Source organism: Mus caroli, unplaced genomic scaffold (genome assembly GCF_978045245.1).
Source record: "Mus caroli unplaced genomic scaffold, Mus_caroli_1 scaffold_10, whole genome shotgun sequence".
Taxonomy (NCBI): domain Eukaryota; kingdom Metazoa; phylum Chordata; class Mammalia; order Rodentia; family Muridae; genus Mus; species Mus caroli.
In genome coordinates this window covers 59,856,524-59,925,648 of record NW_028227265.1, presented here as the reverse complement: position 1 = coordinate 59,925,648, position 69,125 = coordinate 59,856,524, and the positions used below count along the sequence as shown (strand labels likewise).

Below are 69,125 nucleotides of genomic sequence, written 5' to 3'. Positions count from 1 at the left end.
TTTTCAACTGTCAATATTCAACATAAAAAATAATTTTAAAGACATATTTTGTTGTTCTGTCTCCATTGTCATTTCTGATTTTATTAATTTGGATACTGTCTCTGTGCCTTCTTGTTAGTCTGCCTAAGGGTTTATCTATCTTGTTGATTTACTCAAAGAACCAGCTCCTGGTTTCGTTGATACTTTGTATAGCTCTTTTTCTTTCTATTTGGTTGATTTCAGCCCTGAGTTTGATTCATTCCTGCCATCATCTCTTCTTGGGTGTATTTTCTTGTTTTTGTTCTAGAGCTTTCAGTTGTACTGTCAAGCTGTAAGCTCTCTTCAGTTTCTACATGGAGGCACTTAGAGCTTTGAGTTTTCCTCTTACAACTGCATTCTGTGTCCAATAAGTTTTGGTGTGAAATGTCTTCATTTTCACTAACTTCTAAAGAGCCTTTAATTTCTTATTTCTTCCTTGACCAAGTTATCACTGAGTAGAGTGTTGTTCAGCTCCCATGTGTATGTGGGCTTTCTGTTCTTTGTTGTTGCTGTTGTTGTTGTTGTTATTTAAGACCAGCCTTTGTACATGGTGAACTGAGAGGGTGCATGAGATTATTTCAATCTTTTTGTGTCTGTTTAGGCCTGTTTTGTGATCATTTATATAGTCAGTTTTGGAGAAAGTGCCATGAGGTACTGAGAAGAAGGTATGTTCTTTTGCTTTAGGATGAAATGTTCTATACATATCTGTTAGAACCATTTCTACTCTTAGTATCACTGTGCTTCTGTTTACATTCTGTTTCCATCATCAGTCCATTGCTAAGAGTATCCCACTATTATTGTGTGGGGTGTGACGTGTGCTTTGAACTTTAGCAAAGTTTCTTTTATGAATGTGGGTGCTTTTGCGTCTTGGAGCATAGATGTTCATAATTGAGACTTCATCTTGGTGGATTTTTCCTTTGACCAGTATGAAGTTTCTTTCCTTGTCTTTTTTGATAACTTTTGGTTAAAAGTTGATTTTATTCAGTATTAGAATGACTACTCCAGCTTCTTTCTTGGGACCAATTGCTTGGAAAATGGTTTTCCAACATTTTACTCTGAGGTAGTGTCTCTCTTTGTCACTGAGGTGTGTTTCCTGTAGGAAGCAAAATGCTGGATCCTCTGTAGATATCTAGCCTGCTCACCTATGTCTTTTGGGGGGAACTGAGTCCATTTATGGTAAGAGTTATTGATTAAAAGTAATTGTTACTTCCTGCTACTTTTGTTCTTAGAGGTGGAATTATGTTTTTGTTGCTATCTTCTTTTGGGTTTGTTGAAAGATTGCTTTCTTGCTTTTTCTAAGGTGTAGTTTCCCTCCTAGTTTTGGAGTTTTCCATCTATTATTCTTTGTACAACTGGTTTTATGGAAAGGTATGGTGTAAATTTGGTTTGTCATGGAATATCTTGGTTTCTCCATCAATGGTAATTGAGAGTTCTGCTGGGTATAGTAGCCTAGGCTGGCATTTGTGTTCTTTTTGGGACTATATGATATCTGCCTAGGATATTTCTAGCTTTCAGTCTCTGGTGAGAACTCTGGTGTAATTCTGATAGGTCTGCCTTTACACGTTACTTGACCTTTTTCCCTTACTGCTTTTAATATTCTTTATATATTTAGTCCATTTGTTGTTCTGACCATTACGTGTCGGAAGTAATTTCTTTTCCGGTCCAATCTATTTGGAGTTCTGTCGGCTTCTTGTATGTTCATGGGCATCTCTTTCTTTAGGTTAGACAAGTTTTCTCCTATAATTTTGTTGAAGATATTTACTGGCCCTTTAAGTTGGGAATCTTCACATTCTTCTATACCTATTGTCCTTAAGTTTGGTCCTTTCATTGTGTCCTGGATGTCCTGGATGTTTTGGATTAGGAACTTTTTGCATTTTGTATTTTCTTTGACTGTTGTGTCAATGTTTCCTATGGTCTTTTCTGCACCTGAGATTCTCTTCTCTAGTTCTTCTATTTTGTTGGTGATGCTTGCATCTATAACTCCTAACCACTTTCCTAGGTGCTCTCTCTCCAAGGTTATCTCTCTTTGTGATTTCTTTATTGTTTCTCTTTCCATTTTTAGATCCTGGATGGTTTTGTTCAATTACTTCACCTGTTGGTTGTATTTTCCTGTAATTCTTTGAGGGACTTTTATGTTTCCTCTTTAAAGACTTCTGTTTACCTATGTTTTCCTGTATTTTTAAGGGAGTTATTTACATCCTTCTTAAAGTCCTCTATCATCCTCATGAGATGTTATTTCAAATCAGAGTCTTGCTTTTCTGGTGTGTTGGGATATCCAGGGCTCACTGTAGTGGGAGAACTGGGTTCTGATGATGCCAAGTAGGCTTGGTTTCTGTTGCTTATGCTTTTGCCCTTGCCTCTTGACATCTGGTTATCTCTGGCGCTCGTTGGTTTCGCTGTCTCTGACTGTGGCTTGTCCCTCCTGCAAGCCTGTGTGTCAGTACTCCTGGGAGAACAGGTCTCTCTTACAGGAATTTGGGTATGAAAAGCTGTAGCAAAGTGTCAGCTCAAGAATGTAGACAGAAACCAGAAGGACCTGTCCATGGCTGTTCCTCTGTTCCTGTGTCATGAGGGTTCTGGGCAGGTCCCTCCAGTCTTAGCTGTGCTCACAGGAATGTCTGCACTCCAGTGCTACCTGCACTATCCCTGCAGTGTTTGGCTATCAGCTATGCATTTCTTATGGATGATTCTCAAGCTGTGGGCAATTCCTATGGATGATTGATAGGATATAGGTTTTTCCTCCAGATGGTTGCCAGGTTGGGGCTATGCCATGTGCATAACTAACAGGCTGTAGCTATTTCCTGTGGATGATTGATAGGTTATCGGATTTTCCTATGAAGACTGACAGGTTGAATGTATTTGCTATGGATAATTGACAAGCTGTAATTGTTATGTATGCCTGACAGGCTGTGGGAATGTCCTAAGGATAATTGACACGATGTGGGTATATCCTATGAATGATTGAAAGTCTGTGGGCATTTCCGGTGAATGATTAACAAGCTGTGGGCATATATTGTGGGTGAATGAGAGGATTTGGGCATTTTCTATACATGACTGACAGGCTGTGGACATTTCCTATGGATGATTTGCAGGTAGCAGTCATTTACTATGGATGAGTGACAGGCTGTGGACATATCCTGTGGATGACTGAAAGGCTGTGCATATTTCCTATGTGTATTGAAAAGTTGTAGATGTGTACTATGTATGGTTGATAAGCTTTGGGTATTTCCTATGAATGATTGACTGGGTGTAGGCACTTCCTATGGAAGATTAACCGATTGTGGACTCGTCCTTTGGACGAGTGACAGGGTTGGTATGTGTTTACTGTGGATGATTGACAATCTGTGGCTAGGACATGTGGTTGATTGACAGGCTGTTGGCATTGCCTATGAATGATTGACAGGCTTTGAGATATCTTATGAAAGATTGACAGGTTGTGGGTGTTTCCATTGGATGACTGACAGGCTACAGGAGTTTCCAATGCACAATTGACAGGCTTTGAGCACTTTTTTTTTAATTACGTATTTTCCTCAATTACATTTCCAATGCTCTCCCAAAAGTCCCCCATACACTCCCCCCTACTTCCCTACCCACCCATTCCCATTTTTGGCCCTGGCGTTCCCCTGTACTGGGGCATATAAAGTTTGTGTGTCCAATGGGCCTCTCTTTCCAGTGATGGCCGACTAGGCCATCTTTTAATACATATGCAGCTAGAGTAAAGGGCTCCGGGGTACTGGTCAGTTCAGAATGTTGTTCCACCTATAGGGTCGCAGATCCCTTTAGCTCCTTGGATACTTTCTCTAGCTCCTCCATGGGGAGCCCTGTGATCCATCCAATAGCTGACGGTGAGCATCCACTTCTGTGTTTGCTAGGCCCTGGCATAGTCTCACAAGAGACAGCTATATCTGGGACCTTTCAGCAAAATCTTGCTAGTGTATGCAATGGTGTCAGTGTTTGGAAGCTGATTATGGGGTGGATCCCTGAATATGGCAGTCTCTAGATGGTCCATTCTTTCGTCACAGCTCAAAACTTTGTCTCTGTAACTCCTTCCATGGGTGTTTTGTTCCCAATTCTAAGAAGAGGCACAGTGTCCACACTTTGGTCTTCATTCTTCATGAGTTTCATGCATTTAACAAATTGTATCTTATATCTTGGGTATCCTAAGTTTTGGGCTACTATCCACTTATCAGTGAGTACATATTGTGTGAGTTCCTTTGTGATTGTGTTACCTCACTCATGATGATGCCCTCCAAGTCCATCCATTTGCCTAGGAATTTCATAAATTGATTCCCTTTAATAGCTGTGTAGTACTCCATTGTGTAAATGTACCACATTTGCTGTATCCATTCCTCTGTTGAGGGTCATCTGGGTTCGTTCCAGCTTCTGGCTATTATAAATAAGGCTGCGTTGAGCACTTTTACGTTAAATTGATAGGTTTTGGGCATGTCCTGTGGATGATTATGAGCCTATGGCCATTTTTTTGCATGATTGTCAGGCTGTAGGAATTTTCTATGGATGACTGACAGGCTGCCACACACTCTGGTGGAGTCAGCCTGACAGGCGAAAGCTTGAAAGTTATCTCATGAGGAAAAGAGTTTCACAGTAGCTCCCTCCTGGAGTCTGGTGAAAGCCACGCTCTCCAGTTGGGTCAGTTTGACAAGCAGAAGCTTGGAAGCTGCCCACGAGGAAAAGAGTTTCACAGAAACTCCCTCCTGGAGTCTAGCGTCCCCTCTATTCCATAAATTAATTTTCCATTCCCGCATTAGTCTAGTGTATGGATCCCTGTGCTCTCTATTTAGTATTACCCTATTACAAGTGCCTTTTAAGATTGAATTCTGACATAGCTAAAGCCTCCCCCAGTGTTCCAAGATCCCAGAAAACAGCAAGGAGTTTAACCTATTCAGTAACTAATTAAGCATTACAATAGACAGAGCCATTAACTCAACTGGTCGGCAGGAAGAGCCTGGGAATCTCACTGAGATAAAAATCTTTAGTACAGGCTATATTCCATGCCAAGAGCAAGTGGATTCTCCAGATAAGATAAGAATGAGCAAGACCTAGGAATTTAGGGGTCCGTGATACTACATTATTCTTGAGGCCTGCCAAGAGTAATTACCCCCTGATGCTTTTAACACTAAAGTGTGAAATTCTTGCCTGTCACTAGGCTGATCCTAGGCAGGGCTGATTATCTCTATTGCAAACATTTATCTAGTTCCTACAAATTCCTTTCACAGTCATTTTTTGTATCTGGTAAATTTCAGTGTACCTTGTCTTTTGTGATTTGTAGCTCCTGATAATTCTCTGTAATATAAAATAGTCTAATGCTCGACCCGACATTACATTCAGATTCTACACAACCTCTCCTGTGTGCATCTGTTTGTCAATTAATCCTACTCTTTGTCCACCTGCTCAAGAGACCCGTTCCACTCAGACACAGGGACCCAGAGGGTCTGCGTCAACAGGCTGTGATTATTTCTTCTGGTTGACTCTCAGGATTTGTGAGTTGCTTGTAAATAACTGACAGGCTAGGGACGTTTCCAGTGAATGGTTGACAGGACTTGGGCACTTCTTATGGATGACTGCCAGCCTGTGCACTTTTCCTATGGATAATTAACAGGCTGTGGGGGGTTGTTGCACAGATTTTAATAAGCTATGTGTGTCCTGTGGATGATTGACAGGCTTTGGGTCTTGCGTAGGAATGACCTATAGATGCAAGTCTACAGATCTCTTGAATCTATATAAATTTTTGATAACAAATGAAAACCTAAACCCTAAGTCATCATTACTTTGATTTTTTTCATTTACACATTTCTTTTGATTTATGCCCATGAGTAGTGTTTCCATACCTCATTACCAGCAGGAGCACAACACACTCCTAAGGTAATAGATAAAGTGTCCATGGTAATCCAGGTGCTAAATGTTAACAAAGCAGGACCTCATGCTTTGCCATAAAATGGTCAGTGTGCCCCTGGACTCACACCAAAATTGGCTAAATATCCCTACAAAGTGATAACCTATGCCATCCTAGCTCCCATGCTTGATATTCAAAAGGCTTTAAGCAAAATGAAACTAGGGTTCCAAAGAGTATGGCTCATTCCATTTCATAATTTAAATTTATAGAGGGTGTGAAACTTGACTGGGAAGTTGAACATAAAGATATAAGAATAGGAAGATCTGGAGAGATAGTAGAATCTATACTCTACACAGTAGCTATCTAAGTTATGTGTGGGAAATAAATGGACTGACAAAATGAAAAACTACAGTTGGACCATTCAGTGTTTTTAAAGAAAATAATCAATGAGTAAAAGAATATCCTGTGAATGATTGACGGGGTGTAGGCATTTCCTATGGAAGATTAACCAATTGTGGACTTGTCCTTTGGACGAGTGACAGGGTTGGTATGTGTTTATGGTGGATGATTGACAATCTGAGGCCAGGACATGTGGTTGATTGAAAGGCTGTTGGCATTGCCTATGAATGATTGACAGGCTTTGAGATATCTTATGAAAGATTGACAGGCTGTGGGTGTTTCCATTGGATGACTGAGAGGCTACAGGAATATCTTGAAACTATAATTTATAATTTATTCTTTATTATCTATATCAAGCTCCAACTTAAAGAATAATTAGCCCCTTAGAACTACAAAATGATCAAGAAGCATGGGGACTATGGAAAATCTACAGTTGTGTCATTGGTTCTCCTTCATAACCTAGTGCAGAATAAGAATAGGAAATAAGAATAAAGGGCTGGGGTGGTTGGTAAAACTCAATTGGTAAAACACTTGCCCTGAAAACCGGAGAGTACATGTGGGGATAAGGGGATCCCCAATCCTTACTTGCCTACAAGTCTGAGAGTCAGTGTGCTTAAAGAGAATAAATCAAACACACCATGGTTTGGGTGAGTGAACATGTCTCCAAAACTGAGGGGCCATTGGGTGGAACACACAAGAGTCCCTGATGACCTGACTTCAGTCCCCAGAACCCATAATGTGGCAGAAGAGAACTGTCAAGTGGCAAGGTCTCTGACCACCACACACTTAGCTCCGCATGTGTGGGACACGGGAAAATGAGAGGAAGACAGTGTCAGTCTCTATCCTTCACATGTGTATCAATGCACACACCACATGTGCACAAGGTGAGTATGGTGGAGCAGGGCCATGGCAACAGTTCAAAACGTCTTTGTTTGGTCCACTAGACAACACAAGACATATTGACCTATCGTTTCTTGGTGATATTTTTTGCATTAAAGTTGACAATAGACCTTAGGATAAAACTTTCCATAATATATATAACAGAGTATAAGTAACATAAATATTATGGAGAGATGGCTTGGCAGTTAAGAGCTCTAGTTTTGTTTCTAGTGCACTCAGTTTTGAGTGCTATTACCCACATGGTACCTCACAACTGTCCATAACTCCAATTCCAGGGCATTCCCCACTCAATTCTAGCACACAGTGCATAGAAAACACACAGCAGCAAAAATACTCCTCTATATAAATCTACAAAAGTTAAGCACATACAATGAAGTAAAATGTATGTACTTTCTTTTACTAAGTCACATTAAAGTATCCGATACAGTACTTCAAAAGAGACAATGGTTAAGTATTTATAAACTAACTGAATTTTTTATTTTGCTTTCCTTATAGAAGACCTAGGAGCTGATGTCATAAAGTGTGCATGTCTAGGTGCCCAGGACCCTAAAGGAGGTAAATGATGCAGTGAGGCTCAGTAAAAAGAGCCTAAGCGAAACAGAAAACAGACCTGACCAGGGGCACAAGCTCCTTCCGGTGAAGGAAGGATTTAGGATTGGCAAAGATCCTATCCCAATCTGTTGGTGGCCATTTTGTCTTATTGAAAGTGTCTTTTGCCTTATAGAAGCTTTACAATTTTATGAGGTCTCATTTGTAAATTCTTGATCTTACAGCACAAGCCATTGCTTTTCTATTCAGGAACTGTTCACCTGTGCCCATATCTTTGAGGCTTATCCCCACGTTTGCCTCTATAATTTTCACTGTCTCTGGTTTTATGTGGAGTTCCTTGATCCACTTAGATTTGACCTTAGTTCAAGTAGATAGGAATGAATCACTTCGCATTCATCTACATGATAACATCCAGTTGTGCCAGCACCATTGGGTGAAAATGCTGTCTTTTTTCCACTGGATGGTTTTAGCTCCCTTGTCAAAGATCAAGTGACCATAGGTATGTGGGTTCATTTCTGACTCTTCAATTCTATTCCATTGGTCTACTTCTCTGTACTGTACCAATACCATGCAGTTCTAATCACAATTGCTCTGTAGTGCAGCTTTAGGTTAGGCATGGTGACTCCACCTGAGGTTCTTTTATCCTTGAGAAGAGTTTTTGCTGTCCTAGGTTTTTTGTTATTGAAGATGACTTTGCAGATTGCCCTTTCTAATTCGTTGAAGAATTGAGTTGGAATTTTGATGGGGATTGCATTGAATCTGTATATTGCTTTTGACAAGATAGCCATTTTTAGTATATTGATCCTGCCAATCCATGAGCATATCAGGATTAGGAGTTCTCTGGTAGAATTTTTGGGGTCACTTACATATACTATCATTTCATCTGCAAATGGTGATATTTTGACCTCTTCCTTTTCAAATTGTATAAGTGGCTATTATCCCAGAAAGTCAGAATACCGAAAATACAATTTGCAAAATACATGAAGGTCAAGAAGAAGGAAGACCAAAGTGTAGATACTTCGATCCTACTTAGCTGGGGGAACAAAATACCCATGGAAGGAGTTACAGAGACAAAGTTCAGACCAGAGACTGAAGGAAGCACCATCCAGAGACCGCCCCACGTAGGGACCAATCTCATGAACAACAACCAAAAAGTAAAAAATAAAAACAAATTTAAAAAAAAACATTTTCCCAGAAAATATCACATTGCACAACTGAGACTCCAATAAAACAATAATTTTTGACTTCAGTCTTCTATTAGATAAAATATTTTATTTATATATAAAATTTATATATTTACATATATATAATAAGTTTCTTCCTCACTGATTTTGTCTAGGTATGTCAGTGTGTGTTGGAGTGTTCAGCTCCAGCAGCATCTAGAAGAAAAGCAAGAATTATCAATAGTATCACCGGGCACATCATTGGTGGCATTGCCAGGAGCAGCAGCAGTGTCATTGTCATCAGGATCAATGTAATGAGAAACAGTGAGAAGGTGGAGGCTTGTTTGTTAATTATATTCTCAGATGTTGCTTCCTTTGGAATGTTTGTTTCCAGGCTGAATACCGAAAATACAATTTGCAAAATACATGAAGCTCAAGAAGAAGGAAGACCAAAGTGTCGATACTTTGATCCTACTTAGCTGGGGGAACAAAATACCCATGGAAGGAGTTACAGAGACAAAGTTCAGAGCAGAGACTGAAGGAAGCACCATCCAGAGACTGCCCCACGTAGGGACCAATCTCATGAACAACAACCAAAAAGTAAAAAATAAAAACAAATTAAAAAAAAACATTTTCTCAGAAAATATCACATTGCACAATTGAGACTCCAATAAAACAATAATTTTTGACTTCAGTCTTCAAAAATCAGACTTCAGAAGAGCAGAGATAAATAGAAACTAATGTTTAACAGGAAGATTTCTCTGCTTAGCCATTCAAAAAACACAAGGTTTTCAATGGGAGTGAAAAAAATTTTGCCTCATTCCAGGATGGGAGTCAACCAAGTACCATGGTCAGTTATGTTGGTCTAAACTGGTTTTGTTAACTATGTGAAGTATTTTCATTAAGTTGGGAAAAGAAAACAATTTTTTTCTGATGCTAGGTAATGCTTAAATAGCATGAAATGTATTAATCATGACTATTAGTACCAAAGAGATCTACTTTTCAATCTAAACTTAAAGTTCATCTATTTTAAGCAACCACTGTGGTCTACCTTACCTGGTTTATCGTTTCTGTTGGAGGGAGGTCCTTGGCCATTTTCTTCATAGCACGCTTGCCGAAGTCGAATTCTCATCCATGCCATCGTTGATAACAACAATGTAAGAAACCACATCGGGGGCATTACCAGCAGCAGTAGCTTATCTGGGTCCCAAGGAAAATCATGTTCCCAGACAGTGGATTCACTATGGCTAGGTTGATCCAGTGACTCTAAAGCGTCATAAAAAACTTCAGCTAGATCTTCATCTAGGTCAGGAACAGGACTGGGTTCCTCACCTGAAGAAAGAATAGCATACTTGTCTTATGCTCGAGGCAATGTCAGAACATTCAGGTCAGTTCTTTCAATGGAATCTAGGGAACGGCAAGTGCAGGTACCAGGAGTAGGCTCTGGGTCACAATGGGGTGTGTCCCTTGCATGCTCCATGAAAAAATCTGAATCAGTTATGAAAACCAACCCAATGTCACTACCTGTTTCTGAGTCATATTTTTCATCAGATTCAGAACTGTCCACAGGACTTGGGGAAGGAATCTTCTCAACATGAGCAGGAGCACCACTATCAGGAGCGGGTTGTAAAGAAGTAGGTTCTATGTCATCAGGAGCCCTGGTGTCATCAGCACAGGTGGAATGAGTTGGCTCACTGACTACAGGGTCCCAATTGTCAGGAGCACACTGGGAAAGAGTTGGATCAACATCAACAGGAGCCCCATTGACAGCAGCACAGGTGGAAGAATCTGGCTCAGCATCAGCAGGAGCCCTGCTGTCAGCAGCACTTGTGGATTGAGTTGGCTCAATGTCATCAGGAGCCTCACGCACATGGATTCTATGCTTCCTGGGAATGTGAAGGAAGATAGGTGGTTCATTTCCTCGCACCTATAAGAAAAATTGGCAATGTTACTTTTGATTGAAAGTTTCACTCGTTTTATTCATTTTATCACCTGTCTGCTAATCAGAGTCTCAATTTATAGTCCCCAAAATTTTTCTGTATCCAGACCCACTTCATCACTAAGGACACTCTCTGATATTCAGAAACTTCTGCTTCATTTCTGCATGATGAGTAAAAGGCCCAGAGTATCTAGAAATCTTTAATGGGGACTTGCTTAGGGTTATGCTTTCCTTTCTTCTGCTCATTGCTACCTAACATCATCATTATGTGCAAAATGGAAAGATATAAAAAGAAAGGACAATATGTGTCCTCTCCTGTCTTTATGACCTGAATTTTAAATTCCAGCCAGATGAAGTGAATAGGACAGTGAGGTGCTTTGAGAACAAAATGAACCTCTCTCTTCTGCACTACACTAACCCTTCCCCAATGAATGATCTTCCACAGTTGTCTATTAGATACCTGGGATATCAGAACAGTGGAGCTGAATTGTGAATGCGTGAATAAAGTATTTCAATATCTACAGCAGAGGGAAATTGCTGAGTTCCATGTATGGATTCTATATAGGCCTTCTAAAATCTTACCTATTAACTCTATGTTAAAGTAACTTTTATGCACTAGGTGTAATTGTGATCTTTGATGCTTAATACCTCCATCTGAGTGATAACCTAGGCCTAGTCCTGGAAGCTTCTAGCCTCTGTGAAACTTAGCATAGGCCTATTCCACAAAGTTCTCTCTTTCCTGTGTAGGTCAAGATGTGATCATTCTGATGCTGCTTCAGTACCATGCCTGCTGCCTGAACCATGATGGTGATGTGTGCATCCAACTGGAACCTTGAGCCCAACTTCAAACACACCCTTTCTTCTGGAAGTTGTCTTCTCATGGTCTTTTCTTACAGCCATAGAAAGTAACTAACATAACCATCATCTAGGTACAGAAGGAGTGACTTCAAACGTCTGAGGGATTCATTCCAAGCTGTGCAGGGGTTTTGCCCAGTGGACTTGGTCACAAAACAAGTGATCAAATTCCATAAGGTGCCCTTCCGGTCCGGCCAGCACCTGGGTAGCTAGGGTGCAGAGTCAGCTGACATCTGCCAGCTACCCACAACACCTGCCACGGGATCTTAAGACCTCTGGTGAGTGGAACACAGCTTCTGCTCCAATCCAATCCTGCGGGACCTGAGACTGCATTAGTTAGGGAAGCAGAAAACCCGGCCTGATCAGGGACACAAGCCCCTTCTGCTCCATACCAGCACAGGGGTACCTTGGGCGTGGAGTCTGCGGACACCCGTAAGGTATACACAGGACCCTCCACAGGATTTTAAAACCTCTGTGAGTGGATCACAACTTCTGCCAGGAAGCAGGGTTGAACAACAGATATTTGGGCACCTTCCCTGCAAGAGGAAAGCCTACCTGCAGAGAGTACTCTGACCACTGAAACTCAGGAGAGAGCTAGTCTCCCAGGTCTGCTGATAGAGGCTAACATAAACACCTGAGGAACAAGATCTAACCAGAGACAACTACAACAACTAACTCCAGAGATTACCAGATGGTGAAAGGCAAGCATAAGAATCTTACTAACAGAAACCAAGACCACTGACCATCATCAGAACGCAACACTCCCACCCCACACACTCCCGGGTACCTCAACACAGCCGAAAAACTAGACCCGAATTTAAAAGCATATCTCATGATGATGGTAGAGGACATCAAGAAGGACTTTAATAACTCACTTAAAGAATTACAGGAGAACACTGCTAAACAGGTAGAAGACCTTAAAGAGGAAGCACAAAAATCCCTTAAAGTATTGCAAGAAAACACGACCAAACAGGTGATGGAATTGAATAAAACCATCCAAGACCTAAAAAGGGAGGTAGACACTATAAAGAAAACCCAAAGTGAGGCAACGCTGGAGATAGAAAACCTTGGAAAGAAATCTGGAACTATAGATCCAAGCATCAGCAACAGAATACAAGATATGGAAGAGAGAATCTCAGGTGCAGAAGATTCCATAGAGAACATCTGCACAACAATCAAAGAAAATACAAAATGCAAAAAGATCCTAACTCAAAACATCCAGGAAATCTAGGATACAATGAGAAGACCAAACCTACCGATAATAGGAATAGATGAGAATGAAGATTTTCTACTTAAAGGGCCAGCAAATATCTTCAACAAAATTATAGAAGAAAACTTCCCAAACCTAAAGAAAGAGATGCCCATGAACATACAAGAAGCCTACAGAACTCCAAATAGACTGGACCAGAAAAGAAATTCCTCCTGACACATTAGAACAACAAATGCACTAAATAAAGATAGAATAGTAAAAGCAGTAAGGGAAAAAGGTCAAGTAACATATAAAGGCAGGCCTATCAGAATTACACCAGACTTTTCACCAGAGACTATGAAAGCCAGAAGATCCTGGACAGATGTTATACAGACACTAAGAGAACACAGATGCCAGTCCAGGTTACTATACCCAGCCAAACTCTCAATTACCATAGATGGAGAAACCAAAGTTTTCCACGACAAAACCAAACTCACACATTATCTTTCCACGAATCCAGCCCTTCAAAGGATAATAATAGAAAAAAACCAATACAAGGACGGAAATCACGCCCTAGAAAAAGCAAGAAAGTAATCCCTCAACAAACCAAAAAGAAGACAGCCACAAAAATAGAATTCCAATTTTAGAAACAAAAATAATAGGAAGCAACAATTACTTTTCCTTAATATCTCTTAATATCAATGGACTCAATTCCCCAATAAAAAGACATAGACTAACAGAGTGCCTACACAAACAGGACCCAACATTCTGCTGCTTACAGGAAACCCATCTCAGGGAAAAAGAAAGACACTACCTCAGAGTGAAAGGCTGGAAAACAATTTTCCAAGCAAATGGTCTGAAGAAACAAGGTGGAGTAGCCATTCTAATATCTAATAAAATCGACTTCTAACCCAAAGTTATCAAAAAAGACAAGGAAGGACACTTCATACTCATCAAAGGTAAAATCCTCCAAGAGGAACTCCAATTCTGAATAACTATGCTCCAAATGCAAGGGCAGCCACATTCATTAAAGAAACTTTAGTAAAGCTCAAAGCATATATTGAAACTCACACAATAAAAGTGGGAGACTTCACCACTTTCACCAATGGACAGATCATGGAAACAGAAACTAAACAGGGACACAGTGAAACTAACAGAAGTGATGAAACAAATGGACTTAACAGATATCTACAGAACAATTTATCCTAAAACAAAAGGATATACCTTCTTCTCAGCACCTCATGGTACCTTCTCGAAAATTGACCATACAATTGGTCACAAAACAGGCCTCAACAGATACAAAATGATTGAAATCGTCCCATGCATCCTATCAGACCACCATGGACTAAGGCTGATCTTCAATAACAACATAAATAATGGAAAGCCAACATTCACGTGAAAAATGAACAACACTCTTCTCAATGATACCTTGATCAAGGAAGGAATAAAGAAATTAAAGACTTTTTAGAGTTTAATGAAAAGGAAGCCACAACATACCCAAGCTTATGGGACACTATGAAAGCATTTCTAAGAGGGAAACTCATAGCTCTGAGTGCCTCCAAAAGAAACTAGAGAGAGCACACACTAGCAGCTTGACAACATACCTAAAAGCTCTAGAAAAAAAGGAAGCAAATTCACCCAAGAGGAGTAGAGGGCAGGAAATTATCAAACTCAGGGGCAAAATCAACCAAGTGGAAACAAGAAGAACTATTCAAAGAATCAACCAAACGAGGAGCTGGTTCTTTGAGAAAATCAACAAGATAGATAAACCCTTAGCCAGACTCATTAGAGGGCACAGGGACAGCATCCTAATTAACAAAATCAGAAATGACAAGGGAGTCATAACAACAAACACTGAAGAAATCCAAAACACCATCAGATCTTTCTACAAAAGACTATACTCAACAAAACTGGAAAATCTGGACGAAATGGACAAATTTCTAGACAGATACCAGGTACCAAAGTTAAACCAGGGTCAAGTTAACGATCTAAACAGTCCCATATCCCCTAAAGAAATAGAAACAGTTATTAATGGTCTCCCAACCAAGAAAAGCCCAGGACCAGATGGGTTTAGTGCAGAGTTCTATCAGACCTTCTAAGAAGATCTAATTCCAGTTCTGCACAAACTATTCCACAAAATAGAAGTAGAAGGTACTCTACCCAACTCATTCTATGAAGCCACAATTACTCTGATACCTAAACCACAGAAAGATCCAACAAAGATAGAGAACTTCAGACCAATTTCCCTTATGAATATCGATGCAAAAATACTCAATAAAATTCTCCCTAACCGAATCCAAGAACACATCAAAACAATTATCCATCCTGACCAAGTAGCTTTTATTCCAGGGATGCAGGGATGGTTTAATATACGGAAATCTATCAACGTAATCCATTATATAAACAAACTCAAAGACAAAAACCACATGATCATCTCGTTAGATGCGGAGAAAACATTTGACAAAATCCACCACCCATTCATGATAAAAGTCTTGGAAAGATCAGGAATTTAAGGCCCATACCTAAACATGATAAAAGCAACCTACAGCAAACCAGTAGTCAACATCAAAGTAAATGGTGAGAAGTTGGAACCAATCCCACTAAAATCAGGGACTAGACAAGGCTGCCCACTTTCTCCCTACCTAAGTCCTAGCCAGAGCAATTCGACAACAAAAGGAGATCAAAGGGATACAAATTGGAAAAGAAGAAGTCAAAATATCACTTTTTGCAGATGATATAATAGTACATATAAGTGACCCTAAAAATTCCACCAGAGAAATACTACACCTGATAAACAGCTTCAGTGAAGTATCTGGATATAAAATTAACTCAAACAAGTCAATGGCCTTTCATACACAAAGGATAAACAAGCTGAGAAGGAAATTAGGGAAACAACACCCTTCTCAATAGTCACAAACAATATAAAATACCTTGGCGTGACTCTAACTAAGGAAGTGAAAGATCTGTATGACAAGAACTTCAAGTCTCTGAAGAAAGAAATTAAAGAAGATCTCAGAAGATGGAAAGACCTCCCAGGCTCATGGATTGGCAGGATCAACATTGTAAAAATGGCTATCTTACCAAAAGCAATCTACAGATTCAATGCAATCCCCATCAAAATTCCAACTCAATTCTTCAACAAATTAGAAAGGACAATCTGCAAATTCATCTGGAACAACAAAAAACCTAGGATAGCAAAAACTCTTCTCAAGGATAAAAGAACCTCTGGTGGAATCACCATGCCTGACCTAAAGCTGTACTACAGAGCTATTGTGTTAAAAAACTGCATGGTACTGGTATAACGACAGACAAGTAGACCAATGGAACAGAATTGAAGACCCTGAGATGAACCCACACACCTATGGTCACTTGATCTTCGACAAGGGAGCTAAAACCATCCAGTGGAAAAAAGACAGCATTTTCAACAAATGGTGCTGGCACAACTGGAGCTTATCATGTAGAAGAATGTGAATTGATCCATTCCTATCTCCTTGTACTAAGGTCAAGTCTAAGTGGATCAAGGAACTTCACATAAAACCAGAGACACTGAAACTTATAGAGGAGAAAGTGGGGAAAAGCCTTGAAGATATGGGTACAGGGGAAAAATTCCTGAATACAACAGCAAAGGCTTGTGCAGTAAGATCGAGAATTGATAAATGGGACCTCATAAAGTTGCAAAGCTTTTGCAAGGCAAAAGACACCATCAATAAGACAAAAAGACCACCAACAGATTGGGAAAGGATCTTTACCTATCCTAAATCAGATAGGGGACTAACATCCAATATTTATAAAGAACTCAAGAAGGTGGACTCCAGAAAATCAAATAACCCCATGAAAAAATGGGGCTCAGAACTGAACATAGGCTCAGTGGGTAAGAGCACCCGACTGCTCTTCCAAAGGTCCGAAGTTCAAATCCCAGCAACCACATGGTGGCTCACAACCACCCGTAATGAGATCTGATGCCCTCTTCTGGTGTGTCTGAAGACAGCTACAGTGTAATTACATATAATAAATAAATAAATAAATCTTTAAAAAAAAAAAAAAAGAATTCTCACCTGAGGAATACCGAATGGAAGAGAAGCACCTGAAAAAATGTTCAACATCCTTAATCAAAAAGGTAATGCAAATCAAAACAACCCTGAGATTCCACCTCACACCAGTCAGGAATGGCTAAGATCAAAAATTCAGGTGACAGCAGATGCTGGTGAGGATATGGAGAAAAAGGAACACTCCTTCATTGTTGGTGGGATTGGAAACTTGTACAACAACTCTGGAATTCAGTTTGGCAGTTCCTCAGAAAATTGGACATAATACTACCAGAGGATCCAGCAATACCTCTCCTGGGCATATATCCAGAAGATGTTCCAACCGGTAAGAAGGACACATACTCCACTATGTTCATAGCAGCCTTATTTATAATAGCCAGAAGCTGGAAAGAACCCAGATGCCCCTCAACAGAGACATGGATACAAAACATGTGGTACATTTACACAATGGAGTACTACTCAGCTATTACAAAGAATGAATTTATGAAATTCCTAGGCAAATGGTTGGTCCTGGAGGGCATTATCCTGAGTGAGGTAACCCAATCACAAAAGAACTTAAGTGATATGTACTCACTGATAAGTGGATATTAGCCCAGAAACTTAGAATAGCCAAGATATAAGTTACAATTTGCAAAACACATGAAACTTAAGAAGAACGAAGACCAAAGTGTGGACACTGCTCCTTCATAGAATTGGGAACAAAACACCCATGGAAGGAGTTACAGAGACAGATTTTTGAGCTGAGACAAAAGGATGGACCATCTAGAGACTGCCATATCCAGGGATCCATCCCATAATCAGCCTCCAAACGATGACGCCATTGCATACACTAGCAAGACTGTGCCAATAGGACCCTGATATAGCAGTCTCTAGTGAGACTATGCCGGGGCGGAGCAAACACATAAGTGGAAGCTCACAGTCAGCTATTGGATGGATCACAGAGCCCCCAATGGAGGAGCTAGAGAAAATGCCCAAGGAGCTAAAGGGATCTGCAACCCTATAGGTGGAACAACATTATGATCTAACCAGTACCCCAGAGCTCTTGACTCTAGCTGCATATGTATCAAAAGATGGCCTAGTCGGCCATCACTGGAAAGAGAGGACCATTGGACTTGCAAACTTTATACAGGGGAACGCCAGGGCCAAAAAGTGGGAGTGGGTGGGTAGGGGTCTGGGGGGACAGTATGGGGACTTTTGGGATAGCATTGGAAATGTAAATGAGGAAAATACCTAATTTTTAAAAAATGAAAAAAGCAATTCTATAATGCTAGCTTAGATAGGCTACCCAGAGCACTCACTGATTCAACCAGATACATTTAGGAAATATGAATGTTGAAAGTGGATTTGATGCGGCATGGCAAATAAGGTCTCCACATATTTGTTGCTCTATACACCTCCATGAAATGTATAACTTAGCAGCCTACTTTTGCCCTTCAGTACCAGGTTTCATGATACTTACATGAAAAAGTCACACTCCAAAACATATTCTGCATCATCAAACAATATAACACAGAGAAGATTCAACAAAATAAGTTAAGAAGCACTGTTGATCAAAGGGAAAGGATGAGGAAGCATGCAATCTATGTGTCTTCAAACTGTTCAAATGTTAGAATTTAGTTCACTGGATTCACTGAGAATCATCGTCTTGAAAACGGCAAAGCATGTGGAATTTTCAGACATAGGCACGCTTTCATATACCACGTGTTACAGGGCTCATTATCCCCTTCCTCATTGTGTAAATATGCTTGAGCCAGTTATTAAAGAAGAATGAAAGGACCATATAATGCAAAATTAAATTTCCAGGACATCTGCCACATTCATGAAGATAACACTGAAGATAAATGAGAGGACCCTGAAGAGATTTCCCTGAATTGTTAGTCACACAACAGGTGTATATAAACAGCATTTATCTACCAGTATACTTAAATTCATGATTCAAAATAATCTTTATCTTAGGGGTTTCTATACATGTGTTTACATTACTCTGCCTGTGTTATTCTTGCCTGTGTATTTCTCCCCTCCCTCTCTCTCTCTGTCTGTCTCTCTGTCTTTTGTGTTTCTGTGTCTGTGTGTTTGTGTGTGTGTGTGTGTGTGTGTGTGTGTAGACTGGAGGGAAATTTCAGGAGCTGGCTCTCTTCTTCCACAGAGTTAGAAAGGGGCTCTGACCATTTCTGCTGCTCTGTATGGTTCAATCTGTCTAGCTTGTGAGTTTCAGGGCTGTTCTACTCTCTTAGCCTCCAATCTGGATTTAGAGGTGCAGAGATTACAGACTTTTTCCTTTTTTCAGGATGAAATTCAGCTTATTAGGCTTCCAAGGCAAGTGCATGAATCCACTGAGTCATCTGGTTGGTATATTTTATGTATATATACATGCATGAGACCATGTATGTGTGTATGTATTTATACATATGTATGTATATATGAATATGTATATATACATGTATATATATATTATGCATTTTTATTCTAGTTTTAAAATAAAGGGGAGAGAGAGCGTTTAGAATGCAAATGAAATGGAGAAAAGTATGAATTTCTCATTGACATGAGAACTTTTCCTTTGCCCAAGCTAGTTAGCATATTTGAAACATGCCTGTGTCGTTGTCATCCCTGTCTGGCTGTACTTCTTCATAAAGACTTACATTGGGTATTCTCTTAGCATGCAATAGGGAACTGTTATTATCTAGCTCAGGTCCATTTTTTTTAATTTTATACTTATTTCACTGCAATTGCCACATAGGCTTCTGGGAAGTCTTCTGTTAGTTTGATTTTATGCAAGTTTAGTATCAGAAAATAGCGTCTATCTTTATTTCAAACACATAATTTATTTTTTGAAGAATGGAAACTACCTTTGGCTAGGTTGTGCCTGGCATATATCAGTGCTTTCATGATATTGTGGATCTAATAATTGGTATATAAAAGAAGTTGCTTCATTTCATGCCAACAGTAACTAATCTCTGGTTACCATATCCTTCACCATTATTATTTACGTTCTGTATCATCATAAAAATCTCTATTTAGGGGAAAGGTGTTTGTAGTAGGAATGTTAGTTTTGAAAACTCTAACGGCTTTTCACTGAACTAGAAGATGATTACCAGGTGAATTTCTGTGCTCTAAAATTACCTGAGTTCTAAATTCTTGCTTAGTTCTCTCTAGAACAAAATTTACTCAGGTTCATCACATATTGTAGCTAAATTTAATTCGGAAACTAAGTTGAACCAGGCTAAAAAGAAGGAACATTTGAGTTTGGTTTCTGACAATATTAAGCTCACAGTTTCTAATGATTTCACTGGGTGTAATAATTACCTCTAATCTGCCCCTTTCTTAATGGTCAATTTAGAGGGTTTACATTAAGATAATTAGCTAGTTGTTAACACTAGGCAGTGGAGGAAGTGGTGTGAGTAAGATCTGCAAACAGACCCTTGTGTTTGCTTTGTAACTTCTCAATGGGGATTAAAACAGAAAAGAGGGCTTTTTTGTTTTTTACTTGCTTCTGTAGTTGCTGTGACAAAATGTCTGATGGGAAAGTAAGTCAGTAACTTCCAGCAAGGCAACGGGGTGTCCCATTTTGTGGTAGTATTCTATTGCTTCTCACATGCTGGTAGACCAGGAAACAAATAACACAGAACTGGTACCACAATTAGTCATAACCATGAAAACCTACCCCTGACAACCTTGTGCTCCCTTGGCCATATTCCCGAATGTTGAACCCTCTCTCAAAGAGTGGGCAAGTATTCAAACCCAGGAGAACACATCTCTCTCTGTCTGAAGCTCCCATGCACTGGGTAACAGGTGTGTAATGTTATCAACACACGCACACACACACACACTTTTTATATACTCTGTGTGGGTGTGGGTGTGTCTGTGTGTGTGTGTGTATGTGTGTGTGTGTGTGTGTTCATGCTAAAGCATTTTCAGTCAATGTGTAAATCAGGGTCAGCGAGATGGCTGAGTAGATAAAGGTACTTGTCAGCATGACAAACAGCTTGAACTTGATGCCTGAGACTGAAATAGTGGAAGGAGAAGACTGACTCCTATTAGTTATCATTTGATACCCACAATTCACCTTGCCTTCCCCTACTTCCCATATCCATTACGAACAGGGTGTCCTTGACCTGACAGAGACCATCCTGCTTGCTTTATGAGTTCATAAATTAAAGGGGTGCCCAGCTTACCGAGCCTCCTATTGTGCACACCCTGCCTATTAATCCTTTGGACTTCAATAGGTAAAATGTGAAGGCTGAGGCCTGGGTCCAGGAAGTTAAAAAATATCCTAAGACTGAATACTTATTTCCCCTTATGACACTTCTAATCATTTTCATATCAAACATATTCACTCTAGGAGCTGGAAAAGGGGGCTGAGGAGTTTTTAACAAGTATTGCTCTTGCCTAGCACCTGGGTTTGATTTGTAATACATAAACGTTTGCTGACCGACTAGGCCATAGCCTAGTCAGTCATCACTGGAAAGAGAGGCCCATTGGACACACAAACATTATATGCCCCAGTACAGGGGAACGCCAGGGCCAAAAAAAAATGGGAATGGGTGGGTAGGGAAGTGGGGGGGAGGATATGGGAGACTTTCCGGATAGCATTAGAAATATAATTGAGGAAAATATGTAATAAAAAATATTAAAAAGAAAATGTTTGCTGATAAAATTCTGAAACACCAAGTCCAGGGGATGGAATAACCTCTTCTGATGTCTGTGGGAAGCACACACACATGGGACACAGGCAGAATACACATGCAAAGCATTCACACACTTAAAGTCAGTCGATCTAAGAAGAGAAACACAAATATGTTGGTTGCTTCCATGTTGACTGTACCTCCTTCCAGGAGCCTGTATTATTTACTTTCTGTCATTTTATGAATTCTCCTCACTGTGTTACAAACATGCTCATTTTTTTTTCTTTCTTGTTGTTTCCATAGTCTAATTTCCTAACACTTACATTTTAACACAGTGGTTCTCAACCTATCTGCCATGATCAATTAGAGGAGTTGAATAGAACAGGCTCACACAAGTTGCCTAGGACCATCTGAAAACCCTGATAGGACATTACAACTGATAACATTATCAAACCTACAGTTATGGAGTAACAACAAAAACAATTTTGTCGTTGGGAGTCACCACAACATGAGGAACTCTATTAAAGAAAGGGTCACAGCATTAGGGAGGTAGGGAAGCACTGCCTAAAACAGGGCCTGGCAAGGAGTGAGGATATGAAGGAGATTAGGGGAATGTTCAAGGCTAGGTTTCTCTTCTCTGACACTACTTGCAGTACTCAAGGCACAGGCACACACAGCCAACATTTCCCTTCATAACAAGCAAATATGTTACTTATCAAATGAGGGGGAATTACCATTAGGGATGGAGGGGGAATTACCATTAGGGATGCTTTTTCTTCACAAGTGTTAGGTATTGGCTCTCCCGGAGAACAAACATAAACTCCAGAACTCCAAAAACCCACAAAACCCTTTTGCATCCTCTTCAGTGGTCTAAGTAAAGTTTGGCTAGATTCTTCCTGCAAAGCAAAGGTAGAGAGTTAACTTTTTGTTTGGTTCTGAAATTAACTCTTTTGTTTTTGGGTGCATGCTTTCAAATCAACTTTACTTCTTAGAAATCACAGGGTATTGACACATGAAAAATAAAAACCCTAATTAAACATGAAAGGTCTGCTAATATGCTTATCTATTTTCAAATTGCTAGGATATCATCAAGATGTAAAAATATTTAGGCTAGACTAGATTAAGAGAAAATCATGAAATGAGACACGGGACATTGTTCTTACGGTTGAGACTAAACTTAATTCATTATGTGCCAAATTTTCTACATTTTATATAAGATGATCATTAATATTGATGAAACCTCTTTTGGCAGTCTTTCTCCTCCATTGCTGGGGGGCATAAAATGCACATTTTCCCATTTGTAAATAAATGCCAGTTAAATTGCCACTGCTGTCCTTACCATAGTACCTGTGGAACTGCTTTATAGAGACACATTGGACCACTGAGTCACATTCAAAAATCATTAAAATGTCACTTATCATTCACAAGCACCTCAGTCTAGGGCTACAGGTTATACAGAAACAAGTTTCCTAAACTCCAGCATCTCATAGTGATAAAGTAGCCTCATACTGAATGTGGAAGTATCTAAATAAAACACTACAACAGTTTAAGTGTTTGAATATGGCACAAAGAATATACATGTATATTTCAAAAATAGAAAAAGAAGAACTTATACGGAAGTATATAGTAATTGACTCTCTGCTTCTAGAAATGCTGGCTAACTGGGGAAGGACAGTTATTGTTTAACTAGATGAAGAACTTTCAACATACCCTTATAAGAATCAAATAGAAAATGCTCTAATCTCTTCATAAGGCAAATTTGATGAACATAATTGCTAAATATCCACAATTTCTTCTCAGAGTAAACACAGATGAAAGAGAGAAACCAAAGAGAGGCTCTCATATATGATCCTGAAATAGGAGCGTCCAAGGGTAGATAAAACTATGGGCATTCTGCTGAGGGTAAAGGCACTTTGGAGATTCCTGGATCATTGAAATATCTGGACTTACTAAATGGTATTCTGGTCTATTATCACAGTCACTTTTTAAAATCAGTCTAATGTGTATTCATTTCTGCAAACATTACTTTGTCAAACATCAAACAATTTCTATTATATGAGAACTGCACGCAGTCTTCCATTCCCTATGTCCTTTGAGTCCATTCTCATATTGGGCCACTACAACCCATAAGGACTTACTGCTCACTTGCAATTGATAGAAAGTTCCACATCTACAATATGGTTTTCTCTGAATCACCTTTCCTTATAAAACTGGGATAGTTAGAGTACTGTTGAATTAAGACAATTCATAAGAAAGTCGATTTCACAGAGAATCATTTTACCTTGATACGGGAAGTATACCTGACATCTTCCGCTTTTGAACACCTAGAAAGAAAAATGGTAGAATTGTCAGGGAGCCGTTAGAATGCAAATATGCAACCTTCTTTCAACCTTAGATTGGGGCTGGATCTCTTGTTCATGGATGAAAACCCCAGGCTAAATATCCAGTAAACTTTAGGGGGTTCTCTGTCACCACCTCCAGTCTCACCATAGGGTCCCAGCATACAGCAGCACATGAGACCATCAGACCTCATGTGGATTCTGGGCATCCAAACTCTCATTCTCACACATGCATAGCAAGCACTTTATCCATTGGATCTTCGACCTAGCTATGGATCCTTTTCAGCATTTCATGCTGCAGGAGAGATATCATCAGTAATTTCAACATGGTTTGCTCTATAAATAATTATTCAGCTTGTGATTATAGAAAAGTAAAGAGCTGAAATAGTATCACATAGAGGCAAAGACAGTGTCAGGTTCTGAATGTTATATTTTCTACAGATTAATATGTTATAAAATGCACACCACATTCTTACCGCAGTGACGTTCTTCTGGTGATTTTCTCACTAACTACAAAAGAGGGAAACAAAATTTGTCATTAAACAATTGTAGCCAGTGCCGAGGCTAATATTTTTGTGACCCTATATGCTTTGACACCATTTATGAAAAGCCTTTAAGATGAATATTGATTTGTCAGAATAAATATATTAGAACTCTTCCTTGCCACATTCTTGTGTTTTTAATATGTGAAGAGAAAAATTTATTAAAAGTTACTATTTATAATAAATTGTGCAAAATACCTACAATCCTGAGCCCTATCAGACACAAAAAGTGTCATCTTAGCCTGAAGTGTTATCCCACAGTGAATTGTGTTGCCATTGCTGCTTTCTGTCTCTGCCCTAGGGATGCTGGCCCAACTCTAAGTGAGCGTACTCATCTTGGACAGAAGTGAAGGGACTTCTCCAAGTATTGACTTGAACTTCCTTCACTAAGGGGGAATATCCATTCCTAGCACAGGGAAGCTCAGTCTATGATTATGCAACATAGCCAAATAAGGAGACCCAAAGCCCTTTGCAAAGGATTTCCAGCTGCAAGTGTGACAAAGCTTTAGAGAGATCAGTGTGTTACTCTACTCTAGATCTTCTGAGGAAGATGCTAAAGGCCCTCAGTGCTAACACTGGTCCCTAGCTCATGTGCAATGCAAAGAAGATCAGCATCAACTTCCATTGCCTCCCATGGCAAGAGCTGCCTGAAAGACCCCCTTAGTAGCTATGCAAACTGAAGTATTACTCCAGGGAGGAAAGCATGGAAGATATAAGAAAACAGCAATTCCAAGGGAGTAATGCCTCATATGAAACATTATTTTATTTATTTCTGCATATATACCATTGAGTGACTCTGGTTTCACTGTATGGAAAAAGTCTGCTCAGCAAACAATCTAGCAAATGAACAATTCTTGTTTACTTCCTTTGCAATATGTAAAACTCCACTGTACCCTGATGGGCATTGCCCATGGCCAGAGCACAGCTTTGACCCACCAAGAAATGGGCTGAGAAAGTGGATCTCTGGTGGGCCTTATGCTACACATGTATGGGGCCCCTGTCAATCCTCATCACCACAAGAAAACTCCAATGCTGAAATAACTTAAAAAATTCACCCACATTACACTAATAGCATGTGATCCCATGCTTATGTGAAGACAGCCATTTAGATTCCTCTACACTATTCTCTGGCTGGTGTTTTCCAAAGGTAAAGTAGGTGTGAGAGATGCTGTGGTGACAGTTGCTGAAAGCATAAACTGCATGGAATTTCCCCCACTGTAAGAACCATATTCAAACTGAACCAATGGGCCCTCCATGCCATGCACTACAGGATGATAGGATTTTCTCAACCTTCCTTCTACTGTGGCAATTTTTTTTTTTTTGCAAATTATGTCTTGTAGCATGTAAACCAAATATCACTATAAATTTGGTAACTAATAGAACTACAGGGAAAAGGTGCTGTCAGAGTAGCCCATATGGAGGCTGTTGCATAGAATACTGAGAATGGCAGTTTTCATTCCACAGCACTACCTACAAAACTCACACACCATCCAGTCATTTAAAAGTTCAGAATTGAGCCAGTTTTTTATTATATCAGGATATTCACATTAAATGGAAGACAAATAAAAATAACCAGAAGATAATGTATGAATTCTCAAATAAGTGGAAATACAGAAATTCTATGATGGAGAAAAAATCCAGAGTGCCCTACTGACATTAAGTCCTCAAAACACAGTGAAAGTAATTGAATACTCTATTTTTTTTTTTTTTTTTGCTTAACATGACAGCATTTTATGGACACTGATACACATACAACAATATGTAGTCAGTAATATATATCAATTATAAAAGTTAAGTAAAAATCCATTTCATACCAAAGTCAACTTGCTGTTGTTATGTAACTAGAGAGGATCTACATTGTGGAATAGGTGAAAAATCTTTTTACTTATAAAAAGACACTACATACTAAAGTAGTTCATTTTAAATAAACAAACATATTTCAGGTGATACAATTTGAAATTTCTTAGAAACAATTCCTTAAATAATCCTAAATCCTAAAAATGTTTGGCAGCAAATTAAGAAAGGATATAACTACTATTGGCATATTTGATTTCCTTAGTTTCTATTCTAGCAGGAACAAAACTCTTTTTATGATTGGGATAGAATCAATAGAGTACTTACTCTTAAACTTACCTGTATTATTCTGGACAGGGTGTTTCAAGATGGATTTAAGCTGTCCTGGTGGTCTTGCTCCACTGTGGCATATTTTAAGAGTGTTATTTTAATTTCATATAAAGCAGTAATCAAAGACTTTGAATTCTTTGTTGTTTGATTTCACAATTTATGCTACATTACAAATCAATAAAAACTATTAACTTGTTCTTCAACCAGTTCATTACGTTTGGGGACACTTTCCTTACAACTTCTCCTCATGTGAAAGAAAGGAAGAATTTAGCCCACAAAATATAGCCCAACAAACCACACACAGATACAGACAAGCATGCATGCACACACACACACTCACTAGTACCTCTTCAGCCTTTGTTATGACAGCTGACAGACAGTTTTTTTTTTTTTAATCCATTGACTCAATGTCAGTCTTTGCCCCTGGAACAGCAAAGTACTTCTCTCATGATACTTTGCCCGTATTTCATTGACTATGATGTTACCACACAAGAGGATGTTTTGTGGACCGTCAAATAGATTTCAGGAACTCTAAACAACCCACCACAGCTTTCATAATGTTCAAGCTGCCCCTTCTTATCTCATGCATGACTCTATCCTGATATCACAGTCTGCTTGTTTCTATGCCAAACAAGCATTTCTAGAAACATAATAAGATAGTAACAAGAGCAAGGAACAATAAAATTTAGTTGACACTTGCAGTTTTACTGTGGAACTGTTTGGAATTCCAATAGAAGTCAACATGTATATTTTTTAAGGAGTCTCCGAAGAGCTTTAAGTACTGAAAAATTTTGAATCTTCACTTTCAACATTACCTTTGGATTCAGTAAGCTATTTAATAATGTTTAGAAAATGTTTTTTGATACATAGCACAAATAAAGAGGACAATATAGTTGTCCTGTCTTCTGGAAGTAATGAATCCTAATGAGCACAGAATTAGCTTGAAATACAACTTTTAGTTTTCTATCAAGCTAGTGTCTAACCTAGCATCCTGGACTGGAGTGAATGGGCCTTTACCTCTATGGTCATGTCCAACTGATGCGGCAGATAAAAGCCCCCTTTGTAGAAAGATAACTATTAGTTACACTGTCATTCAGATAATCTACTGAGAGTCAAAGGATTCGTTACTGTGGAAAACAGATCATGTGAACAGATCATTGATGGATGGATAGAGCATTCTGGAAGACATGGGTGTCTTCCAACAGCTCTGAAAGATGCTACCCCTGACAAAAATGTCCTGTACATGTAATGCTCTGTCAGAAGAGGAAAGAAATTTGTTGGCATCCTGTAGTGATGACTGACAACTGAGAAGCATCCCGAATTATGTAAACTCTCAGACAAGAGAAATGCCTGAAATGATAGCTACTAGTGTGGGTCTTAGTTCACAAATTGAAGTCAGTAAGGCTTTGAAAAGCCAATGAATCTTAGATGAAAATCCATGTGCATAGCTAATCCCAGCAGGCTCTTTTTCCAAACTGCAGAGTTGATTCTTGCAAATGGTGGGTGAATATAGTGTTCATGTTCCTATGAACTACACTGAGCAAGTTTCCAAGCTAAAAGATATATTCATAATATTGTGGAACTTGTACGACACAGGACTAAAAGTACTCCCAACAAGAATTTGCTTCTTATCTTTGAATTGACCTACCATTAATAAATTGTTAAACCTTACCAGGACAAAGGCCTTTCCTCTTTAAAATATAAGACTTCTGAAAAGAAAAACAAAATATGTTTTATTACAACTATAGAAAAATATTACATATGAAAACGATCAGACTCATTGTTAGTATCAATTTCTATGAGACTAATCTAGAGACTATTCAAGAGTAAATATTCACTTTTAGCTAATTACTTTGCATAAAACTATTCATTCCCTGTATATTTCAAATTGAAGATGACAATAATTTATCAAACATTAATGCCAAAAAATAAATACAAACACACATTTGTGATGATCCTAAATGAACTCTCTCAGACTGATAGAGAGCACAATCCTGACCAAAATAAACAACTGCTTCAAAAATAACTTCTTGTGATTCCTTTTAACTCTAGGCTAATGGTTCTGGAAAGATTTAGAAATTGAGTCTGGTGGCACACAATTTGAATCTCAACACTTAGGAGGCAAAAGCAGATGGAGAAACTGTGACTCCCTGGACAAACAGAGCTATATTTAGGAGACCGTGTCTCAACCCCACCCCTAAAAAGAGTAAAACCCAGAGCTGAGCTGCAAGCTGTTCTCCCCTGAGTGCCATTCTTTGGCTACAATTAAACCCAAATTAAACAGGCTTGCTGCTCCAGGAACATCCAATGCTCTGCCCAGTTTCCTGGAGACATACACTGTCCAGGCAAAGGCAGCCCACCTCAGGACTCCTGTGACAGAAACTCCCAGGGATAACCAGTTGGCTAAAGGCCAGCATAAGAACAATCAAGGAGAACTAAATCAATATGACACATCTAGAGCCCAGGTATTCTAGTATAGCAAGCTCTGGATATCCTAACACAAGCAAAGCACAATAAAATGTCTTTAAATCCAGTCTTATGAAGATGATAGAGGACTTTAAAGGGGGAAATTAATAAATCCCTTAAATATACAGGGAAATAGAATCAAACAGGTCAAGAAAATGAATAAAACAATTCAATACCTGCAAATGGTAAAAGAAACAGTAAAGAAAATAAAAACTCAGGGAACCTTGGGGATGGAAAACCTAAGAAGGACAACAGGGACAGAAGCACAGCCAACAGAACAAAAATAATGGAAGAGATGATCTCAGGCATAGATGATATAACAAAAGAAAATGTTAAACCTAAAACAATTTCTGACTCAAAGTATTCAGGTAATCTGTGACACTCTGAAAAATCCTTCTATGAATAATGGGAATGAACAACAGTGAAGAGAGTAGCAGCTCCAAGGACAAGGGAATATTTGCAACAAAATCATAGGAGAAAATTCACCCAAACTAAAGAAAGAATGCCTATCAACGTAGAAAAAGCTTACAAAACACCAAATTGATTGGTGTTCTCCACAAACATCAAATGACAGGAATTAACAATCATTGGTTATTGATATCTCTCAACACCAGTAAACTCATCTCCCCCAATAAAAAGATTTAAGCTGACAGACTGGATGTGGAATCAGCATCTGTCATTCTGCTGCATGCAAGAAACATACCTTGGCAAACATACATAGACATTACCTAAGAATGAAGGACTGTAAAAAGTTTTCCCAAGAAAAGGTACTCAGGATGAAAGCTAAGGAGCAGTTGTAATATCTAAATAAAACAGACTTTCAACCAAAATGAATCAAAAGAGACAGGGAAGGATATTTCATACTCATCAAAGAAAAACACACCAAGATGACTTCTCAATTCTGAATCCCCAAATTAAAGGGCCCTCACATTTACAACTTAAATCCTACTTTAAAGGTGCTAATGGGGACGGGGTGGGGGGGAGAACACAGCTAGCAATGCACAGGAGACAGGGTCCTTCCTGCCTTCCATCTGCACCCAGGAGCTGGGGCTGTTCCACAGCCCTCTGTGCATGGGCCCTGCCAGGGTGAGCTGGTCTCCCAGAAGTGCTGACAGGCTTACAGGCCCACAGGAGGAACAAGCTCAACCCAGAGACAGCAAGACCAACTAACACCCTAGTAAACCAGATGGCAAAGGCAAGACCAAGAACCTAACCAACAGAAACAAGGCTAAATGGCATCATCAAGATCCAGTTCTCACACTAGAGCAAGTCCTGGATACCCCAAAACACTAGAAAAGCAATATTTGGATTGAAAATCACATCTCATGATGCTGATAGAGGACATTCACGAGGAAATAAATAAGTCCCTTAAAGAAATACAAGAGAACACAGGAAAACAGGTAAAAGAACTTAAAGAGAAAATACAAAATTCCCTTAAATAATTACATGGAAACAACCAAACAGGCGAAGGAATTGAACAAAACCACCCAGGATCCAAAAATAGAAGTAGAAACAAAAAAGAAATCACAATCGGAGACAGCTCTGGAGATAGAGAACCTAGGAAAAAGGTCAGGAGTTATAGATGCAAGCATCACCAACAAAATCCACAAGATAGAAGAGAGAATCTCAGGTGCAGAAGATACCATAGAAAACATTAACACAACAGTCAAAGACAATGCATAATGCAAAAAAAAAAAAAAAAAAAAAAAAAAAAAAAAAAAAAAACCTCCTAAGCCAAATCACCCAGGAAACCCAGGAAAAAAAATGATAAGACCACACCTAAAGATAATAGGTATAGAAGAGAGTGAAGATTCCCAATTTAAAGGGCCAGTAAATATCTTCAACAAAACTATAGGAGAAAACTTCCCTAACCAAAAGAAAGAGATGAACATGGACATATAAGAAGCCTACAGAACACCAACTAGATTGGACCAGAAAAGAAATTCCTCCTGGCACAAAATAATCAAAACACCAAATGCATAAAACAAAGAAAGAATATTAGAAGCAGTAAGGGAAAATGGTCAAGTAATATATAAGGGCATACCTATCAGAATTACAGCAGACTTCTCGCCAAAGAATATGAAAGCCACAAGATCCTGGGCTTATGTCATATAGACCCCAAGAGAACACAAATGCCAGCCCAGGGTACAACACCCAGTAAAAATCTCAATTTCCATAGACAGAGAAACCAAGGTATTCCATGACAAAACCACATTTACAGAATATGTTTCCATAAATCCAGTCCTTCAAAGGATGAAAAATTCCAGAAGATGGAGAAATCTCCCATGCTCATTGGCAGGATTAATATTGTCAAAATGGCTATCCTGCCAAAAGCAATTTACAGATTCAATGCAATCCCCATCAAAATTCCAAATGAATTCTTGGCTGAGTTAGAAAGGGCAATTTGCAAATTCATCTGGAATAACAAAAAACCTAGGATAGCAAAAACTCTTCTCAATGACAAAAGAATCGCTGTTGGAATCACCACGCCTGACCTAAAGCTGTACTACAGAGCAATTGTGATAAAAACTGCATGGTACTGGTATAGCAAAAGACAGGAAGACCAATGGAATAGAATTGAAGCCCCAGAAATGAATCCACACAACTATGGTCACTTGATCTTTGACAAGGGAGCTAAAACCATCCAGTGGAAAAAAGACAGCATTTTCTTTTTTTTTTTTTGATTTTTAATATTTTTATTACATATTTTCCTCAGTTACATTTCCAATGCTATCCCAAAAGTCCCCCATAGCGCCCCCCACTTCCCTACCCACCCATTCCCATTCTTTTGGCCCTGGCATTCCCCTATATTGGGGCATATAAAGTTTGCAATTCCAATGGGCCTCTCTTTCCAGTGATGGCCGACTAGGCCATCTTTCGATACATATGCAGCTAGAGACAAGAGCTCCGGGGTTCTCTTTAGTACATCCTGTTTTTCCAACAATAGGGTTGCAGATCCCTTTAGCTCCTTGGGTACTTTCTCTAGCTTCTCCATTGGGAGCCCTGTGATGCATCCAATAGCTGACTGTGAACATCCACTCCTGTGTTTGCTAGGCCCCGGCATCGTCTCACAAGAGACAGCTATATTTGGGTCCTTTCAGCAAAATCTTGCTAGTGTATGCAATGGTGAAAAGACAGCATTTTCAACAAATGGTGCTGGCACAACTGGCTGTTATCATGTAGAAGAATGCAAATTGATCCATTCTTATCTCCTTATCTCCTCAAATCTAAGTGGATCAAGGAACTCCACATAAAACCAGAGCCACTGAAACTTATAGAGGAGAAAGTGCGGAAAAGCTTCGAAGATATGGGCACAGGGGGAAAAAAATTCCTGAATAGAACAGCAATGGCTTGTGCTGTAAGATCGAGACTTGTCAAATGGGACCTCATAAAATTGCTAAGCTTCTGTAAGGCAAAAGACACTGTCAATAGGACAAAACAGCACTCAACAAATTGGGAAAAGATCTTTACTAATTCTACATCTGATAGAGGGCTAGTATCCAATGTATACTAAGAACTCAAGATGTTAGACTCGTGAGAACCATTCAGAATGGCTAAGATCAGAAACTCAGGTGAGAGCAGATGTTGCTGAGGATGTGAAGAAAGAGAAACATTCCACCATTGCTGGTGGGATTGCAAGCTGGTACACCCACTTGGAAATCAGTTTGGTGATTCCTCAGAAAATTGGACATAGTACTAATCAGAGGACTCAGCAATATCACTCCTGTGTATATACCCAGAAGATGCTCCAACAGGTAATAAGGACACATGCTCCATTACGCCCATAGAAGCCTTATTTATAATAGTCAGAAGCTGGAAAGAACCCAGATGTCCTTCAAAAGAGAAATGGATATAGAAAATGTGGTACATTTACACAATGGAGTACTACTCAGCTATTAAAAACGGTGAATTCATGAAGTTCTTAGGCAAATTAATGGAACTAGTAAATATTATCCTCAGTGAGGTAACCCAATCACAAAAGAACACACATGCTATTTACTCACTGATAAGTGGATATTACCACAGAAGTTCAGAATACCCAAACTACAATTCACAGAATACATGAAGCTCAAGAAGAATGAAGACCACAGAATGAAGACTACTTCGGTTCTTCTTAGAAAGGGGGTCAAAATACCCATGGGAGGAGATACAGAGACAATGTTTGGAGCAGAAATTGAAGGAAAAGCCATCCAGTGACTGTCCCCCCCCCCATCCCCCCGGGGATCCATCCCATACGCAGTTACCAAACCCAGACACTATTGTGGATGCCAACAAGTGCTTGCTGACAGGAGCCTAATAGAGCCGTCTCTTGAGAGGCTATGCCAGTGCCTGACAAATACAGAGGTGAATGCACACAACCAACCATTGGACTGAGCACAGGGTCTCCAATGGAGGAGCTAGAGAAAGGACACAAGGAGCTGAAGGGGTTTGCAGCTCCATAGGAGGAACAATAATATGAACCAACCAGTAACTCCAGAGCTCCCAGGGACTAAACCACCAACCAAAGAGTACACGTGGTGGGACTCATGGCTCCAGCCGCATATATAGCAGAGGTTGGACTTGTGGGACATCAAGGAGAGGAGAGGCCTTTGGTTTTGTGATGGGACCCAGTGTAGGGGAATGCTAGAACACGGAAGCAGGAGTCCATGGGTTAGTGGGCAGGGGCAGGAGGGATGGAATTGGGGTGGTGGTGGTGGTGGTAGGGGTGGTGGAGGGGAAATGAGGAAAGGGGATAAAATTTGAAATGCAAATAAAGAAAATAAATAAGTACATTCAAAAAATAAAGTGAATAAGTGAAAACAATTAGATTAAATTAAAAAAATAAGAATTATAGTCCTGAGACACAGTTCAGCAGTTAAGCACGCCCAGTGCTCTACCAGAGGACTGCAGTTCAGTTCTCAGTACTGTCTCTAAAACTCCAACTCCAACTCTAGCTGAATGCCTTCCTCTGGCTCTCGGGTCACATGTGCACATAGAATTTTAAAAATAATAATTATTCTTTAAAAATGGCAAAAGAGAATGTGGTATGTGTATACAATGAAATTCTATTCACCTATTAATAGTAAAGACATAATGAATTTTGAAGGCAGGTGGATAGAACTTGAGAATATCATCCTGAATGAAGTAACCCAGACACCGAAAACATGGATGGTTTGTACTCATTTATAGATGGATATTAGTAATAAAGTAGAGGATAACCATACCATACTCCACAGACCAAAAGGAGATAAACAAGAGGTAAGGACCAAACAAGGTTGTTTGAACTTGACTTAGAACAGAGAATAAAATAGTCATAGGAGCAAAATGGAAGGAGAGAACTAGGTGGGAGTGGGGATGATCAGGGAAATGGGGTGTTTCAGTATCAGATGTAGGGAGACACGGGGGAGATGACCTGATGGCCATGAGAATGAGTGGATATCTGCAGGTGGCAGGGGTGGGGGTTTGGGACAAAATTCACATGTTTGTCACATTGCATGCTGAAAAAAACCTTTGATAAATTCAAACACCCCTTCATGTTGAAAGTCTTGGAGATTTCAGTGATAAAATTCGCACATACAACCAAAATAAAGGTAATATATGACAAGCCAATAGCCAACAACTTAAATGGAATCTTAAGAGACTAAACAAGGCTGCCCACATACATAAGAGACCTCAAACAATATACCAAAGAATGCCTACACAAAAGGTGATAAACCCCTACAGCAAATGGCTGTATAAAAAAATTGACCAAAAGAAATCAGTAGCCCTCCTTTATACAAAAGATAAAAGGGACAAGAAACAAAACTCTTCACAATAGCCATAGATATTCTAAAATATCTCAGTATAACTCTAACCAACCTACTAAAAGACATGTCTACCAAAAACTTCAATTCCCTGAAAAAGAAGTTGAAGAAAACATCTGAAGATGGAAAGATCTCCTGTGCTCATGGATAGACAGATTAACATGGTGAAAATGGCCATTTTACCAAAACCATCTTCAGATTCAATACATTTCCCATCAAAATTCCAACACAATTACTTACAGAATATGAAAGAGTAATTCTTAGCTTCCTATCAAAAACAAAAAATGCAAGATAACTATATATAATGAAATAATTCCTGGATGTATCATCATCCCTGATCTCAAGCCGTACCACAGAGCAATCAGAATAAAACTGCATGGTATAACTATGGAAACGAACAAGTTGATCAGTGGAATCAAATCGAAGACCCAGAAATAAGTTCACACACCCACCAACACTTGATTTTGACATAAAAGTCATACAATGGAAGAAAGAAAAAAAAAATCTTTAACAAATGTTGCAGGTCTAACTGGACATCTACATGAGGATGAATGCAAATAGATGCATATTTCTCACCCAGCACAAAACTTGGGTTCAGATGCACCAAAGACCTCTAGACCACTAAACCAGATACACTAAATTTACTAGGAGAGTAGGTGGGAAATATCCTTGATACATTGTTACAGTAGACAATTTCCTGAACAGAACACCAATGTCTCAGTCTCTAAGATCAATAATTGAAACATAGGGACTACTCATGAAACTGAAAAACTTCTGCAAGACAAAGGACATTGTCAATAGGAAAAAATGGAAGCCTACATATTGGGAAAAGATACCCACCAACCATACACTTGACAGAGAACTAAAGTCCAAAATATATAAAGAACACAAGAAGTTAGGAACTCATAAACCAATTTAAAAATGGGGTAAAGAGCTAAACAGAGAATTCTCAACAGAGGAATCTCAGAAGGTTGAGAAACAACTAAATGTTCAAAGTCTTCAGTCCTCAGTGAAATGAAAATCAGAAGGACTTGAAGAATCCATCTTACACCAGTCAGAATGGCTAAAATCAAAACCTCGAGTAACAGCACAAGCTGGCAAGAATATTGGGCAAGGGGAACACTCTTCCATTGCTGATGGGAGGGCACATGTTTACAACCCCTTTTGAAAAGTAATTTGGCAGGTTTTGTTGTTGTTTTTGTTTTCTGAAAATTGGGAATAGTTCTACCTCAAGACACAGCTTTACCACTCGTGGGCATATACCCAAAAGATGTTCCACCATACCATCTCAAGGACTGTTGCTCAACTCTGTTAATAAAACCTTTATTTGTCATAGCCAGAAACAGAAAACAACCGAGATGGACTTTAACTGAAAAATAGATGAAGAAAATGTGGTGTGAATGATATTTCACCTACACAGTGAAATATCATTCCACTGTATAAAACGAGGAATCCATGAAATTTGCAGGCAAAGGGGTGAGATTTGATATTTCAAACACAGGCATGGTATGTACTCACTTAGAAGTGAGTACTTTTTCAGACATATAGTACAGAATAATCATGCTAAGATCCACAGACTTAAAGAAGCTAAAAAATGAGGACCCAAAGGAAAATGCTTGATTCTCACTCAGAAGGGAAAATAAAATAGACATCAGGATTTGATTTAGGGAGGGAAATTTGTGGGAGATGGAGAGGGGAACTAAGGTGGGGAGCAAGAGTAGGGTGGTATCAGGGAGAAGAGATACCTGAGGGGAGGCACCTCTGTGATGAAACAAAGACCAGGGACAGTGGGCGCTCTTAGGAATCTATAGGGGTGAGTCAACCTGCAGCAGGTGATATGGAGCCCTAAGCAGTCATCTCCTGTAACCAGGATGGACTTCCAGTGGAAGGAGGGGAATGCCAATGCCCTCACAAAAACATCAAACCAAAATTTATCCTATCTACAAGATATTCAGGGATTAAAATGGAACAGAGATTAAGGGAATCACCACCCAATAACTGGCCCAACTTGAGACCCACACTGTGGGAGAGAGCCAGTCTTTGACACCATTAATCATGTTCTGCTATGCTTGTAGACAGGAGCCTAGGATAACTCAGCTGAGAGGCTTCATCCAGCAGAGGATGGAAACAAATGTACATAACCACAGACAAATATCAAGGGGAGTTTGGAGAGTCTTGTGGAGGAGTTGGGGAAGGACGTTGAACTCAAAGGAGAACAGTGTGATTGAGGGGTCAGGGAAACCACAAGAAAACCTACAGAATCAACTAACCTGGGCCCGTGAGGGCTTACAGAGATTGAACCACCGATCAAAGAGCCTGCATGGGCTGCACATAGACCCCCCTCCCCATATGTAGCAGATGTGCAGCTTGGTCTTCATGTGGGTTCTCTATAAACTGAAGGGAGGACTGCTTCACACTGTTGTCTGCATTTGGATTCCTTTCTGCTCGTTGAGCTGCCTTGTCTGGACTCAGTGGAAAAGGAGCTAAATCTCTACTCTTATTTAGAGTAATAGGACTGGTTACTATATACCATATTTATATTCACTATAGAAACCTTACCTTTCTTGAACCTCACATGTTTCACTTTAGTTCTCTTGGCTGATGATCTCGTGCTGTGACATAGATTTTAAAGTTAGCATTATTGTGCTATTCATAAGAAAAACATTTAGTAAGTGTTTTAAGTACTTTATATTTTTGTCCCTTCTGTATCTTGCTTTAGATGTTTACAAACAATATTTTTTTGAATCAGGTCTCACTATATATTCATGCTGGTCTGAAAACTGCTCTATGGAGCATCTTGGCCTTAACTCACAGAAATCTGTTTATGTCCTACTTCCCAAGTTCTGGGATGCAATGCATGGGCCAACAGGACTAGAGAAAATGTTGAATTCACTTTTCAGCAATTGACTATGATTGCTCACTGCTCTCCTCCCACCTTTTCTCAAGAGAAAATATGAGGAATAGTTAGCTCTTAATTAAAACAGAAACAAAAGTGCATGTACGCGCCCACACACACACACACACACACACACACACATACACACACACATTAAAAAGAATTAAAGACAAGATTGGGCATGCTGAGGGTGGTTTGGCTGTAGACACTTATAGAAGTCTAAGAGGAAGGATTCCAGGCCTGAAGGAGATAGGAACTCCAGAGGACGACCAACCACCAGAATCAAATAACCTGAACCCTCAGGGCACTCAGAGATGGAACAATGACCCAAAGAACAAACATGGGTTGGCCGGACATCTCCGAGCACTTATGTAGAGAAGGGGAAGCTAGGTCTTCATATGGGTCCCAATCAACTGGGATGCGGGTATCAAAAAAAGCTGTTCATCCTACCTCAGAAATATTCTTCTAGCTGAGCTGCTTTTTCTGTCCTCAGAGAGAGACGAAGTGCCAGGTTTTGGACATACAGTGAGTCCTAAACTGCTCAGAGGTGAAGTGGAGGAGGGGCAGGGAGAGACTGTGGGACTGGGTGACCAGGAGGGGGTCAGTGAGCTAGATGTAAACATGAATAAGAAAAAAATAAAATTAAATTTTTACGTAAATCATTAAAGTTTTGAAATGTGTCTTAAATCACAGAAAGAACTGTTATTTGGAAATAATGGCTCAACATAAGCAACAGGTATACATGTCTACTAAACAGAAAATTTCAGCATAAACAGATGTATTCCATATGGAAAAAGCATGTTGCATTGTAAGAGATACATATTCACAGAATTCAGTACAAGATTTATAATGCTAAATAAAGTACTAGACTCAGCGGAAAGAAATGAACTACTTATATATCCACTTTGAAAGCTCCATCTGAAATGTGGAAGAGAAATGTCTTGAACTGTGGAATCACCACAGTTGCTGGGTACCTGTGCTATGACAGTTTAAGAACATCTCCCAGTGAAAGGTAGTTTTCTGCTGACTTGGACATTTCAAAACTCAAACATCATTTGGAAACACTGTTTTGTACCTGTGATTATGTATGGTATAATTCTAAAGAAATGGCTTATGCTGTCATCTTTGGGGTCACAGGTTATAAGTTTTCAGGCTTAGGGACTGTGGGTGTTTATCCATGCTAGAACACTTGCCAATGACACCTATGGCTCTTCATTCAGTGGCAAGCACTTTCAAAAGCAAAAATACAATGGCAGTGGAGCAGCAACTGATCTTGGTCATCCTTTGGCTTGGTGGATGGCTCATGAGGTGAACTACTGAACTAGGCAGTGATCCCTGGTGCATGCTGTTCTTTGTTGTGGTGAAACTGTCTCTTTTCCAGGTCCCCCTTCATGTGTGCTCAGCTTCCTAACTATGTGCCACTGAGTTTCTTGCAATCTCTCTATCATTTTAATACTCCTGGCTTAAGCAATTGTCACCCTCAAGAGCAGCACTAGGATTGAAGAAAGGAAGAAACTGTACCTTTTTGCACACTTTGCTGCTAAAAATTCTACCATTTCAGGTTTCTGTTCAAAATTTGCTAGTTGCAACGGTGTCAAGCCATACTATAAAGGAAAAAAACATTACATTTTACAAAACTACTTGTCTCTCAACAATCTGTTCATCACAGATTTTGTGAAGATAAATACACACTGAAAAGAGTCACAAGGGATCATTCATCCTACAACACCTGCTGCACTTTCCCACACACAGCTGTCTTTTTCTCTTTGACACACCTTTTCCCTGTCCATCACTGCCTATAACACCACTCCCTTCCAGAACTCTCCCCAAACACTCAAGGATTCCAATCTTCTTAGCTCCTTGGAGTGGGGCCTCCATTGCCACTGCCCTGAAATACAGAGTACACTTTGCTATGCCCCTGTTGAAGGAGTGTGCTCAAGAGGGGTCTGAGGCAGAGTTTCTCAACCTGTGTTTCAAATATATTTCTTTTCTAAACTAAGAATTATCTCACAAGCTGGACACCAAAACTTTTTAAAACTTAAATAAGATTTTTGTCATATTTTCTCCAATGATCAAATTTCTTAATTTCCTGTTACCTCTCTCATTTTTCAGGCTACCCTCATCCTGAGCCAAACACGTATCAGTACCTTCTTTGCAGCAACACATTTCTATTTCTTCTACAATTACTTAACTTGAAATGAATTTATTTTTATTGTCTGTGTATATGTGATGTTTGGATGGTCCTAAATCCTTTATTTTTGAATTTTAAAATCAAGGCCAATTCTGAGACAAAATACACTATGCTGTGTTTTTTTGAATGAACTACCAAAAAATATGAAAAAACACATTTGGAGAAAATAAAAGGGTTCCTCTGAAGAGATTCAGTGAGAATGCTGAGCTTCTGCGTGTAGAAAATAGATGTGCGTGTCACTGCTAGAGGTGCCCTGGGAATGAAGTTGAGTGATCTTTACCTCTGTTTTTGCTTCGATGTCTACGTTGTGCTCAAGGAGCATTTTTACAATCCTTAAGTTACCCCTGCATATAGCATGATGTAAAGCTGCGTTCCCACTGAAATCCATCAGATTTGGATTCGCATTGTGGGTAAGCAATACAGAAGCACAATCCACATTGTCTCGTTGGATAGCCTGTAAAATTGTACAAAGAAATACATCTTAAATTCAAGGAAGTCAAGAGAGATGTTTCTACCATTGCACTGAATCGTTTCCCTTAAATAAAACATAGAGTTTCAGTTCTGCATATTATCACCCTCTTTAGACACAAGGTCTTTGAAGAACCCCCAGGCTTGCTTGCCTAACTTTATAATCTCCCCTCCACATCTCTTTCCCAGTGGTAGAATTTAAGGGTTCTGCCAACACACCTAGATATGCTAAGGATTCAGGGCTGGGCTGTTTGGTTGCTGCAGTGCAGAGATTAGTTGTTTGGTTAGGTTTTTGTTTGTTGGTTGGTTTTGTTTGTTTGTTTGTTTGTTTGTTTTTTGCCAGTGTAACACAGGCTTAACACATCTAGAAAGTTTCTCACTTGAGGAAATACCTCTATCAGTCTGGCCTCTGGGCAATTATGTGAACTATTTTTTTTTTTAGATCGAAGTAGGAAAGTCCAGGTTTTAGGAGTTGGGGCATGCCTGGGACAAAGGCCTCAGTTTTGTTAAAAAACAAAACAACAACAACAACAACAAACACCTGAGCAAGCCTTGGTAAAAGCCACGGAAAAGCTGCATTCTCCTGTGAACTCCAGTTTAGTTCCAGTTTAGTTCTCCCCCCCCCACCCCCACCCCAGTTCCTGATTGGAGCTCCTGCCCTGGTTCCGCTTGAGAATGAACTGTGATGTATAAATGTAAGCCAAATGACCATTTCCTTTCCTGAGTTGTTTTTGGTCAGTGTTTTATCACAGTAACAGAAACCAAACAAGGACAACCTCTAGTCAAGTTCATATCAAAACAGATGGCCAATAGCTACCTTAATCAAGGCTGTGCAGCCTTCATCATCCCGGATGTTAATGCTGGAATTATTTTGTAATAATAAGGTCACCACGTCTGGATGGTTGTGGGCACATGCATAGTGCAGGGAAGTCCTGCAAATGGAAAGGACAAATAGGGACATTTCAGAATGCGAAATAAAAGCCCCATCTCCTTTAAGCACCACATACTATGAAGCCAATTTTCTTCTGATGTAAGAAAATAACTGGAATTCCCTTATTTATTTATGGCAACGCAAATGTTCATTTACTGGGCTAGGGATATAGTGCATGGCTGTCCCCGCATAAGGCAGGTGTTCTCTCGACCTTCATCCCTGTACAAAGAATCATAGAAAAGTTCCCAGTAAGTTGATCTCAGCATGAATTCAAATCCTACTCTAAGATCTGGTACTCACTTGTGACTACTTGGGATTTCTATGAGCTCCATGACTCCATGTCCCGATCCAAAGAATGGAGATTAAGCAGAGCTGTTATCTTACCCGGGGCTGCTGTGAGGCTTCAGTTGGGATGGGCAAGAACTCTGCTAGAACATTACAAGCATTTACAGCTCCTGAGAGTTCAGCATTTGCTCATCATGATAATGATTTCTCTTCCTTGTTATAACAAACACAACATTTCAGTGAAGGTAAAACAGGATTCTATCAACCGTACACATATCAAACTTTTCTATTCAAAGAAGTTTACAGTTCTTTAAAAATGACTCTTTTCACCAACCAAGTCTTGAGCATGATAATCCTCCTAACTCATCCTAAATAGTGGCAGTGACACTGGGCTCACTGTCCCTTCTCATTCACATTTTAGCCTCTCTAACATTGGAATGTCATTCATCATTTCTATTATTTTATACCTATAATTGCCAATATTTTAACTTTGTTTCTCTACAAAATAAAGGGTTATCATGAAACCCATTGTGCCTTACATTGAAAAAAATATGGCACAGTCCACAGGTAAATGGCAATGATACAGATCACTTGTACCTATGGAAATTCTTAACAACAAACAAAACTCTAAGACCTCAGCCATCAATTCTTTGTTTGGTTGGTTGGTTTTTTTTTTTTTTTTCATTTCTACATTTCATTTTTTTATGCCCACGAGTATTGTTTCCATACCTGGTAGCAGCGGGAGCACAACCTACTCCTTAGGTAATAGATACAGTATCCATGGTAATCCAGGCACTAAATGGTAGCAAAGCAGGACGTCATGCTTTGCCATAAAATGGTCAATGTGCTCCTGGACTCACACCAAAATTGGGTCAATATCCCTACAAGGTGATAACCTATGTCATCCTAGCTCCCATGCTTGATATTCAAAATGTTAGAAGCACAATGAAACTAGGGTTCCAATGAGCATGCGTCAGTTCATTTAACATTTAAATTTATAGAATGTAAGGAAGCTTGACTGGGCAGAGAAACGTAATGGTATAAGACTTGAAAGATCTAGAGAGATAGCAGAATGTGTATTCTACACAGTAGTATCTAAGATATGTGTGGGGAATGAATGGGCTGACAGAATGAAAAACTACAATTGGACAACTCAGTGTTTTTACAGAAAACATTCATTAAGCAAAAGAATATCTTAAACTATAATTTATAATTTATTCATCTATTATTTATATGAAGTTCCAACTTAAAGTCTCTTTGAACTACAAAATGTTCAAAAAGCTTGTGGACTACAGAAAATCTACAGTTGTGTCATTGATTCCCCTTCATAACCTAGTACGACCTAAAAATAGGAAATAAGAATGAGGGACTGGGATGGTTGGTAAAACTCAATTGGTAAAACACTTGCCCTGAAAACCTGAGAGAAGATGTGGAGATAAGGGGATCCCCAAACCTTACTTGCCTGCAAGTCTGAGAATCAGTGTGCTCCAAGAGAGCAAATCAAATATACCATGGGATTTGGGTGAGTGAACATGTCTCTAAAACTGAGGGACCATTGGGTGGAACCCACCAGGGGCCCTGATGGCCAGAGTTCCGTCCCCAGAACTCACAATGTTGCAGAAGAGAACTGTCAAGTGGCGATTTCTCTGATCACCCCACACTCAGTTCCACATGTGTCAGACACAGAAAAGGAAGAGGAAGCCAATGTCATTCCCTTCACATGTGTATCAATGCACAAATAACATGTACATATGATGAGAAGCGGGGTTGGTGGTGGCAGGGGACTGTGTCATTGTTCCATTTCAAAATGTCTTTGATCCATTTGCAAAAATGGGTCATATTGATCTAAGATTTCATAGTGATTTTTTCCATTCCAGTTGACGATTTATCTTATGATAAATTTTTCAGTGCTGTATATTAGTGTCAATGGTCTATATATTGAGACAAATCTAGACAGGTGGCTTGGCAGTTAACAGCTCTAGGTATGTTTTCTAGAGCACTCAGCTTTGATTGCTAGCACCCACATGGCAGTTCACAACTGTGTATAGCTCCAATTCCAGGGGACCAAGTACCTGATTCGGTCACACATGGTGCATCGAAAATGCACATAGACAAAACCTCTGTGTGTGTGTGTGTGTGTGTGTGTGTGTATGTGTGTGTGTGTGTGTGTGTTGCTGTGCATGAGTGTCTTCAAAGTTTTAGTGTAACATAAAAATAAAATGATGTAGTTTGATTAAGGCCTAGGAGCTGGTGTTCCAGGGTATGCAGGTCTCATATGCCTAAGAGCATTAAACAGGTAGACAATGCAGGGGACCCCAGTGAAAATGAACCTAAGCATGCCATCTCTCCTCCATTAGGATGTGGCCCTGAAAGTTGATTTTTCTCCCTGTTTATCTCTGAGTATACCTGACAGATCCCACCCACCTCTGTGCATGCCCCCCCCCCTCACCAATTTCAAGCCCCATTACCTGTTCCTCCTATCAGATTCATCCACATGATGTTGACTGGATTGGATTAGCTTCTCGGTCATATCCAGGTCTCCCACACTGGCCGCTCGTTGTAATGGACCTATAGGATCATAGCCAATCAAGTAAAGGGGAAATTTTTTCTTTTTCTGAGGATGCATGCATCTAAGGCCCAGACATGAATGCCACAGGCGGGTGTACCAGCGTCCCCTTCTGGGGATGTTCATTGTCTGGACATCATCGTTGATGTCTTCCTCCATTATTGGAGCCTAGGGTCACCCACGAAACTTCTTCCCTCTCTTCCCTTCCCTTTAACTGATAACTGAATCCAAAATTCTATAATTAAAGAAAAAAGAGCCAAGTATTGTATATAAAACGCAGGAGAGCACAGCCAGTTCACTGTGAAGTGAACTGTACTTCAGCACGTAGCAGCAGCACAGCTCTGCCAGCACCATCACCATGACATGCTCTGAGCACACAATGGTGCTATCTATGATGTGTATGCATGCCTGCCTCAGACTGCAGTGGCAGGAGCCCACCCTCCTCGGTGCCTGTGCAAAGCACTGTCAATTTTGACTCTGCATTAGATCTCCCTACATGGCCTTCAAAGGGAATACTGAGGGCAGATAGGTGATGGTTCAGATCCTTTGCAACCCTGCAGCCCTGCCAATATGTGGACCTAACTGGCCTGATGGGGCAAGAATAATCATCCTGTGTTGCCAAACCCAGACCCAACACCACAAATATGTTATGTGGCTTCTTATAAGGATGTTAGTGGTTAAGGATCTGACATGAGAACTATGATCTAAATAACCACACAGGATTACCATCTTATAAGAAACCAGTGGGAGAAGACTATCTCCCAAGAAAGAGGAAGTAGTGCATAGTGTTATAAAGAGAGAAAGAAAAGCTAGAGCAGGAGGGTTTAATAAGAGGCAATTGGGAGAGACAGGTAGAGGCATGGGGTACACCCTTCCACAGCCCTCACCTCTTTCAGACTCTGTTACCTGCCCCTCCTATTATATTCATCAACATGATATTGAATGGAGTTGATGAGTCTCTCCATTGTATCCAGGTCACCCATGTTGGCTGCCCAGTGATTCCTACCTGATAATGTAGAGAGGGTCAGTTTCCTTTGGTTATGCAAGCACCCACAGCCCTGGCATGCAGGCCTAGCTAAAGTAGGAAATAAGGGGAGGAACCACAAACACTAAAGGCCCTTTGAAAAGCTATATGGAAATCAGCTACTCTAGCAGCCTCCTATGCATTTATGCAAGGAATCCATATGGAGCCTAAAACTGACAGAGGAGGCAAGGCTCCAACTACACATCCTGTGCCACCAAGTTACACCTCCAGTAACAGGAATGGGTTGCAGCCTGTTGAGTCATTAACCAAAGGGTCCTACATAAAGCCTCAACTATCAGCACAGGCTAGTGCCAAGACTATTGGGTGGTCTACACAATCTGATGTTTAGGACTGATTTCTGAAGGTAACCTTTCTGTCATCACAGTGCAATAGGTTGAGCTGGGTCTAACTAGACTCTTCACCCTACTAACCAGAGTTCATAAGATTGGAAGGAAACCTGTTTACTACTGGAGAACAAAGGAAATCCTCAATATCTGTCAGCTACAAACCCTGCAACTTACAGTAACACCTACAAAGGAGCTCACAACCATTTTCAAAGCCAATTATAGGCTATCCAAATCCTCTTGCATTGTCACAGGCCCAGACATGCACACAGTGCACACTCATACATGTAGGCAAGACATACATACACATGAAATAAACATAATTTATCTTTCAATAATAATGGGTTTACAGGTATGTAATACACTTATTACTAAGCTCATTCTATGAAAGTATACAATCTAGTAGTGCCTTCTTAGTATGTCATTAAAATTATGTACCCATTACTCTGTTTTAAAAACATTTTTATCTTTAAGAAGAAACCCTAGCAATGTATTGGCTCATTCCTGAATCCCTGGATGAAGTCTACTTGATCATGATGGGTGATGTTTTTAATGTGCTGCTGGATTTGTTTTGCAAGTCTTTCCTTGAGTATTTTTGCATCAATGTTTATAAAAGGAATTACCTATTATCCTTAAGTTTGGTCCTTTCATTGTGTCCTGGATGTCCTAGATGTTTTGGATTAGGAACTTTTTGCATTTTGCATTTTCTTTGACTGTTGTGTCAATGTTTCTTTTCCTATGGTCTTTTCTGCACCTGAGATTCTCTTCTCTAGTTCTTGTATTTTGTTGGTGATGCTTGCATCTATAACTCCTGACCTTTTTCCTAGGTGCTCTATCTCCAAGGTTGTCTCTCTTTGTGACTTCTTTATTGTTTCTATTTCCATTATTAGATCCTGGATGGTTTTGATCAATTTCTTCACCTGGTTGTTGTATTTTCCTGTAATTCTTTAAGGGATTTTTATGATTCCTCTTTAAGGACTTCTGTTTACCTATGTTTTCCCGTATTTTTAAGGGAGTTATTTACATCCTTCTTAAAGTTCTCTATCATCATCATGAGATATGATTTTTAAATCAGAGTCTTGCTTTTGTGGTGTATTGGGATATCCAGGGCTTGCTGCAGTGGGAGAACTGGGTTCTGATGATGCCAAGTAGGCTTGGTTTCTGTTGCTTATGCTTTTGCCCTTGCCTCTTGACATCTGGTTATCTCTGGCACTAGCTAGTCTCGATGTCTCTGACTGTGGCTTGTCCCTCCTGCAAGCCTGTGTGTCAGTACTCCTGGGAGACAAGATCTCTCTGGCAGGAATTTGGGTATGAAAAGCTGTGGCAAAGTGTCAGCTCCAGAATGTAGACAGAAACCAGAAGGACCTGCCCATGGCTGTTCCTCAGTTCCTATGTCATGGGGGTTCTGGGCAGGTCCCTCTAGTCTTACCTGTGCTCACAGGTATGTCTGCACTCTAGTGCTACCCGCACTATCCCTGCGGTGTTTGGCTATCAGCTATGCATTTCTTATGGATGATTCTCAAGCTGTGGGCAATTCCTATGGATGATTGATAGGATATAGGTTTTTCCTCCAGATGGTTGCCAGGTTGGGGTGTGCCATGTGTATAACTAACAGGCTGTATCTATTTCCTATGGATGATTGATAGGTTATGGGCTTTTCCTATGAAGACTGATAGGTTGTCGGTATTTACTCTTGATAATTGACAAGCTGTAATTGTTATGTATGCCTGACAGGCTGTGGGAATGTCCTAAGGATAATTGACACGATGTGGGTATACCCTATGAATGATTGAATGTCTGGGGGCATTTCCTGTGAATGATTAACAAGCTGTGGGCATATATTGTGGGTGAATGAGAGGATTTGGGCATTTTCTATACATGACTGACAGGCTGTGGACATTTCCTATGGATGATTTGCAGGTAGCAGTCATTTACTATGGATGAGTGACAGGCTGTGGACATATCCTGTGGATGACTGAAAGGCTGTGCATGTTTCCTATGTGTATTGAAAAGTTGTAGATGTGTACTATGTATGGTTGATAAGCTTTGGGTATTTCCTATGAATGATTGACTGGGTGTAGGCATTTCCTATGGAAGATTAACCGATTGTGGACTCGTCCTTTGGACGAGTGACAGGGTTGGTATGTGTTTACTGTGGATGATTGACAGTCTGTGGCGAGGACATGTGGTTGATTGACAGGCTGTTAGCATTGCCTATGAATAATTGACAGGCTCTGAGATATCTTATGAAAGATTTACATGCTGAGGATGTTTCCATTGGATGACTGACAGGCTATAGGAGTTTCCAATGCACAAATGACAGGCTTTGTGCACTTTGTATGTAAAATTGATAGGTTTGGGGCATGTCCTGTGGATGATTAACAGACTATGGCCATTTTTATGCATGATTGTCAGGCTGTAGGAATTTTCTGGGGATGACTGACAGGCTGTGATAATTTCTTTTGGTTGACTCTCAGGATTATGACTGAGGCTGGGGACGTTTCCAGTGAATCGTTGACAGGACTTGGGCACTTCTTATGGATGACTGCCAGGCTGTGGGCTTTTCCTATGGATAATTAACAGGCTGTGGGGGTTGTTGCACAGATTTTGATAAGCTGTGTGTGTCCTGTGGATGATTGACAGGCTTTGGGTCTTGTGTAGGAATGACCTATAGATGCAATTCTACAGATCTCTTGAATATATATAAATTGTTGATAACAAATGAAAATCTAAACCCTAAGTCATCATTACTTTGATTTTTTTCATTTCCACATTTCTTTTGATTTATGCCCATGAGTAGTGTTTCCATACCTCGTTAACAGCACAACACACTCCTAAGGTAATAGATAAAGTTTCCATGGTAATCCAGGTGCTAAATGTTAGCAAAGCAGGACCTCATGCTTTGCCATAAAATGGTCAGTGTGCCCCTGGACTCACACCAAAATTGGGTAAATATCCCTACAAAGTGATAACCTATAGTATCCAACTCCCATGCTTGATATTCAAAAGGCTTTAAGCAAAATGAAACTAGGGTTCCAAAGAGTATGGCTCATTCCATTTCATAATTTAAATTTATAGAGGGTGTGAAACTTGACTGAGAAGAGGAACACAAAGATATAAGAATAGGAATATCTGGAGAGATAGTAGGATCTATATTCTACACAGTAGCTATGTGTATGTGTGGGAAATAAATGGACTGACAAAATGAAAAACTACAGCTGGACAATTCAGTGTTTTTTAAAGAAAACATTCAATGAGCAAAAGAATATCTTGAAACTAAAATTTATAATTTATTCTTGTATTATCTATATCAAGCTCCAACTTAAAGAATAATTAGCCCCTTAGAACTACAAAATGATCAAGAAGCATGGGGACTCTGGAAAATCTACAGTTGCGTCATTGGTTCTCCTTCATAACCTAGTGCAGAATAAGAATAGGAAATAAGAATAAAAGGCTGGGGTGATTGGTAAAACTCAATTGGTAAAACACTTGCCCTGAAAACCCGAGAGTACATGTGGGGATAAGGGGATCCAAAGCTTACTTGCCTACAAGTCTGAGAGTCAGTGTGCTTTAAGAGAGTAAATCAAACACACCAGGGATTTGGGTGAGTGAACATGTCTCCAAAACTGAGGGACCATTGGGTGGAACACACAAGAGTCCCTGAGGGCTGAGTTCAGACCCCAGAACTCATAATGTGGCAAAAGAGAACTGTCAAGTGGCAAGTCCTCTGACCACCACACACTTAGATCCGCATGTGTGGAATACAGGAAAATGAGAGGAAGACAGTGTCAGTCTCTGTCCTTCACATGTGTATCAATGCACACACCACATGTGCACAAGGTGAGTATGGGGGAGCAGGGTCATGGTTACAGTTCAAAATGTCTTTGTTTGGTCCACTAGCCAACACAGGACATATTGACCTATTGTTTCTTGGTGATATTTTTGCATTAACATTGACAATAGATCTTATGATAAAACTTTCCATAATATATAAAACATAGTATAAGTAACATAAATATTATGGAGAGATGACTTGGCAATTAACAGCTCTAGTTTTGTTTGTAGTGCACTCGGTTTTGATTGCTGTTACCCACATGGCAGTTCACAACTGTCCATAACTCCAATTCCAGGACATTCCCCCACTCAATTCTAGCACACAGTGCATAGAAAACACACAGCAGCAAAATACTCCTCTATATAAATCTACAAAAGTTAAGCATTTACAATGAAGTAAAATGTATGTAGTTTCTTTTACTAAGTCACGTTAAAGTATCCAATACAGTACTTCAAAAGAGACAATGGGTAAGTATTTATAAACTAACTGAATTTTTTATTTTGCTTTCCTTATAGAAGGCCTAGGAGCTGATGTCTTAAAGTGTGCATGTCTAGGTACCCAGGACCCTAAAGGAGGTAAATGATGCAGTGAGGCTCAGTAAAAAGAGCCTAAGCGAAACAGAAAACCGACCTGACCAGGGGCACAAGTTCCTTCCGGTAGGCACCAGCACCTGGTCACCTAGGGAGCAGAGTTGGCGGACACACCCACGGTCACTAGAGGACTCTCCACACGATCTAAGGATCACTGGTGAGTGGAACACAACATCTGTTCCAATCCAATCACGTGGGAACTGAGACAGCAGAAGGGAAGTAAAAAACCTGCCTGACCAGGGGCACAAGTCCCTTCTGGTCAGTGCCAGCACCCAGTCATCTAGGGCGTGGAATCAGTGGACACCCCCACAATCCCCAGAGGACTCTCCCCATGACCTTAGGATCACTGTCCACAAGGTGATACCACTTCCAGGCACTATAACACGCCCAGGATCTTAGGACAACAGGATCTCAGGATACCTGGAGCTGTGCCTCACCAGTATTTCAGGGTCTCAGAGGAAGCTTAAATGGCAAAAACTCTGACACACCCAGAATCTCAGGTTAATAGGAGCCCACAATCAAAAGATCACAGAGAAAGCTGGACTCTGAGGAGTCCTGATTCAACTGCTATTATAGGAAGGACAGAATCCAATCAGATATATTGAGGGCAGCAAGCACTTGAGATAATCAGATGGCAGGAGGCAAGCTTAAGAACAGAAGCAACAGAAACCAAGGATACTTGGCATCATCAGAACCAAACTCTCCCACCATAGCAAGTCCTGGATATTCCATCACACCAGAAAAACAAGACATGGATCTAAAGTCACTTCTCATGATGATGATGGAGGACTTTAAGAAGGAAATACAGGAAAACACAGGTAAACAGCTAGAAGACTTTAAAGAGGAAACACAAAAATCCCTTAGAGACTTACAGGAAAACACTACCAAACAGGTGATGGAATTGAACAAAACCATCCAGGATCTAAAAATGGGAGTAGAAACAATAAAAAACAAAAGCACACAAAGAGAGACAACTCTGGAGACAGAAACACTAGGAAAGAAATCAGGAACCATAGATGCGAACATCAGCAACAGAATACAAGAGATGGAAGAGAGAATCTCAGGTGCAGAAGATTCCATAGAGAACACGGATACAACAACCAAAGAAAATACAAAATGCAAAAATATGCTAATTCAAAAGATCAAGGAAATCCAGGAAACAATGAGAAGACCAAACCTACAGATGATAGGAGTAGATGAGAATGAAGATTTTCAACTTAAAGGACCAGCAAATATCTTCAACAAAATTATAAAAGAAAACTTCCCCAACCTAAAGAAAGAGATGTCCATGAACAGACAAGAAGCCTACAGAACTCCAAATAGATTGGACCAGAAAAGGAATTCCTCCCGACACATAATAGTCAGAACAACAAATGGAAAATAAAGACAGAATATTAAAAGCAGTAAGAGAAAAAGGTCAAGTAACATATAAAGGCAGGCCTATTAGAATTACAACATACTTCTCACCAGAGATATGAAAGCCAGAAGATCCTGGACAGATGTTATACAGACACTAAGAGAACACAAATGCCAGCCCAGGTTACTATACCCAACAAAACTCCCAATTACCATAGATGGAGAAACCAAAGTATTCCATGACAAAACCAAATTCACACAATATCTTTCCACGAATCCAGCCCTTCAAAGGATAATAATGGGAAAACACCAATACAAGGATGGAAACTACGCCCTATAAAAAGCTAGAAAGTAATCCTTCAACAAACCAAAAAGAAGACATCCCCAAAAACAGAATCTCAACTCTAACAATAAAAATAACACGAAGCAACAATTACTTTTCCTTAATATCTCTTAATATCAACGGACTCAATTCCCCAATAAAAAGACATAGACTAACAGACTGCCTACACAAACAGGACCCAAAATTTTGCTGCTTACAGGAAATCCATCACAGGGAAAAAAACAGACACTACCTCAGAGTGAAAGGCTGGAAAACAATTATCCAAGCAAATGGTCTGAGGAAACAAGCTGGAGTAGCCATTCTAATATAGAATAAAATCGACTTCCAACCCAAAGTTATCAAAAAAGACAAGGAGGGGCACTTCATACTCATCAAAGGTAAAATCTTCCAAGATGAACTCTCAATTCTGAATATCTATATTCCAAATGCAAGGACAGCCACATTCATTACAGACACTTTAGTAAAGCTCACAGCACACATTGTACCTCACACAATCATAGTGGGAGACTTCAACACACCACTCTCATCAATGAACAGATTCTAGAAACAGAAACTAAACAGAGACACATTGAAACTAACAGAAGTGATGAAACAAATGGACTTAACAGATATCTACAGAACAATTTATCCTAAAACAAAAGGATATACCTTCTTCTCAGCACCTCATGGTACCTCCTCCAAAATTGACCATATAATTAGTCACAAAACAAGCCTCAACAGATACAAAAATATTGCAATTGTCCCATGCATCCTATCAGATCACAATGGACTAAGGCTGATCTTCAATAACAACATAAATAATACAAAGCCAACATTGACATGGAAACTGAATCACACTCTTCAACGATACCTTGGGCAAGGAAGAAATAAAGAAAGAAATTAAAGACTTTTTAGAGTTTAATGAAAATGAAGCCACAACATACAAACATATGGGACACAATGAAAGCATTCCTGAGAGGAAAACTCATAGCTTTGAGTGCCTCCAAAAAGAAACTAGAGCGAGCATACACTAGCAGCTTGACAGCACACCTAAAAGCTCTAGAACAAAAGGAAGCAAGTTCACACAAGAGGGGTAGAGGGCAGGAAATGATCAAACTCAGGGCTAAATCAACCAAGTGGAAACAAGAAGAACTATTCAAAGAATCAACCAAACGAGGAGCTGGTTCTCTGAGAAAATCAACAAGATAGATAAACCCTTAGCCAGACTCACTAGAGGGCACAGGGACAGCATCCTAATTAACAGAATCAGAAATGAAAAGGGAGACATAACAACACATTCTGAGGAAATCCAAAATACCATCAGATCCTTCTACAAAAGACTATACTCAACAAAACTGGAAAACCTGGATGAAATGGACAAATTTCTAGACAGATACCAGGTAGCAAAGTTAAATCAGGATCAGATTAATGACCTAAACAGTCCCATATCCCCTAAAGAAATAGAAGCAGTCATTAATAGACTCCCAACCAAAAAAAAAGCCCGGGACCAGATGAGTTTAGTGCAGAGTTCTATCAGACCTTCAAAGAAGACCTATTCCAGTTCTTCTCAACCTATTCCACAAAATAGCAACAAAAGGTACTCTACCCAACTCATTCTATGAAGCCACAATTACTTTGATACCTAAACCACATAAAGACCCAACAAAGATAGAGAACTTCAGACCAATTTCCCTTATGAATATCGATGCAAATATACTCAATAAAATCCTCTCAAAGCGAATCCTAGAACACATTAAAATGATCATCCATCATGACCAAGTAGGCTTCATTCCAGGGATGCAGGGATGGTTTAATATATGGAAATCCATCAATGTAATCCACTATATAAACAAACTCAAAGACAAAAACCACATGATCATCTCATTAGATGCAGAGAAAGCATTTGACAAAATCCAACACCCATTCATGATAAAAGTCTTGGAAAGATCAGGAACTCAAGGCCCATACCTAAACATAATAAAATCAATCTACAGCAAACCAGTAGCCAACATCAAAATAAATGGAGAGAAGCTGGAAGTAATCCCACTAAAATCAGGGACTTGACAAGGTTGCCCACTTTCTCCCCACCTATTCAATATAATACTTGAAGTCCTAGCCAGAGCAATTCGACAACAAAAGGAGGTCAAGGGGATACAAATTGGAAAGGATGAAGTCAAAATATCACTATTTGCAGATGATATGATAGTATATATAAGTGACCCTAAAAACTCCACCAGAGAACTTCTAAACCTGATAAACAGCTTCAGCTCAGTAGCTGGATATAAAATTAACTCAAACAAATCAGTGGCCTTTCTCTACACAAAGGATAAACAGGCTGAGAAAGAAATCAGGGAAACAACATCCTTCACAATAGTCACAAATAATATAAAATACCTTGGTGTGACTCTAACTAAGGAAGTGAAAGAGTTAGAAAGGGCAATTTGCAAATTCATCTGGAATAAAAACCTAGGATACCAAAATCTCTTCTCAATGATAAAAGAAGATCTGGTGGAATCACCATGCCTGACCTAAAACTGTACTACAGAGCAATTGTGATAAAAAAAAAAAAAAAAACCTGCATGGTAGGCCTTTTCTGTCTGGACTGCAAGCAGGTGGCTGCGAGCAGTTGGCTTTCTCTGATCAGTTGGAGCTAACCACTGTCAGGTGGGCTGCCAGGGCCAGCGTATGCCCCAGTGGAGGGAAGATGGTGGGCTGGAACAACGCCATCGCAGCGGGCGTGTGTGGTGCCCTCTTCATCGGGTACTGCATCTACTTCGACCGCAAAAGGCAGAGTGACCCCAACTTCAAGAACAGGCTTCGAGAACAAAGAAAGAAACAGAAGCTTGCTAAGGAGAGAGCTGGGCTTTCCAAGTTACCTGATTTAAAAGATGCTGAAGCAGTTCAGAAATTCTTCCTTGAAGAGATCCAGCTTGGTGAAGAGTTATGAAGAGTTATGAAGGTGACTATGAGGAGGGTGTGGACCACCTGACAAATGCCATTGCTTTCTGTGGACAGCCTCAGCAGCTGCTGCAAGTGTTACAGCAGACTCTTCCACCACCAGTGTTCCAGATGCTCCTGACCAAGCTTCCACCCATTAGTCAGAGAATTGTAAGTGCTTAGAGCTTGGCTGACGATGATCTGGAATAAGGCAGATACCATGATGATAAAATCTCAGTAAAATAATTTAACAGTTAACTTGGAAGCTGGTCAGCTCTGGGTGAATAAGGGCAAAATGTGCTGTCATCAACTGTCCCACACTGACATCTACCAAAGCAAATATGAACTTTGGTAGATCCATTGTCTGTTCTATTTATTTTTCCAGTGAAAAGTATTTTTATAGAGCTTTTCATTTTATACAACCAAACTATCATGGATTTCTGTTTGTTCTTAAGACAGGCAATTCAAATGTAAATACAGTAGAGTCTTACTTAGGTAAAAACTTGTGGTGACTTTAAGAGATTGGAAAAGAATCTGAGGAAGAGTGGAATGATGCACATTCTAAAGACTAGAACATTTTACTGTATGTTGTAAAATTGGGTAGAAACTTGTGTTTGTGAAAACTGAGCATTAAAACCTTACAGAGACAAAAAAATTTTCAAAAAATCCACAAAAACAGCATGGTACTGGTATAGCGACAGAATTGAAGACCCAGAAATGAACCCACACACCTATGGTCACTTGGTCTTTGACAAGGGAGCTAAAACCATCCAGTGGAAAAAAGACAGTATTTTCAACAAATGGTGCTGGCACAACTGTTGGTTATCATGGAGAAGAATGGGAATTGATCCATTCTTACCTCCTTGTACTAAGGTCAAGTCTAAGTGGGTCAAGGAACTCCACATATAACCAGAGACACTGAAACTTATAGAGGAGAAAGTAGGGAAAAGCCTTGAAGATATGGGCACAGGGGAAAAAATTCCTGAATATAACAATGGCTTGTGCTATAAGATCAAGAATCGACAAATGGGACCTCATAAAATTACAAAGCTTCTGTAAGGCAAAAGACGCTGTCAATAAGACGAAAAGGCCACCAACAGATTGGGAAAGGATCTTTACCAATCCTAAATCAGATAGGGGACTAATATCCAATATATATAAAGAACTCAAGAAGAAGGACTCCAGAAAACCAAATAACCCCATTAAAAAATGGGGCACAGAGCTAAACAAAGAATTCTCAACTGAGGAATACCGAATGGCTGAGAAGCACCTGAAAAAATGTTCAAGATCCTTAATCATCATGAAAAGGCAGATCAAAACAACCCTGAGATTCCACCTCACACCAGTCAGAATGGCTAAGATCAAAAATTCAGGTAACAGCAGATGCTGGCAAGGATGTGGTGAAAGAGGAACACTCTTCCATTGCTGGTGGGACTGCTAGTTGGTACAACCACTCTGGAAATCAATCTGGCAGTTCCTCAGAATATTGGACATAGTTCTACCGGAGGATCCAGCAATATCTCTCCTGTGCATATATCCAGAAGATGTTCCAACTGGCAATAAGAACACATGCTCCACTATGTTCATAGTAGCTTTATTTATAATAGCCAGAAAGCTGATAGTATCCAGATGTCTCTCAACAGAGGAATAGATACAGAAAATGTGATGCATTTACACAATGGAGTACTTACTCAGCTATTAAAAACAATGAATTTATGAAAATGGATAGATCTGGAGGGTATCATCCTGTGTGAGGTAACCCAATCACAAAAGAACTCACATGATATGCACTCACTGATAAGTGGATATTAGCCCAGAAACTAAGAATCCCCAAGTTACAATTTGCAGAACACATGAAACTCAAGAAGAAGGAAGAGCAAAGTGTGGACACTTTGCTCCTTAGAATTGGGAACAAAACACCCATGGAAGGAGTTACAGAGACAAAGTTTGGAGTTGAGACAAAAGGATGGACCATCCAGAGACTGCCCCACCCAGAAGTCCATCCCATAATCAGCCAGCAAACGCAGACACTATTGCATATGCCAGCAAGATTTTGCTGAAAGGACCCTGATATAGCTGTCTCTTGTGAGGGGATGCCAGTGCCTGGCAAACACAGAAGTGGATGCTCACACTCAGGTATTGGATGGAACACAGGGCCCCCAATGGAGGAGCTAGAGAAAGTACCCAAGAAGCTGAAGGGGTCTGCAACCCTATAGGTGGAACAACAATATGAACTAACCAGTACCCCCAGAGCTTGTGTCTGTAGCTGTATTTGTAGCAGAAGATGGCCTAGTCGGCCATCATTGGGAAGACAGACCCTTTGATGTTGCAAACTTTATACATCCCAGTACAGGGGAAACACCAGGGCCAAGAAATGGGAGTGGGTGGGTAGGGGAACAGTGGGGGGGGGGGGTATGGGGGACTTTCGGGATAGCATTTGAAATGTAAATGAAGTAAATACCTAATAAAAATATTGGAAAAAGAATGATGCTAAATAGAATTACTAAAAAAAAAAAAAAAAAATTGCACCTAAGCATGACCTCTCCCCTCTCAGGATGCATTCCATAAAATACAGGGTGCCCATGCTACACTCCACAGACCCAAGAAGGCTGAACAGGAAGGAGGGCAGAAGAAAGGATATTTGATTCTATTGAATGGTCATGGAATGCAGATGGAGGGAGGTAACAGGATGAGAAAGGAGATAGGGATGGAGAGGTAGGTTCAGTGTCTGGTGTGGGGAGGAGCGGGGTCCATGATAATGAATAGAAATCTGCAACTGACAGGGATGGTAAGGAGGGGGCAACTTCAGGAAGAGATGGAGACATAGGATAGGAGATTCACACAAGTATCAATGTGGGTGTGCTTAGCTGTGACTCACAGCATTGGCGATATGGAGCCTGGGGAGGCTTCCTCTTCTGGCTAGGCAAGAACCCCAGTGGAGCAATAGTGACATCAACCCACCCACAAAACTTTTAACCCAAAACTTTTCCTGTCTAAAGAAATGCAGGAATAGGGGATAGAGTAGAGACTGAGGGAATGGCCAACCAAAACCCCACCAAACTTGAGACCCATCCCATGGACAAGCAACAGTCCCTGACACTATTAAAGATACTCTGTTATGCTTGCAGACACATACTAGCACATACTGTCCTATGAGACAATCCACCCAGCAACAACTTAGATAGATGAAGACACCCACAGCTAAACATTAGATGGAACTTGGAGACTCTTATGGAAGAATAAGAAGGTTGGTAGTGCCTAAGGGGATAGGAACTTCACACGAAGAACAACAGAATCAACTAATGTGGGACCATGAAAGGCAGCCTAGTTTCTGGTTGAGCAAGGTTAAAAACCCCAGAGACGCAACAGATAACTCTGCAAGGAACAGTAGGTGCTTTGCCACGCTCCTAGACACCAGGAACCTAGACACCTAGGAGGCCTCTCCTCAAGGCAGAAGTCCATTTTAATGAGGCACCTAAAGGCCTGAAGAGCATAGCCAATTAAGCTCTCCTTCCCAGACACTCCTCACTGCAAAAGGTATTTAGCCTCAGGCCCGGCCTGAGAAAGAGGGTACAGTTTCACTCATTACAACTCTCCTCCATGACAATAAATGCTTTAAAGCCATGGACTGGTAAAGAGCTTTTCCTAATCTGCTGGTTGCCTTTTTTTCTTACTGACAGTGTCCTTTGCCTTACAGAAATTTTGGAATTTTATGAGGTCCCATTTTTTGATTCTTGATCTTACTGTACAAGCCATTGGTGTTCTGGCCAGGAATTTTCCCCGAGCCCCACTTTCTCCTCTATAAGTTTCAGTGTCTCTGGTTTTATCTGAAGTTCCTTGAACCAGTTAGACTTAAGCTTTGTACAAGGAGATAAGAATGGGTCAATTCACATTCTTCTACATGCTAACTGCCAGTTGAGACAGCACCATTTGTTGAAAATGCTGTCTTTTTTGTCACTGGATGGTTTTAGCACCTTTGTCAAAGATCAAGTGACCATAGGTGTGTGGGTTCACTTCTGGGTCTTCAGTTCTATTCCATTGATCTAACTGTCACTGTACCAGTACCATGCAGTTTGTTTGTTTGGTTGGTTGGTTGGTTGGTTGGTTGTTTTTTAAATCAGAATTGCTCTGTAGTACAGCTTGAGGTAGGGGATTGTGATTCTACCAGAGGTTCTTTTATTGGTGAGAATAGTTTTTGCTATTCTAGGTTGTTATTCCAGATGAATTTGCAAATTGCCCTTTTTAACTCTGTGAAGAATTGAATTGGAATTTTGATGGGGATTGCATTGAATCTGTAGATTGCTTTTGGCAAGATAGCCATTTTGACTATATTAATCCTGCCAATCCATGAGCATGGGAAATCTTTCCACCTTCTGAGATCTTCTTCGATTTCATTCTTCAGAGTTGAAGTTCTTATCATACAGAGCTTTCACTTCCTTAGTTAGAGTCACACCAGGGTATTTTATATTATTTGTGACTATTGTGAAGGGTGATGTTTCCCTAATTTCCTTCTCAGCCTGTTTATTCTTTGTGTAGAGAAAGGCTACTGAGTTGTTTGAGTTAATGTTATACCGAGCTACTTCACTGAAGCTGTTTATCAGGTTTAGGAGTTCTCTGGTGGAATTTTTGGGGTCACTTATATATACCATCTTATCATCTGCAAATGGTGATATTTTGACCTCTTCCTTTTCAATTTGTATAAGTGTATATTATCCCAGAAAGTCAGAATACCCAAAATACAATTTGCAAAACACATGAAGCTCAAGAAGAAGGAAGACCAAAGTGTAGATACTTCGATCCTTCTTAGCTGGGGGAACAAAATACTCATGGAAGGAGTTACAGAGACAAAGTTCAGAGCAGAGACTGAAGGAAGCACCATCCAGAGACGGCCCCACATAGGGATCCATCTCATGAACAACAACCAAACCTGAACACTATGGCAGATGCCACGATTTTGCTGACAGGAGCCTAATATAGGTGTCTCCTGGGAAGCTCTCCCAGTGCCTGACCAATACAGAAGTGGATGCTCACAGCCATTCATTGGATGGAACACAGGGCCCCCAATGAAGGAGCTAGAGAAAGTACTCAAGGAGCTAAAGGGGTCTGTAGCTCTATAGGAGGAACAACATAATCTAACCAGCACACCCAGAGCTCCCTGGGACTAAACCACCAATCAAAGAAAACACATGGTGGGACTTGTGTCTCTAGCTTCATATGTAGCAGAGGATGGCCTAGTAATTCATCAATGGGAGGAGAGTCCCTTGGTCTTGGGAAGATTCTATGACCCAGTATAGGGGAATGCCAGGACCAGGAAGTGGCAGTGAATGGGTTGGGGAGCAGGGGTAGGGGGTGATAAGGAATTTTCAGGGAGGAGACTAGGAAAGGGGAAAGCATTTGAAATGTAAATAAATAAAATATCTAATAAAAAAATGGACTGCTTCTCATCAGAATCCTCTATGGTGAACAACACAGCAGGTCTTCCTCTAAAGAGTCAAATCTAATCTCCCACAGAAGGCCTCACTGTGCTCCCAGCCACAGTTTCCACCAAGCCATGCTGCCTGCCAGGCAAGCCAAAGACTCTCCTCCCTGAGGGAGACCCAGCTGGGGCTCTCCTCCTCCCCCTTTCCCCTTTGGCTCTGGCTAAGATCCAGCCCTCAGGCCCCCACTCCATTCTCAGCTCTTCTGAGGCGAATGTCCAAGAGCCTGAGAACCTGTTGTCCTCGACTCTCTGCAGGCCAGGAACTCAAAGCCAACTCTGGCAGGTCTGCAGGAAGCTCAGGCTGTGCTCTCCCACCATTGGAGAAGGGTCCTAGGGTTCTCACAACCTGACACCTACCTGGCATCAGCATGGGTTGCACACAGTCAAAACTGCTCACATCCCACCTCACTCAGTGGCCCAAGCCCTGAGCCAGCTGTAGGCCACCCTTTAACCCACAAACTAACATGGACCCTTTGGGCTCTCAGATACTGAACCATCAACTAAAGAACATACAGGGTCTGGCTCTAAGTCTACATGCACATAGGTCGCAGATGTGCAGCTTGGTCTTCATGTGCCCCCCCCCAAAAAAAAAACCTGGAGCAGGGGCTATCTCAAAGGTTGTTGCCTGAATTCGGGATATGCTGTTCTAGCTGGACTGCCCTGACTGGACTCAGTGGTAGTGGAAACACCTAGCCTCACAGAGACTTCATGTTCCAGGGTTGGGAGATGACCAGGCGGCCCCCACCCACTCAAGAGGACAAGGGGAGGGTAAGAAGGGGCAAAAATTGTGGGAGAGACTGACTGGGAGGGAGCAGTGAGCAGGATAGGAAGTAAACAAGTAAAAAATAAAAACAAATTAAAAAAATTTTTTCCAGAAAACATCACATGGCACAACTGAGACTCCTGAGACTCCAATAAAACAATAATTTTTGACTTCAGTCTTCTGTCAGATAAAACATTTTATTTATATATAAAATTTATATATTACATATATATAATAAACTTCTTCCTCACTGACTTTGTCTGGATATGTCAGTGTGTGTTGGAGTGTTCAGCTCCAGCAGCATCTAGAAGAAAAGCAAGAATTATCAATAGTATCATCAGGCACATCATTGGTGGCATTATCAGGAGCAGCAGCAGTGTCATTATCATCAGGATCAATGTAATGAGAAACAGTGAGAAGGTGGAGGCTTGTTTTGTTAATTTTATTCTCAGATGTTGCTTCCTCTGGAATGTTTGTTTCCAGGCTGATATTATCCTCACAAGTCAGAGTTCAGAAGAGCAGAGATAAATAGACACTAATGTTTAACAGGAAGATTTCTCTGCTTAGCCATTCAAAAAACACAAGGTTTTCAATGGGAGTGAAAAAATTTTCCTCATTCCAGAATGGGAGACGACCAAGTACCAATCAACTTTACATGGTCAGTTGTGTTGATCTAAACTGGTTTTGTTACACTATGTGAAGTATTTTCATTAGGTTGGGAAAAGGAAACAATTTTTTCTGATTCTAGGTAATGCTTAAATAGCATAAAATGTATTAATCATGACCATTAGTACCAAAGAGATCTACTTTTCTATCTAAAATAAAAGTTCATCTATTTTAAGCAACCACTGTGGTCTACCTTACCTGGTTTATCGTTTCTGTTGGAGGGAGGTCCTTGGCCATTTTCTTCATACCACACCTGCTGAATTTGATTTCTCGTCCATGTCATCATTGATAACAAGAATGTAAGAAACCACATCAAGGGCATTACCAGCAGCAGTAGCTTATCTGGTGGCCAGAGAAAACCAGGTTCCTGGACAGTGGACCCGCTATGGCCAGTGTGATCGGCTGACTCTAAAGCATCATAAAAAACCTCAGCTAGATCTTCATCTAGGTCAGGAACAGGACTGGGTTCCTCACCTGAAGAAAGAATAGCATACTTGTCTTATGCTCAAGGCAGTGTCAGAACATTCAGGTCAGTTCTTTCAATGGAATCTAGGGAACGGCAAGTGCAGGTACCAGGAGTAGGCTCTGGGTCACAATGGGGTGTGTCCCTTGCATGCTCCATGAAAAAATCTGAATCAGTTATGAAAACCAACCCAATGTCACTACCTGTTTCTGAGTCATATTTTTCATCAGATTCAGAACTGTCTGCAGGACATGGGGAAGGAATTTTCTCAACATCAGCAGGAGCACCACTGTCAGGAGCACTTTGTAAAGGAGTTGGTTCTATGTCAGCAGGAGCCCTGCTGTCAGCAGCACTTGTGGATTGAGTTGGCTCAATGTCACCAGAAGCCTCAAGCACAGAAATTCTATGGTTCCGAGGAACATGAAGGAAAATAGGTGGTTTATTTCCTCGCACCTATAATAAAAATTGGCAATGTTACTTTTGATTTAAAGTTTCGCTGCTTTTATTCTTTTTATCACCTGCCAACTAATGTCAGAATCTCAATTTATAGTCCCCAAAATGTTTCTGTATCCAGACCAACCTCATCACTAAGGACACTCTCTGATATTCAGAAACCTCTGCTTCCTTTCTGCATGATGAGTAAAAGGCCCAGAGTATGTAGAAATCTTTAATGGGGACCTGCTTAGGGTTATGCTTTCCTTTCTTCTGCTCTTTGCTACCTCACATCATCATTCTCTGCAGAGTTCTGCACAGTTTTCAAGTTCCCCATTCCAGTCACTTATATTTATTGTTCCTGCAAACTCATCTTCTAGGGGGACAAAGGGCTTCATTCGTGCCCCTAATTGAGAATCAACACAGGGCTTTGTGCAGGCCGGGCTCATTAGAGTGAGGCCCAGGAGGGCTTGTTCTCACAGAGCTGGTGAGAGAACCCAAACCTCTTATGAAAACCAGAGTTTACAACTTGGAGTGAGCAAACAAAGTTTTCTCCAAACATCCTAATAAATTTAGTCTCCATAACAGATATTCACGGTCTCCGACGTAAAAGTCTACAGTCCTTGGAACTATTAAAATAAACCTTTCAATATTTTAGGAAATCGTCTCACCCCCTTAGGAAAGATTCTCGGACAGAAAAATCAACTTTATGATGACAAGATAGAGAATAAATACAGATTTAATTCAAATTTCACGGTAACTCCTGTGTAAATATTTGGAGCACTTCTCTCATCTGTCTAAATGAAAGCTAATGGCGAATGTTAAGTTTTGCATTTTCAGATTGCTACTGATCTCTCAAGGTACCTGCAGCTCAGCTTCAAGCCTCAATGATAGGAGTTTATAAGTTTGTTTTTTCTAGTGCTGGAACTCAAATCTAAAGCTTTGCAGACTAGAGAATTCCCCATAAGCCGTGTCCCCAGCCCTTGGCATCGGTGCGTTTTAATTCTACAAAGCTGCTGGGAAACACTGAGAGTCTTTATAAGAAAGAATCTTGGGGAAACTCCAGAAAGATGAACTATCACTCATTGGCGCCATGACTTTGAGTGAGTAAAGACTCTTCTGGGCCTCCCTGTGTTTCTCTGTAAAGCAGACGTAGGCAGCAACACACTAGAATCAGCTTCCTTAGAGTTCTGAGAGAGTTAAGTGAGATAATATGTGGGTGGTGGACACTGCGGTGTGCCCCAACTTCAGGACCAGAATCCCTCCTCTCCCCCTCTCTCCGTGTCTAGCCTGCTGCCAGGAGACACTGTTAAACTATCAGCTACAGGAAAATTCCAGAAGTTCAGGTCATCAGGCTCAGCAGCAGAGCGCCTTGACCAACTGAGCCATCCTGCTGGGCCCCTGAAGTTTCTAGTTTAATACGAACTCTCCAGATGACCTATGCTCCTACAGTTCAGTGCAGTCCTAGAGCAAGAATAGCTTGGGGAGGCGGAGAGGCAAGACTTAGAGCAGATGTCAAGAACAGCTCCTAGCCACAGGGGCAGGATGTGAAGCTTCCAATGAAACTTTCCAATGCCCAGCTTTTACAAAAGTATTTGTAGCATTGTGTGTTGGAGAGAATAAATGTTAAAACAACAGCAACAAAGGGTAGAGAGGTAGACCCACTGCTGTATTGACAGACACAAATGAGCAGGAGATTACAGAAAAATGTAGGTGATTTGTTTGGGCAAGAACTTGCACAAGATGAGAACAGTCTTGAGAGGAAGTCATGAAATTATGGATTCTGTCCCTGAGTCCCAGACCAAAGAGTTTAAATTTTTTCTCTGAAGATGATAGTACATTTGCAGGCACTCTGAAACACAATGTATCATTTGGATGATGAAGTCACAACCTCACCTTTAGACAAGGTGCCTTGCTTGATTGGGCTGGTCAGCCAGAAGACAAAGACCCGTGTCTTCTCTTCTAAGTGAAAGTCAGAAGACACACAGGTTTGGGGAAGCCAGAAGGCCCCCAGTTGGAAGAAGGCAAGAAGCTGGAACTGTTTTCCCCCCAAGCAGCTGTGGCGTACGAGCACTTGGATTTGGTTTGATTATTTAAATAGAATGTACCTCTCTCTGTCTCTCCTTGTTTTATATCAACATCTGAGGTGGCCACAACAGTATCCAAATTACCCAGGGACTTGTTCTGCAAACAGCAGACATTCAGCCACGAGCCACAGCTGGAAAGCCCGTCTTGATATGGAATTCTCAGCTGTAAAAGAATTCAGATGTTCTAAGATGGTTTGGGGGAGGGGTGCCAGATTTTTACAAAGACCTGCCAAGTCTTGAAGTGTGCTCCTTAGGAACCACTCTGGAAGAGATGCTGGGAAGTGCCCCCCGCCCCCGGCAAGATATTCGTGAGAAAGGGAGGAAGACAGAGTTGGGTGGACAGAGGAGCTGAGCCTCAATGTAGTAGCCACTGAGGTCTCAGCCAGTCCCACAGGAGCTGGGGAGGCTCCAAACTGGGAGGAGGAGGTCCTTAGTGCCACCTGTGTCAGCCTTACTCACTACAGGCTCTCATCTAAGACAGTGGTTGGAGTTTTAACACAGCTCCTCCTGTTGTGAGGACTCTCAACCATAAAATTATCTTGTTGCGGTTCTCGAGACAGCCGTCCCTCTTTCTAAGCTGGCACTCTGTAAGGATGAAGCCATGTTCAGCTTGAGTGCCAAGATTGTGAAGCCAAATGGGGAGGAGCCAGATGAGTTCCAAGTCTGGCATCTCTCAGGTGCTGCTCAAGCTGGAGATGAACGCAGATATCAAGGCACTACTGCGGGAACTCAACATCACCACAACCAAGGAAATTGAGGTTGGTGGTGGTCGGAAAGCTATCATAATTTTTGTACCAGTTCCTCAGCTATAAGTCTTTCCAGAAAATTCATGTCAGGCTAGTTCGTGAGTTGGAGAAAAAGTTCAGTGGGAAGCATGTGGTCTTCATTGCTCAGAGGAGGATTCTGCCCAAGCCAACCCAGAAAAGCTGTTCAAAAAAATAAGCAAAAGAGCCCCAGAAGCCATACCCTGACAGCAGTGCATGACACCATCATTGAAGACTTGGTCTTCCCAAGTGAAATTGTGGGTAGAAGATCTGTGTGAAACTGGATGGCAGCTGGCTCATAAAAGTTCATTTAGACAAAGCACAGCAGAAGAACTAGGAGCACAAGGTCAGAACTTTTTCTGGTGTGTACCTTATCACAGGTAAGGATGTTAATTTGGAATTCCCAGAGTTTCAGTTGTAAAGAAAATGACTGATAAAGTGTCATTCATAGTATTAGAAGAACTATCTTGTTGCTGCTTCGTAACTGTAAATCTGCTACTGCTATAAATCATAATGTAATATCTGATATGCAGGATAGCAGACCCCAAGAGGATCACTACCCACAGGTTAAGAGTCTAGGATTTTCAAGTGTCCACTAGCTGACAGCAATGCCCACCAAATGAACTGTCTCAGCTACAGAGAAATGGATACACACCCAGAGAAGGGAACTGGACAAAGACCCCTATCATAGCTAGCTTCAGTTGTCAACTTGGCACAAGCTTGGAGTCCCCTGAAAGGGGGAACCTTAACTAAAGAACTGCCCCTATCAGATCAGCCAGTTGTCATGTCTGTGGAAACATTTCCTAATTTCTAATTGGTGCGAGAGGGCTCAGACCACTGTAGGCATTGCCAACCTTGGGCACATTCTCCTGGGCTGTATAAGAAAGCTGTCGGAGTGAACCACATAGAGCAAGCCAGTAAACATTCCTCCATGGTCTTTGTTTCCATTCCTGCCTCCGGGTTCCAGCCTTGAGTTCTTGCACAAGCTTCCTTTGATAGTAGACTGTGACCCACAACCCAAATTAATCCTTCCCTCTCCTAAGTTGTTTTTGGATGAGTATTTTATCACAGGAACAGAGAAGCAAACTAAAGCACCTACAACCATTGGAACCACTGGTCAGCCTCCTGACCCAGGAATTCTCAAAGCATTTGGGATCTATAGCCAGTGCTGGATTCAAGGATAGACCCACGCAGGAGAGAACACTGCTACATCTAGCATGGCTCTGGGGACATGGCCCTGACTAGGGTGGCAAGTGAATGAAAAAAAACAAACAAATCCAGAAACAGAAAAGCCAAGGTTGGGTGGTCTGAGCTCTCAGTTGAAGAAACTTCAGCACATAATGGGAACATAATGTTTTTATTATATAAACAGAGAGGCACTAACCCTATATATACAGGGTTAGTGCAGATGGCTGAACAAGGAAGTGGGGTTAGTAGATGCAGATAAACAAAGGAGACAGGGTGTATGGTATACAGCTGGATCAAGCAGACAGGTTTACCTTATCTCAGTAGGAACGGTCTTTATAGGGGAACAGTCTTCAGACTATAAATATCCAGGGAGAGAAAGCTACAGTGGACATTTCCTGTGCACATTCTCAATATCTACATTTGGTCCAGAGGAAGGCTTTGCCATTTTCCTCTGAGTCTCACCCCTGAGAGGAGGCATTGCCATTTTCTCCATATGTCTGAGATTCTGAGGTCTGTGACAACATGTCTTTGTCTGATGTCAACAATACACATTCACTGAGACTCTGGGCTTTCTCCGCCACTTCTTACATGATACCTAGTTCAATTCACTAAGTATGGCCTCTGATGTCTTCTGGATCGGAAAGGACATCCAAAGTGAGGAGTTGACTTGTTAGATCATGCGACCTGGAACCTACGAGCAGCCACAAAACCCAGCTAGAAGCCCAACAGTCTCTAGAGCGGTGGTCCTCAACCTTCCTAATGCTGTAGCCTTTTAATACAGTTCCTCATGTTGTGGTGACCCCCAGCCATAACATTATTTTATTACTACTTCATAACAGTACATTTGCTGCTGCTATGAATCACAATGTAAATATCTGGTATGTATGCAGGATATCTGATATGTGACCCCCAGCGGGGTCGAGAACAGGTTGAAAACCACTGCTTTAAAGGGCTAACCCTGCCATAAAGGAGCCGAGAGGAGCAACCTATCTGAATAAATGGTTCTCAGTCAGTGTATGATGACACACATCATCATGGCTTCCTTGAATGCTCTCTCCCAGACAAGCTTAAGCTAGCTAGTGCCTAGATTTTCATAGGTTAGCACAGATCGGGGGTGGGGTCACACACTCAGATGCTCAAAGGAACCAGGTGACCATCACAGTGACAAAACATATACTCAATTCTGGAGAGGACACTTGAGACTAAGCCCCAAACAGTAGCATCAAAATGGGAATTGGGTCCCCATGAGGACAATGCTGTCCAGTAAACTAGAACCCCAGTTTTCTGTATTAAACTTCTTGGTCTTGAAATGTCAAAAACATTTTGAATATTTTCAACACTTCATAAGCTACACAAAGTTCATCTGTGAGTGTGTGCTTTTTGTTCTTGGAATATTAATGTGTGACTTCGGGTATCCATCACTCCACACCAAGTGGATGGGATAAAATAGGCCACATATTGACCAATATGGGTAGACTGTCCGTATTTGATAGTCCTGAGTTGGAAAGTCTAGATTCTAATGGATTATCCAGTATTGGTAGTCATAAACTGGACAGTGTGGCTCCAGTATTCTCAATCAGGAGTCCCATTTAGTGGATATTTGTTCAACTTTAGAAATATATGTTAGTATCCAAATCTTGGGAGTGAAGTATCTCACTGGCCAAATGACCAGTGCTTGTGTGTAGTGCGCATGTGTGTGGAGGCTGGAGGAGAACTCACATTTCATTCCTCAAGCACCGCCCACTTTATTTTATGAGCGGATTCCCCCAGTGGTGTACCTAACCAGTGAGCTAGGCTGGCCAGCCAGCAAGCCCCAGGGATCCACCTGACCCTGACTCCCCAGTGAATAACCCAATGGAGATGATTTCATACAGATGCAGCTCCTTACACCAGGTCATGGTGTGTCAGAAGAGGAGACCAGGGACCCAGAATTGCCATGCAATTTGTCCAAGGTCCACAGCAGGCAGGCAGCCAAGCTGGGCTTCACCCTCAGGTCTCCTTGACTCCACATTCACGGTTGTTTATTCTTCTTTACATTGTTCTCAAACGCTGTTGCAGAACAAAACAGTTTGAGCAACTGACAGCCCAACTGCTATGGGGACCAACAGACAAGAGAACTTGAACTTGTTTGTAAAACATCCAATCCCCCACTTCCACAACCTCCCCACCCCGCTGCCCAGCCAAGGAAAGAGAGGACAGAGCTCAGCAAACACAGCTTTCTGGCATTCCCCTGAGGTTGCTGGCCATCAGCCACAAGCAAAGCACTGCCAGGGGAAACCTCCTGCGATTGAGCATTTTGAAAGTACCCATTGCTGCCCTCCAGTGTCCCCATTAAGAAGGTCAGCCTCTCCTAGTCTTTGGCATCAGTAGTTCAAAAGAAAAGGGAAAATACATGTGGGAAACAAAGAAAGAGCAGGCAGAGCTTGCTTGCTTGCTTGCTTGCTTGCTTGCTTGCTTGCTTGCTTGCTTGCTTGCTTGCTTGCTTGCTTTTATTTTCACTAAATTGGATTACACTGGGCTGGGGGACGGTGGGGGGGGGTGGGGAGGTTGTGTATGTATGTGGCTTGAAGCCACCCAGTGCTGTCCTCTAGTGGTGGATTCTATATCACAGCCATTAGTCACAGCAATTTGAATTTAAATGTTAAATAATTAAAATTAAACTAAAATCTGGTCTCAGGTTCCGAGCGCTCTGGCCACAGGTGAATGGCATCTGCCATATTGGCCCTCGAAACTAGAAATGACTTCTTCGAGAC

At 40.6% G+C, this 69,125-nt stretch overlaps 2 protein-coding genes and 2 pseudogenes across 3 annotated transcripts; 2 read left to right on the top strand and 2 right to left on the bottom strand.

The window, feature by feature from the left end:
- Nucleotides 1-9,032: 9,032 nt before the first annotated feature.
- LOC147002394 (uncharacterized) lies at nucleotides 9,033-44,281 on the bottom strand. 2 transcript variants are annotated; one of them, XM_085843908.1, is made up of 14 exons: nucleotides 44,025-44,281; nucleotides 41,158-41,272; nucleotides 40,153-40,326; nucleotides 39,203-39,285; nucleotides 38,132-38,290; nucleotides 37,345-37,397; nucleotides 28,209-28,245; nucleotides 26,546-26,607; nucleotides 24,347-24,380; nucleotides 23,813-23,855; nucleotides 22,266-22,427; nucleotides 10,405-10,807; nucleotides 9,937-10,212; nucleotides 9,033-9,096 (listed from the first exon to the last, which is right to left on the bottom strand). In XM_085843908.1, the coding sequence occupies exons 1-14, from the start codon at nucleotides 44,279-44,281 to the stop codon at nucleotides 9,062-9,064; spliced, it is 1,893 nt and encodes a 630-aa protein (XP_085700034.1). In that variant the 3' UTR covers nucleotides 9,033-9,061. The 2 variants fall into 2 exon arrangements, with proteins under 2 accessions (XP_085700034.1, XP_085700035.1); XM_085843909.1 differs by having other exon boundaries at nucleotides 22,290-22,427.
- Nucleotides 44,282-54,297: 10,016 nt separating this feature from the next.
- LOC110299540 (mitochondrial import receptor subunit TOM20 homolog pseudogene) lies at nucleotides 54,298-54,740 on the top strand (annotated as a pseudogene).
- A 6,274-nt stretch (nucleotides 54,741-61,014) lies between these two features.
- LOC115030297 (uncharacterized) lies at nucleotides 61,015-62,670 on the bottom strand. The gene is made up of 4 exons (XM_029473819.2): nucleotides 62,626-62,670; nucleotides 62,105-62,354; nucleotides 61,637-61,912; nucleotides 61,015-61,076 (listed from the first exon to the last, which is right to left on the bottom strand). Exons 1-4 carry the CDS (start codon nucleotides 62,668-62,670, stop codon nucleotides 61,042-61,044), a joined length of 606 nt encoding a protein of 201 aa, XP_029329679.2. The 3' UTR covers nucleotides 61,015-61,041.
- A 2,351-nt stretch (nucleotides 62,671-65,021) lies between these two features.
- LOC110288131 (small ribosomal subunit protein eS7 pseudogene) lies at nucleotides 65,022-65,605 on the top strand (annotated as a pseudogene).
- The last annotated feature ends 3,520 nt before the right edge of the window (nucleotides 65,606-69,125 follow it).

Bases quoted from the DNA above. Each gene is read 5' to 3' on its own strand.
- LOC115030297 (XM_029473819.2), bottom strand. From the start codon at position 62,670: ATGGGGAACTTGAAAACTGTGCAGAACTCTGCAGAGAATGATGAT. The intron at 61,913-62,104 runs GTAGTGACATTG...TTCTTTCTTCAG, and splicing joins AAAATATGACTCAGAAACAG to GTGAGGAACCCAGTCCTGTT. The intron at 61,077-61,636 runs GTAAGGTAGACC...CTTTTCTTCTAG, and splicing joins CAACAGAAACGATAAACCAG to ATGCTGCTGGAGCTGAACAC.
- LOC147002394 (XM_085843908.1), bottom strand. From the start codon at position 44,281: ATGGAGGAAGACATCAACGATGATGTCCAGACAATGAACATCCCCAGA. The intron at 26,608-28,208 runs GTAAGGTTTAAC...AATATGCCACAG, and splicing joins GAGGAAAGGCCTTTGTCCTG to TGGAGCAAGACCACCAGGAC. The intron at 10,213-10,404 runs GTAGTGACATTG...TTCTTTCTTCAG, and splicing joins AAAATATGACTCAGAAACAG to GTGAGGAACCCAGTCCTGTT.